At 54.4% G+C, this 60948-nt stretch overlaps 1 protein-coding gene across 5 annotated transcripts; it reads left to right on the top strand.

Moving 5' to 3' along the window:
- The first annotated feature begins 31938 nt into the window (after positions 1 to 31938).
- On the top strand, positions 31939 to 60214 carry WNT4 (Wnt family member 4). Of its 5 annotated transcripts, none has more exons than XM_060141166.1 (7): positions 41566 to 42074; positions 45668 to 45696; positions 46080 to 46133; positions 46954 to 47189; positions 56154 to 56243; positions 56341 to 56483; positions 57200 to 60214. In XM_060141166.1, the coding sequence occupies exons 1-7, from the start codon at positions 41811 to 41813 to the stop codon at positions 57665 to 57667; spliced, it is 1284 nt and encodes a 427-aa protein (XP_059997149.1). In that variant the 5' UTR covers positions 41566 to 41810; the 3' UTR covers positions 57668 to 60214. The 5 variants fall into 5 exon arrangements, with proteins under 5 accessions (XP_059997151.1, XP_059997153.1, XP_059997149.1 ...); XM_060141165.1 differs by having other exon boundaries at positions 41572 to 42074; positions 56112 to 56243; XM_060141168.1 differs by lacking the exons at positions 41566 to 42074; positions 45668 to 45696; positions 46080 to 46133 and adding an exon at positions 31939 to 32094 and having other exon boundaries at positions 56112 to 56243.
- Positions 60215 to 60948: the final 734 nt, after the last annotated feature.

The following is a 60948-nucleotide window of genomic DNA, read 5'->3' on the forward strand; positions in this document are numbered from 1 at the left end:
GCAGGGAGGTCAGCGGGACGGCAGTGACAAGGATCCCAGCCTGCCAGAGAATGGCAGGGTTAGGAAGGCGTGTCCCCAAGGAAAGCTGGGTCCTATGAGGGGGAGGGAGCTGGTGTCAGGCTGAGAAGGTGGCGGAGCATCTGTGAGCTATAAAGACATCCAGGACCTGCACAGGGGACCAGAGGCCTGGGCAAGGATGGTGTCTATGGTGAAGGGAAGGAAGGCAAGAAAATGGGAGGATGAGACTGCATTATCCTACCATACAGATGAGAAAACAGAGGCCCAGAGAGAAGAGACTCACCCAGGGTCACACAGAAAGTGACTGAACTTGAACCGGACCCAGGCCTTTGCTCCGGCCCCTCAAGCCTACACAGATCCCTTCACATCTCTAGGCCTCAGTTTCCCCATCCATCAAACAAGATCAGCAGGTGTGGTGGCTAGATCTCAGCCGCAACCCATGAAGATTTGGGGGTTACACAAAAGTTCTTGGGGTGAGAGATCCCCTTCTCCCAGCCCTGCCCATTTAACTGAGTCACCTCCGAAATGACAGAACTTCAAAAATTCCCCCAGCTCTGTGTTAGGTCATCAGGGGAACTGAGTCACAGGAAAGGTGGAGACTACAAGGAAGCTGGTGGTTGATGCAGGTGAAATCGGGCTGCCACCAGGACCATCACACAGGTGCCCTCTCTCACAAGAGGTGGCATCACACCCACCCTTGGTAACCCACCTGTGTTGATCTGGCCACAACAAGCCCTGTAGAGTGAAAGGGCCTCAACACCAAAGGCTTATTCCCCACCTCCCTGCCTGTCTTCATCCCACCCCAGTTCCTCTACAAGCCTCTGGAGCCGTCCTCCCACGGCTTGCTTCTTGTCCCTCTCCTGCTGTAGTCTTCCATAGCGCCCCAATGCCTATATAAAAAATCAGGTTCTTACCTAGCATGCCAGGCCCTTGTGACTCAAACCCATTGCCCTCCACAGCAACACTATCCAAGAGTCCTCCACTCCAACCCATGCTTCTCAGCTCCAGGCCTGGGTCATGCCATTCCCCAGCCCCACCCCCATCCAATAGGGAACAGCATTTCCTCTCTGCCGATCCAAGTCATACAAATATAAAAACAAAACCCCGATGTCACCATGTCCTTTAGGTTCACCATGGCCTTAATTTCAAAATAAAATCATTCAAACCCTATGCCCCATACTTCAGAAAGCCCAAAGCCCTTCTTGATGTTCCTGGGACCTTGTGAGAGGGTTTAAGGTTCCTGTCTCCCTCCACTCCCAAATCTGCTCTTGGCCTGAGCCACGTCTCCACTGCATCCTGCTGTCTGCCGCCCCTCTCTGCTCCTGTGTGCAGCCTCTGCCATGACTCCTTCACCCCCAAAGGCCACGGACACAAGGCTGTGTGTGCAACAGAACCCACTGAAGGGTCAGGGAAAGAAGGGAGACTCCTGGACCTAACCAGCAACACCACCAAAGTGACCAGTTCACTGTTTGGGACATTCCAGGGCCCTCACTGCCAGCCCATTCCCTGACTCTGGCTGCTCCCACCTTCCCAAGCCCCTGTCTACCAAAGAGCCCACTGCTCATCCCCACCCAGCTTTGAGTCCTGGGCCTCCCAAAATCTCTCTCCAGCGGCCCAGAGGTGACTCCCAAACTCCTCCTCGTTACACAGACCCACGTCCTTCACTTTACAAGGAACTTCCTCTTCTAGACCAGGCCCGATGGGGGGTGGGGGGGGAGACCCTGCCCTTTCATAACCAAAAAGGGCCCCTCAAGGGGTTTTGGCGCAGTGGTTAGGAATCTACCTGCCAATGCAGGGGACATGGGTTCGAGCCCTGGTCCGGGAAGATCCCACATGCCGCAGAGCAACTAAGCCCGTGCGCCACAGCTACTAAGCCCGCGCGCCACAACCATTGAAGCCCGCACGCCTAGAGCCCGTGCTCCGCAGCAAAGAAGCCACCGCAATGAGAAGCCTGCGCACCGCAATGAAGAGTAGCCCCCGCTCACCACAACTGGAGACAAGCCCGCATGCAGCAACAAGACCCAACACAGCCAAAAATAAATATGTAAATAAATTTATTTTGAAAAAAACATTTAAGAAAGAAAAGAAGGAGGGTTTCTGAAGTGAAAGTGCAGCCTCCTTCTGTTACAGCCCCATCTCAAGTGAGGAGCAGCTGCCCTCAGGCCTTTATTTAAGTAGCAATGTTCTTGTTTTCGTAGAATGGAATTTTAGAGTCAAAAGCAGGACCATCAAGTCCAAGGTCATCATTTAACAGATGAGAGGTCGACAGAGACCCAGGGGTCAGGATCCCACCCAAAGAAAGCCCAGCAATTCAATGCCAAGCCTGGGGCAGAACCTAGTTCTCTGATTCCAGGTCTGGGGCTTCTCTGCTCCCCACACCACCTGCTCCTTCATATCCAGTACAAAGCAGGGAGGAGGGCAGGAGGGACCTGACATTTACTGAGCACCTACTATGTGCCAGGCATGATGCCAAGCACTTTATGTGCATTATGTCATTTAATCCCCACATCTACTCTTGAAATGGGAAATGCTATTATCCCCATTTTACAGATGAGCAAACTGACACCTGAAGAGGAAGCCCACGGTCAGTTGCCCAAGGTTCACCAGCTCAGAACTGGAATTAAACCAAAGCCAACTCTTTAGGAAACTGACCAAGCTTGGTCTGAAGCAGGGTTCTTATTCTTCACCACAATAAAAGCAAACACTGGTGGACTCTTTGCTTGTGCCAAGCACCCGTATAAAGTTTTACATGATTCATCCTTGTTTACTCTTCACAATAATCCCAGGATGCATGTAGGATTATTCCCATTTTACACACAAGGAAACTGAGACTCAGAGAGGTAAGGTGATACGTCCAAGCTCTCACAGCTGATTAGCGGCAGAGGTAGATTCAAACTTAGATCCATCTGGCTCCAAGCCTATGCTCTTTCCATTTCCCTTCCCCCAGAGCCCTCACCACCCCCTTTCTGCTGTGGAAGGACAGGTGTGGACACAAAGGCCTGTGTCTGCCTCTCTCCTCGGCCTCGAACTAGCTTTAGGGCCTTTCTTCCCCCCCACTCGTGGATTCACTTCTGGGCACCGGAATGTGGCTATGGTCATGGTGCCAGCCTAGAAGGGGCAGTCCCCCCTTCCCTCCCCTGCGCCCCACCATCCCCACTCCCAGGTCTCAGCAAAAAGGACTAGGTTTGGGGTTAGGAGGCCCCTCTGGGTAAAGTCCTGGCTGCCTGGCCCAGGCAGCCCCTGGAGTTGGACACTGGGCACCACTCAGGGACTGAACAGCTGACCCCTGTGGTCCCATCCAGGGCCAAGATGGGATCCCCCTCCGTCCAGACACTCTCACCACCACCTTCTCCTCCCCACTGGAGCCCTGACTCTCAGCTCCTCTATCCCAGGGGTTCGTAGATTTGTAGGGTGTGTGCATTGAATGCCAGCCACAGACTCCCCTTTGGCTTCCTTAAGCTTGAAGTGTGTTTACTGGGGGTTGTGGAGAGCTCACAGAGTGGCAGGCAGGCTGGAGAACCAGGTCCAGACCCAAGTCAGGAGAAGAGGGCTTGGGTCTGTCCAGCAGTCCCAGCAGCATCTCATGATGTCCCACTGGCTCTGAATGAACCAAACCCTGGCTGAGGGAACACGATGACCAGGCTGGCTTAGGCAACTCACACGTTCCACCTCTAAGGGGGAAGAGTCACACAAGACAGTGGACTGAGAGGACAGGGGAGAATGCCCAGGGATCCTGGGTGCTGTAGGCATTGTTTCTTCCATCCACATAGACTAGAGGCTTCTCTGGCTTGGTACTGTGCCTCTCACATCATACTAATTGTTCCCCTAGAGCAGGAAGGGCCATGTTTCCACGTTAGAGGGAGGGAGAGAGGAGGGAGGGAGGATGGAAGGTGCACTTTTAAGCACTGATTATGCGTTTAACCCAGTGCTGGCCTCTTTCACACAGGGTATCCCTGCAAGTAAGGGAGGGTGATCCTAGGAGAGCAAACAGCCTGTGCAAAGGTACGGAGGCGTGACACAGTGAGACTGCAGAGTGGCTCAGGACTGAAGCCAGGGAGGTGAGGCAGGGGACGAGGCCGGAGAGGTGGACCAGGGTCTGACTGGGAAGGGCCTGGAACACCAGGCCAAAAAACTGGCCTCTCACTAAAGACTGGGCAGCCACTGGGGCTCGGCGTGTTCTCCTCCCTCCCAGTGGGGCCCAGAGTCCAGCCACCCCACAAAATAAGACCCTCCTATGAAGTGCTCCTGCCTGGGCCATGGTGGGAACTCCCCATCACCCAGGTTCAGACCCTCCTCCTGGTGAGGCCTTCATCCGGATACAGCCTATGCCCATGCCTAGTGGGGCTGAACAGACAAGTGAGGAGAGACAAGCAACAAAAGACAGGAGCCCAGATGCCACCTGGGCAGCCTGTCTGCAGAAGGGCAGGAAGAGAGTGCTGAGCAGAGATGAAAAGACAACAATGTTGATTTTTAAACTACTTTTATAAAGTTAAAAGTGAGCTGCAAAGCAAAATAATCACTGCTTTTTTAGCTAAAGACATACAACATTGTTCTTAGTTTTAACTCAACTAAGATGATTCTTTGCCTGGTGGCCACAGATGTGTTGTTGATTTGATCAGTGTGTTAACAGTCACCAGCCCCAAGTCTCTCTGCAGTTGATCTGTACAGACGCCCACATGTCTCCATAGATTTGTCATCTCTCGGTCCAGTCAGTCCAAGATGCCTGCGACCTGAGAATATGCCACTGAGGCGTACACAGCCTGACCCGCTAGGGCAGGACAATCAAGCCTTGGGGTCTGGAGTGAGTGGGATTGGGGTGGGTCTTAAGGAGAGGCCTCAGGACATATCTAGAGAAGGTGAATGACCAGGGAACAACCTGGACTCAAATCACAGCTCCACTTACAAGCCACGAAAACCTGGCCAAATCACCTCACCTTTCTGAGTTTCAACTTCCTCATCTGTAAAATGGAGATAACAACATTGACCCCTCAGAATTGTTGTAAATGTTAAGAAATCGGATGCAAAGGCGCCTAGCAAGACACAGCACCCACAGTAGATCCATAGAATGTGGCCACTTTCCGGTCCTTAATCAATCCTGCCGGTTAGTTGAATCCATTCTCTTGCCTTCCCAGAATGCCCACCCCCAGCCCGCCCCAGGCCCCATCCTCAAAGCCTGTGGGAAGATAACATTCCCTTATAAGGTGACTCCTGGAGCAGGGCTCATTAGATGGGTCCGACCAGCCTCAGAAGGAGACACGTCCAGGGCCCCAGCCTGGAGCCCACGGCATGAGGTGCGATGGCTGCCAGATGATGACCTACCCTGAGTCACAGCAAGAAACAAAGCCTGAAACTTCCCCTGGCAACGGCCCCACCACCAGGTGAGCCCATTTATCGGCAGCATCTCGGCAGAGCCAGCGCCGCCAGCGCTGCCAGGGCCGGCAGGGCACTTGATGAAAACCTAAGTCTGAACCTGCTAGGCCTCATAGGAAGCAGAGCCGCTGGGCTCCACTCCCTAGGCAGGGCCACGTGGGGCTCCAGAGATGCTGGAGGCCATTACAGATGGCAAAGGGCCCCATCATTCCATTCATTCAAAGGGGCTCTGATGGCAGCCACCATGCAGCTCACTCATCCTCTGGCCACTCTGCCTTCTTTCTCATCAGGACCAAGATTGCCCCCGGCCCTTCTCTCCTCTTACTCACCCACCAGAGGTCACAAACTGCTGGGGGTGGGGGGGGAGGCCAGGCTGCAGATGGGTTCTGTGGATAAACACATGGGCTCTGGAACCAGACTTGCCTGGGTATGCATCTTGCTCTGACCCTATCTAGCTCGGGTCCTTGGGTGAGTTACACAGCCTCTCCATGCCTCTGTTTCCTCATCTGCAAAACAAGATAAATTCCTCATAGAGTTGTTGTGAGAAAAAGGAGCTTAGCGCAACCCATAGTAAGTACTACCCAATTTTGCCTTTGAAGTTGAGCCAACATTTTAAAATAAGACTATTTCACAGAAAAATCCAGATTTCGGGCTTTTCTTGAAAAAATCAAGGGACTTCCCTGGTGGTGCAGTAGTTAAGACTCCACACTCCCAATGCAGGGGGCCCGGGTTTGATCCCTGATCAAGAAACTAGATCGAACATGCATGCCGCAACTAAGAGTTTGCATGCCACAACTAAGGAGCCTGCGTGATGCAGCTAAGCAGCCGGTGAGTTGCAACTAAGGAGCCCACAAACTGCAATTAAGGAGCTGGTGAGCCACAACTAAGGAGCCCTCGAGCCACAACTAAGGAGCCCGCCTGCTGCAACTAAGGAGCCTGCAGGCCACAACTAAGACCCAGCACAACCAAATAAATAAATAAATAAATATTCTTTAAAAAGAAAGGAAAAGAAAAATCAAAAATTTGGGAAGACACATTCCTGCAAGGCACCAAGTGGCATTCCTTTTGGACCACTGGTTTTCACCTCTGGTGATACCTTAGAACCACAGAATCACCTGGGCAGCTATTAAAATATTTTGCTGTCCAGGCCCCACCCTGGACCAATAAAGTCATAATCTCCAGGGATGGGGTCCAGGAATCGTATTTTGTAGAAGTGCCCCTGGTGTTTCTAGTGGCTAGTCTAGTTTGTTTTAGGCAGACTGTGGACTTTCCAGTTGGCCATGGAGACATTTGTTCTTCATCATTTCACTGGTTTGTTTTAATTAGAGAGCAATGGTTGGATCCCTGCCCTTTTAAAAATGGGAAATAGAAGCAGACCCACAAAGCCATAAGATCTCTCTCACATCTGACCAACTTAGCTCACTCATGTGCCCGCCTGGCCCCCAAAAGCAGCAGCCTGTGACCCTGGTCTCTGCTCTCTCCTTGGCCAGCCTCATCCCACTTGTAACCTCAAGACAGGCAACTTCCAAGTCCTCATCTCTAATCCAACCTCACCACATCAGGAACTCTTGCTTTTTAGTGGCTTCAACCGCTTTCCTGCCTTCTTTCCCATTAAACTTCTATTCATTCTCCATGGCCCTGCTCAAGGGCCACCTCCCCTAAGAAGCCCTCCTCAATTTTCCAGGCAGAGTTGAAGTTTTCTTCCTCTAAGTCCCAGAAGTATATTGTATATCTCACTATCTGTACACTGAGTCCCAGTCTTCATTCCTTAGGGGTCTGATCCCACTAGACTGAGAGCTTCTCAAGAGTGGGGTCTTATCTGGAGCTCTAAGACCTAGCTCGGGACCTAGTTTCCTGACCTCTCAGCCTCTTCTTTCACACAGCTTCCCTCCCTCATGACCCCCCTTTGCACAGCCCCTCGTGGCCTCTCAGCCTCTCTCCATATCTCCTCCAGCTTCAGATCCCCCTTCCAGCTGCCTCGGTCTCTCCTCATCTCGAAGCTCAGGTCTGGGATCTGCTCAGGCCAGTTTAGCTCTTCTCATTGAGTCACAATGAGATTCTGGCCCTGGATTGGCTGCCTTTGGCTCAGGACCCATTCCTGTCCAACGAACTGTGGCTGGGGGGGTCATGAGGTGCAAACGTGGACTCCTTGAGCAGGGGTGAGGATGGGCAGCTTCCTCTCCCAGGGGGTGGTAGCCACTGCAGACACAGTGATGGCCATGCAAAGTATACTTCCCCTGCAGGGCCTCAGGCTCCCCATCTGCTGACACCCTCGGTGACCCCACTCCTCTCTGCTCTCTTCCCTCCCCTCCTTTCGCTCCTCCCCAGTCACCTCTCACACCTCCAGGCTCCCTGTCCATCCAGTGACAGCTCACCATGCACCATGCCTGTCTCCGCCTCCTCCTCACCTCGTGAATGAACCCGTCCAGGGTGACTTCAGAGGAAGTCTGGGGTAGGTTTTCCACATTAAATACAGGAAGCTCAGTTAAATATGAAGTTCAGATACACAATAATTATTTAGTATAATATGTATGTCCCAAATAGTGCATGAGACATACTTAGACTACAAAAAAAAAAAAAAAAGGATTTGTTGTTTGTCTGAAATTCAAATTTAAGGAGATGTCCTATATTTTTATGTGCTAAACCTGGCAACTCTAAAATGAGTCCCCACGGTGAGGTGGGTCCCAGTGGAATTCTCACCCCTCCAGGGGTGAGATACACCTCGGCTGAATTACACTGAATGTGCCCTTTCGAGAAGCAGGACTCCCTGGGGTGATGACAACCGGATGAGTCTCAGAATTCCAGCACCACCTCTCCCATGTGTCCGTTGGGACCCCTGAACGGCTTAAGGAAATGCGGAGTCTTCGGCTCCTGTCACTGAGGAGTCCAGGGGCGGGCTGGCTCTGTGAGGCCTCAGCAGAGGCTCAAACCGCCCTCCAAGGACCCAGCTCCTCCCTCTCCAGTTCAGCTCCCCTCTCCTGCGTGCTGGCCCTGTTCAGAGGCAAGTTTGCCCCCAGAACTTATCACCTTCGGCCACTACCGACCTCCACGCCTCTTCAGGTTTAAATCCTCCAAGTCACGGTGGGTGGCTCCTTCCCAGAAGCCCCAGCGATACTCCCGTTGCTTCTCATTGGCTCTGATTGGGTCACTTCCCCATCCCCGAACCAATCAGTGTGGCCAGGGAAATCCAGTGCTCTGATTGGCCAGATCTGAGTCACAGGCCACCTTTGGAGCCAGTGGGAGCAACCAGTCTCCCGGAGGTTTATCAGGGTGCAGTCCTGCAGGGAGGAAGAATGGGTCCTGGAGGCAGGAAGGACAGATGACCACTATGGTCCTGCAATATACACCCTCGCCTCATCACACCCTCACAGCTGTGATTGCAACATTCTCAAGAGGAGCACGCCTTTTCCATATAAACGTTTTCCCAGATTTTACATTTAGTATTGATTAGACGATAAACCGCGTAATGGTTTTTTAACATGTGAGTTCAGAAATTCCTTGAAACTAATTTGTATTTTATTCATCATAAAATACAAATAAAATTTGTATTTTATTCATTGTATTTATAGCATCATTATATATGTATGTATTCAGCCTGCAGACAATGCCTGACAATGCACTACGACTTTGAAGACACCCTTCACAATTACCCAGTCTGCCTTCCCAAGATTGGACCCACAGAGTGCATCGCTAGAGCCTTGTGGGAAATCACCCAGCCTGTGTTTGACGAGGCTTCTCAATGAATGACAGACTCTTCTCCCACCTTGCTGCAGACCCTTCAGCAGGTGTATCACTGAAGACTCTTTGGTTGTAAACAACAGAAATGAATCTTGCTAGCTTCAGCAAAAGGAAAAATATTGGAAGGCTGCTACTGGGAGTTCACAGGATCCACAGGGGGCCAGAGCACCAGGCTTGGGAACCAAGGATGCTGCAGAAGTTAGATCCAAAAGGTACATCGGGTTCACGACTGGAATAGTATGGTGAGGATCCTGACACAGAGATAGATGGACCAGCCTCTTCTGCTCAAGATTCCATCTCAGTAAAGGAGCTTTTGTTTAGCCCACCTTTGGCTAGGGAAGGTGGGACCCCTGCCATAATTCCAGGAAAAGAAACCAGAGTGCTGGCCTGCAGGGGAGGAGATGCTGACAGCCAGAAGCAAGGAATATTCCCTGCAAGGATGATACTCCCTTCAGGTGGTTTAGATTGGGATACACCCTCCTCAATCAGGAGTGTGGCTGTCAATTATTTTGCTATTAGCGTTGCCACCACTTTTGGTTTTTTTTTTTTTTTCTTTCTTTCTTTTTGGTTATTCTGGAAGCATTCATTTGGATTTTTCCCTGCTCTGGTTTTCTTTATGTTTCCATAATCTTTCGGCTCCTGGGTGGTCTGGTTTCCAACAGGCAGCAGTGTCAGCTGGTTCTCACAGAGCCCATGTGCTCATGGAGGAAATGTGGCCTGAGCTGATGTCACCACACCCACAGAAAGGAAGTGACAGCTACACAAGGTGGAGAAATGTATGTGTTGTATCCGTAAGGGTGACTTTGGTTACTAGGAACAGAAAACTCAATTCAAACAACCATAAATAATAAAGGCAATTTATTGGCTCACATGTTTTGAAAAGTCCTTCAGGAAAGGCTTGATCCAGCAGCTTAACAGTGCTAGCAAGGACTCAGTTTCCTTCTCTTACTCAACTTGCCTTTTTCAAAACTGGCTTCCCTTACCGTCCCAGGACACCTCCCAGCAGTTCCCAAGAAAAAGATCGCTTCATTTGTGATCAGTAGGGTATCAGAGAAACATCTTTGTTCCAGAATTCCCAGCAAAAGTCCTAAGGTTCGCTCTGATGTGACAGGTCTAGATCATATGCCCAGCACAAAACCAATCACTGAGCCAGGGGGTTGAAATGCCCTTGTTGCCTTAGCCCTGCTCCTGCCTAGCACCAGCAGTGGAATAAGTCCCTGCAACTACATGGCTCCCCAAACCACAATCAAGGTTATCTGGAAGGGCAGGGGGTTGCTGGGAAAGCTACGCACTTGGCCCATTGCATTGGGCAGCCACCTATTGGGTTGGCCAAAAAAGTTCATTCAGGTTTTTCCATAAGATGTTACGGAAAAACCCAAACGAAATTTTGGCCAACCCAATACATGGGGGTTAGTTGATTAATCATCATAATTGCAGCTCCCATCATGAACTGCATTAAGCACTTCACATGCATGAGTTATGTGATCACAGAATCCTGGGAGGTGGCCTTTTAATCCTATTTTGCAGAGAAGGAAGCAGGTTAAGTGAAGTGACTTGAAGCATCGTAGCTGGTATGAGTCAGAGACAAGATATGAACCCAAAATCTATCTGATCCCCCAATCCATTCTCCTAACCTGTACCCCATCTTCCTCTTAATAATGTGGAAGTCACTGCTGGGGACTCCAAAAAGGGAGCACACTTATTTAACAGGGCTTAACTGAGAACCTATTATGTGTCAGGCATCCTGCCAGCCTCTGAGTACTCAGAGGTCAGAGAGGTATGATCTCTACTTTCTGTGAGGTTCATGGCCTAGAAAGAGAGACAGGCACAAACCTATAATGACAACCCAATGGGAAGCACTATTTATTGCTATGGTGGGCATTTCACATACATTATCTCATTGAATCCTTAAATACACTCTGGGAAAGATGGTCTTATCACTTCTGGATTCCTGAGTTAGCAGGGGGACAGTAAGGTTAAGTCACGTCAGGTCACTCAGCTGCCTGGGCAACTCTACCTGGTCTCACTTTCTGGAAGCTGAGGGGTCACTCACAAAGGTCAGATCAGCAAGAAGACAGCCATGACGGGTACAAGTTCACTGAGAATTCGTGGCCTGGAGGAGGGGAGATGTGCTGTGGATTGGGGTGGGCTGGAGAGGAACACATTTTTCTGAGCATGGAGAGTAAGGGTACAAATTCAAGGTCCCCAGGCTGGCACTGGTGGCGGCCCCTTCCCCCGCATGCTCTGGGGATTTGTTTTTGCAATATTCCCACCTCTGGGAATTCCCATCCCAGAATCTCAAACCTGCTTGGCTCTCTCAATATTGCTCAAACCCCAAGGTTAGCATAAGAGAATTTTAATAGCTACAATTTACACCCCTTCTCGGTGCCAAGACTTCACCTGTCTTGTGATCACCCTGCAAGGTAGGAATGTAGACATCACTTTACAAGCAAAGGAAATTGAGTCCTAGAGACAGAGGTCAGAAGTCATGGGGCCAGAATACACCCCCCAGGCCTGACTTCAGGGTCCTTGCTCGTCCCGAGATGTTGAAGTTCCTCAGGCTGTACATATCCTGGCCGTCAGGGGCGGAGGAGGCTGTGTTCATCCTGAGTCACCCTCCTGTAGGCTTCTCTCTGTCCAGCCCTCTGGCTTGGGCTCCTAGCTATGGACATTCTAGAGGCCTCAGGCACCTCATTGCAGATGTTCCCTCAACAGGGAGCTGGGTTCCTCAGACCTCTCTAAACCTGCCACTCATTTCTCAAAGCCGTCATGGAAGAGAGAATTGCAGAGAAAAAAACATGGAGAAGAAGAACACGGGTTTTGAAGACAGGCAGACTTGAGTCAGAATCCAGGCTCGGCCGCTCACATGCTGTGTGACCTCGAGTAAGTCCTTTCCTGTCTCTGAGCCTCCGTTTTCAGAGCCAGTTAAATGAGAGCCGATAATTCCCACTCCATAGGTTTCTGTGTAAGCCAGGAACCTAGAAGCCGTCCTTCAAATGTTTATCTCTTCCCACCCCTCCACCATTCAATCAGTTCCCCAATTCTATTAATTTTACCTCCAAAATGTATTTCAAATTCATCCTGTCTCCTATGTCACTTCCTTCACTTAAGCCACCATCGCCTCCTGCCTGGATGACTGCTGTAGCCAACTGTCTCTCGGTGCCTACTTGCCCCCTTCAGTCCATTCTCCATAGTGTAGCCAAAGAGATCTTTATAGAACATATATTCTGTGATGCCAGCCCAAGTTACAACTCTCCAAGGGCTTCCCATGGCTCTCAAGGAAACGCCAAAATTCCTACTGTTGCCTCCACAGAGAGGCCCACATGGGCTGACTGCTAACATACTCATTCATCTCTTGCTCTCTCCCCAGGACTCTCTGCACCCAACCTCAAAGCTGTTCAGCTCCTTCTGTCTCAAACACTCTTCCCCATTCTATGTCAGTTAATTCCCGCTTCTGTGTCAAACCCCTATTCAAAGGCTAATTACTCCAGGAAGCCTTCCTTGATTTCTCAGACCAGATCAGATTCCCTCATTTACTGATCTCACCCTGTACTTCTTTGTGACACCAATCACAATTACAATTATACAAGTATTGGTTACATTGGTCCTTGAATATCTGTCTTCTCGGTCATGGACACAATATTTTTGCCTCTTGCTCAAGAGAACGCCCCCCACCAGTTGTCTCAGAAGTGGGTCCGAAATTAGATTGGCTATGTGGGTGTTGCTAGGGAAGGGGAAGCTGTAGGGATCCTGGTTGGGGCAGGCATCTTCAGGGCCCCATCAAGAATGCTTGGGTGAGGGGCTTCCTTGGTGGCGCAGTCGTTAAGAATCCGCCTGCCAATGCAGGGGACACAGGTTCGATCCCTGGTCCGGGAAGATGCCACATTCCGTGGAGCAACTAAGCCCGTTTGCCACAACTACTGAGCCTGCGCTCTAGAGCCCGTGAGCCACAACTACTGAGCCCACGAGCCACAACTACTGAGTCCACGTGCTGCAACTACTGAAGCCCGCACGCCTAGAGCCCGTGCTCCGCAACGAGAAGCCGCCGCAATGAGAAGCCCACGCACCGAAACAAAGAGTAGCCCCGGCTTGCTGCAACTAGAAAAAGCCCACGTGCAGCAACGAAGACCCAACATAGCCAAAAATAAATAAATAAATAAATTTATTTTTTAAAAAAAGGAATGCTCAGGGTGAATGAAGCCCCAGGCAGAGAAGGTACAAGCAAGAGATGGAGACAGAGCAGTTGAGCCTGAAATGTTCTTTTGCCCTAGAGCCAGCAGCATGGGAAAGTCTTCCTGATCACAGGATGCCCTCCCCCGCGGTGTTTTGTTTTGTTTTGCTTTGCTTGAGCTGGTTTCACCTTGCAAATAACGGATGAGAGGAAACCAATATATGGCATTTTCTAGACTGAAGCTCCATGGAGGTGAAGACTGTGAGTTTGGCAACTTTGGGGCTGTACCCCAAGCTCAGAGCCGGCTTGATTACCGTTTGTTGGATGAGAAATGAAATAGCAAGTAGACAGCCCATAGTGTGGGACAGAAAGGAGGAGTGATGATTAAGAAGGGTGGTGTACATATTTACAGATGAAATATTTGATGTCTGAGATTTGATTCAAAACAATCTGTGAAGAGTGGAGAGTGGGGCAGAGTACAGATGAAACAAGACTGGTCACGTATTGATGACTGTTGAAGGAGGGAAATGGAAACAGCAATTGTCTGTACTTTGGTGTCGTTTTTACATTCTATAGCAAAAAGTTTTTTTTTAATGAAAAAAAATAAAACAGAATGAATCAGCATTGAAAGGCTGCTTACTGTAAAAAAAAAAAAAAAAAAGAAAGGAAGAAAGAAGGAAAGGCGATGTACACAGATAACCAACAAGGACCTACTGTAACTATACTCAATATTTTGTAATAACCTATAAGGGAAAAGAATCTGAAAAAGAAAATAAATGTATGTGTGTGTGTGTGTAACTGAATCACTGTGCTGTAAATCAACTATACTTCAATAAACTTTAAAAAGGAAAAAAGAAAGAAAGGTGATGTCCTCTTTCTCTCCTGTCACACAGATGCTGCCAGGTTGACCAGAGCAGAGCCTCCCTGATGTCCCGACTCCAGGACCCTCCTCCCTGGGGAGCAGACAATGCCAGCCCCCAAGCCAGCCCAGCCAGGGCCAGCTTCTGTGACAGCAGACTCGTCCTGGGCCCTCCCTTTGGTGCCCTCCACCTCAGTCTCAGAGCACGAGGCCTCTGGTTTCCCTCCTTCACTTACCAGAACACACCAGAGCTGACCTATCACCCAGGTGCACACCCAGGTAGCCAAGGCAACTGTTTACCCTCTGCCCTTAGAAACCACCTCCAGCTTGTGGCAGTAGGCACCCAACACAGCTGCCCTCTGCCCACAGCCTGGCCGAACAAGCAAAGGTGTTTCTTGCTGGGGCTGGCATTGCCAGGCTGGGTTTCCTACCCATCCACACGCCCTACTGCTCCTGTCCGCCCTGGCTCCCCGCAGCCCCAGGGCACCACACACTCACCTTCTGGTCTGTCTGGGAGCCAAGGGGAGCGAGAGTCAGAACTCACCTCTTCCTGTTCCTCCAGCCACACGGCCCAAGGCATCAGCAAACACCAGGCAGGCGGAGGAGATCAAGCCCTTGGGCTCTGGAGTCACAGAGCCCTGGGTCCACATGCCCCTGTCCACCTGCTGCCTTGTGACCTCAAGCCAGGTACTTCATCTCTCTGAGCCTCCGTTTCTCCCTATGTAGCATGAGGATAGTACCTGTAACCACCCCTTCGGGCTGTTGTGACAATGAAATTGGCTTAGTGCCTGGCGTGTGACTAAACACTGACTGACTGGAGGGGCTCTGTTCCAGGGGCTCAGCCCTGTCCTGGGGGGATGCTGTGCTGGGAGAGTCCTGCCTCACCCCGTGGCAAGTCCTGTTTTAGGGGCGGCCACCTGGCTGGAAGACAACCAGCGGGTTTGAGCGGGTGCCTCATTTGTGTAGCCAGTACCCTGTATTAACTTGACTTTTGTTTATTTGGGGGGAGGCTCTGGGATGTCCGACGGTGGTTTGGGGGTCTGAAGAGCTCCCAAGTTGTCCCTGGACACTGCTGACGCCCTGCTGGTCCCAGTCCTGCTGTGTGACGGGGACCCGCCCCCCCCTTGCCCTCTTGAGGATCTTCAGAGCCATACCCACCTCCTTCCCCATCACCCTGTCACCACTCCAGAAACACAGCACATGCACCCACCCAATATCCCCAGAGTGCTACTCTTTCCTAAAACATCTGTTCCCCAGCCTGTGAACACTAGCTTTGGAGTCAGCAAGTGAGGATGTTCTACTGGCTTTGTGGCCTTGGACAAGTCACCTGGCCTCTCTGAGCACCCTAGGATGGGGAAAACATTACCTAACCCCCTGGACACTGTGAGGATTAAACGTGGAAACTTAAGGAAGCTCTGGACATGGCAGGCCCTACGTAAATGATGAACATACGTGGCAAGGAAATGACACGTATTGGCATCCCCCCACCCTTCCCTTGCTTGCTGTCTAAGGAGGGGGCAGGCTTAAAGCAGAGAAGCCGGGGGTGAAGTAAGAAGAAGGTGAGGCCGCCGCCATGCCCTGAGTGGCCCTGGAATATGAGTGAGCACAAGACGAAGCTTTGCAACTTTCCAGTCATGGCCTGGGCCCTTCTCTTCCCACCCTGGTTTCAGTGTGTGGACACCTCAGCCCGCGTGTCCAAACTCTGTCCCATGCCCCTCAGACATCTGCTCCACGGCCACCTCGGCCTAGCAGGGCTCACACCCACAGTGCAGTCCACCCTCAGGGGAAGAGGCCTGCGGAAGGGGCCCACACAGACCCTGGAAGCAGGCTCAGGCCTCTTCAAGCACGGCAGGGGTTCCAGCATCCGGAAGGTGGTCTACAGGGGGATGTATCAACAGTATGAGCTCTGGGTGGGCACATCCCCTGGTGCCTCACTCTGTGGGATGCCGTGCAGGCAACAGAGCACCAGATCAGGGTCCAGGAGCAAGGCCAGCACCTCACTTGCCTACGTGTAAGGGCGGTTAAGAACTGACTTCAGCCCTGCCCTTGCGACACTTAGAGTCTAGCAGAGAAAATAGACGTTAAGCAAGGAATTCTATGAAAGCGGGACCCTGATTCGGATGCCTGAAAGGAGAGAGAGCCTGGCTTCACTTGTGGGGGGTAGGGGGTACACCCTCTGCTACCCTCACTGAGGGCCTAAGGCCCCTCCTGCTGCACAGCCCCTTCCCAAGACCCTCAAGGCAGGATGTAGGGGAGCCACAGCCGCAGCTCAGCGCCAGTCCTGCTGTGCTCGGGGCCCTTCGGCAGACCAGGATCCCCGGGCCTGTGTTTCCCGAGGGATGGCCTCCAGACCTGCTGTAGATTCCTGCTCACTCCAGACCCACAGAATCAGATTCTCTGGGGCAGGACCCAAGTCTGTATAGTTAACAAGCACCTTGGGGCTCTGATGCTCCTTGAAATTTGAGAACCACTGTTGGAGGGAACATACCCCATTTGTGCATTTATTCAGCATCCTTTGATTGAGCACCTACTGTGGGCCTGACACTGTGCTAGGTACTGAAGATACATCTGTGAACAGACACAGCCCCTGACCTTGGAGCTGACATCCAGGTGGGGGAGACAGTAAGACAAATCAATATATGATGAGATCATCCAGGCAGTGGTAAATACTGTGAAGACAATAAAACAGGGGCAGAGCAGACAGGGAAGGCCTCCTGGAGGAGGTGACATTTGACCTGAGACCTGAAGGACTCAAAGCCAGATCTGTCTGTGTCCACACCTTAACCACTTTGCAGCACTGTCTCCCTTGGCTGGTCAGCCCCGCAACTCTGAGAAGCCAGGAAAAGCAAGGATGATGATGGAAAGAAGAGCACGCTCCACCCCTAGAGAAAAACCTTCACAAACTCAGCGTGGAGGGAAGTGGTGATATAATGCCCACCACATATAAATAGGCCCGACCGCTCCAGAGTCACCCTGGAAGCCTGCGGTCAGTTTGGACTTTGCTTAAGGCCGAACTCCCTGCCACCAGGAGCCCAAAACGGCTGAACAAACTTCGAGCTTCACATGGGGCCGACCCTCGATGAGTTCAAGGCCAGAGCATTTCCCCAAAGTCAAAACCGCAACAGGAAGGCACAGAAAAAGTCTTCTGAGGAGGCCCCGCCTGGTGCAAGGGCTCTGGTCAGCCTTCCCAAAGGCCGCGTGGAGTAGGAAAGAGAGAAGCTAGAAATGTTCCTCCCCAGGTTCCAAAATCTCTGCCCTGCCCAGGTGCCACCATGCCGGAAATATCACCGTGAGAACTGGGGATTTGGGTTAAGCATTGACCTGCATCCTCACTCCCGGAAGAAGAGATGCATTTAGCCGCTGAGACGGCGGGTGCAAGAGGAGGGACTCTGTGGGATTTAGTTGTGCTGACTGTGTCTCGAATTTTCCTTGACTGTTCTGATGTCAGATCATTTGTTCCCATGTCCCAGGGGAACTAGCTAGTGACTTGTTGGGAAGTAGGATCATCCTGGGAGTTCCATAGGAGAAGGGGCCCTGGGAAGGGCATCTGGAGTCCAGGTTCTCAGTTCTGGCTCTGCCACTTGGGCTAGTCTCCCTTCCTGTCCTTGGGCCTCAGTTTCCTTACGGTGGGGACCATGGCCTAAATCAAGCGCAGGCACCCCAGGCTGATTCTCTTCCCTGAGAAGGGAAGAGGGCTCCAGAATGAAGGTGGTGGAGGTCCTGAGTAGGGGAAGGACCCTGGGAGTAAGAATGAGGTGTCAGGAAGCAACACGCTGACTCCCCAGGGCCATTGCCACCTGCTGCCCAGCGGCCCACTTCCTGCCCCCTTCCTGTCCTTGGGCCCCCAGGGAGCTTGACCCAGAGCAGACCTGAGTCCACACTCCAGCCAGGGTAGCAGCCAACGGCAAGCCCCAGGGCAAGGTGGCCTCCTGTGGGCACGAGGAGAGGCTTTGGCAAAGCTGCCTGGGCCATCACATGACCTTGACTGGCAGTGGAGAGAGCGACCAGCACAGAGGCCTGAGTACTGTTTGTGCAAGAAAGAGCACAGGAGGTGGGGCTGTTGGGACCTGGGCTGGAATCTTCACTCCATCTTTTATTCACTCTGTGGCCTTGACCAGACCCTTGGCCTCTAAACCTCAGTTGCACCATCTGTAGAGTGGGGTTAATGATCCCCCTTAAAGCCCATGCGAAGCTCCCAAGAAATTATGCACCTACTCTGCTAACCTCAGCACGTGGCACACAGTAGGAGTTTTAGAAAAGAAAAATTCCCTTCCTCTTATAAATGTAAGTTGAACTGTGCCCTCGATCCTGGTTCTTAACATTTAACCCCAGGGACTAAGCTCCCTCAACAAGAGGAACTGGACTTAGTTCAAAAATAAATCACCACCATCACCCTCATTCTTGCTACCAAATCTCTGCACATTTGTTACCAAGTGAGGTCCTGTCCAGTGCACAGTGTTACCACCATTGATAGTGACTACCATTATTGCACACCTACTATGTGCCAGGCACTTCTGTCACTATCCCAACACATTCCCATAACAACCCTTCAAGCTGAGGAAAATCCCATTTTACAGATGTGAAAACTGAGGCTCAGAGATGTGAAGTTTCTTCTCAGGGACCACAAGGAGGTGAAAAGGAACTCAAGCCCCACTGTCTGCCTGTAAAGCCCATGCATTTACCACTAGGCTACACTGCCTGCCAGGCTGAGGGAAGCCTCCTCTCTCAGTACTGCAGCAAGGGTTGCTAGGGAGACCCCGGAGGAAATAGCAAGGCTTGAGTGGCTCCCCTAACCATTCAGCATGTGATAATTTCACTAAAAACTCAATTTCCCTCCATCAAGGGCTCCTCCTCCTTTTTTTCAAAGTAAGACCTGTGTTTCAAGGTGGACCCCAGGGCTGCTTTGAACCCTGGAGGGGTCAAGAATGGAGCTGTGGTGGTGGGAGCACATTTCTAGAATGATCACATTTGCCAAACCCAAAATGGACCTGTGAGGCCTGCCGAGGACAAGGTTCCCACGTATGTGCATTTGGGGCCATTCTGGCAATCAGGGTCCCAGGGTCACTGCAGCCAAATTCCCATGATGCCTCAGCTCTCTCTGGGAAAGTGCAGTTGTGCCTACAGGTTGTGACTCAGTCGACACACGTGTGGGCCAGTCACGGTGATTAGGGCTCTGTGGTCTCTCCGGCCCCCTGGACACCCTCGCTGAGCCTGGGAGCAGGTCAGGCAAGTCTTCTTGGAGGAGGGACGGTTGAGCAGGCCATGGTGGACAGAGAGGTTTGGGGCAGGTAGAGAGAAGGACGCGTCTTCTCCAAAGAGGCATCCTGGCACAAAGGAGGTCTGCTTCATAGCCAAGCAGACCTGGGTGTGAATCCTTAGATGGACAGATGGATGGGTGGATGGATGGATGTACAAATGGATGGATAGAGGGACAGACAGATGGATGGACAGATGGGAGGATGGATGGGTAGGTGAATGAATGGGTAGATGAATGGACAGATGGACGGATGGACAGACAGACAGATGAATGGCTGGATAAATAAAAGAAGGAAGGAAAAAGGATCAGTTGATTAATTCCAAGGCTGCAGTCTCTCTTGCTGTCCCATAGCTTCCCCACCCCAGAACCCATCAATCAGGATACACAGGTTATGTCACAGTAACAGACAACTCCAAAACCTCAATGGCTCCAAACAGCACAGGTTTAGTTCCTGTTCACACTACATGCTTGTGGGTTGGTGGGGGCTCTGCCCCATCTTGCCCTCACTCAGGAACCAAGCCGCCACCACCCTGCTAGTCTCTGGTTGCTGTCACATTTCATTGGCCAAAGCCTGTCACACCATCATCCCTAACTTTAAGGGAATGGACAGTGCATTCCTACCACAGATCCGGAAAGAGGTAAACCTGCATATTTGTCAACAGCTCTAAGGCCACCACACATGCTGTGCCCCACTCCAGCCGCCTAGGGTCACTGTCCCCAGGGTCAGTGGGATGGAGACCAGGTGGGGCGCGGGGAAACAGAGAACAAAGACCCTGGCCCCATCTCCCTGGACATCTTCACTCCTCGGCCCCTCAGCCCTGCCTGCATTGGAAGGCGGATTCTCAACCACTGGACCACCAGGGAAGTCCCTGAATTGATTTATTCTTGATTTCATTTCAGCAGGTGCCGGCCAACTCCAGGGCCAGCACTGTGGGTGACTAGATGACAAAGTTCCTCTGTCCTAGGAGGAATCCAAACACATCCGCTAAAGGTGCAGGAGAACAGGAGGTCCCAGGTCATGCCGGATACTGGATGCTTGTCTGTGTATCACTTGTTCACTGATTTATAGCCCATCTCCCCCACAAGGCTATGAGCTCCATGGACACAGGGACCCTCTAAATCCCCAGCACCTGACACGTGGCTTATCTTCACCGAGTATTTATTGACTCGATAGAGGATCTTGCAGATCCCAGATCTGTTCTTCCTGGCAGTCCCTTCTCTTGAGCTCAGGCTCCTTATCTGTAAGATGGCAGGTTGGGAAAATAAACTCAGAAAACAAAGGACTTAGATAACTTAGTCTGCAAAGTTCCCGGGTCATCACAAGCCTGCAGTGGGCATGGCTGTTGTCATCATTGTTATCATTGTTCCTAAGTGCTATAATAATGTAGCGATGGGAGAGATCTCTCCAGGGCTCAGAGAGCTGGGGGAGAGCTCTAGCCCCGCCCACAGCTAGCCCTGAAATACCACTCACATTGCAGTCCACTGCCACGCCCACAAGTCCATTTCAGCCTCCCAGACCGTGGTTCTTCTCATCTTTTAAATGAGGAAACTGAGGGTCAGATTGATGAGAGAATTCACCCAGGTCACAGCACCTAAGCGGTTTGACCCCGGGAGAGAGCATTTCCTGAGTGTGTGCAGTGGACCTGTCACTGCCAGGAGAGACACTTCCTTTGCCTTATTTTATCACCCCATCTTACAGATGAGGAAACTCAGACTCGCAGAGGTAATGGGCTTGCCTGAGGTCCACAGTCAGTTAGTAACAAAGGAGCACCTCCTGCCCCTGCCCAGGGCCTCAGCCTCAGAGCTCCAACACTCAAGAGACTAGGATCTGAGCAGTGCCCGGGCCACCCTCTGCTGCTCCCAGAAGTGCCCTCCGTCTGCACCTTGATCTCCACACCCACGATGCCAGGAAACCCCAGCAGGGCGGCCGAGCTGCCGGGTATTTATAGCGGACATGCAGAAAAGCTGCCACCCCCATCTGTTTACCCACACAACGCTCTTCTAGCTGGACGCTTTCAGCCCCGCCAGCCACAGACAGACCCTCACCGCCGCCTCATCTATTTTTTCCTCCCCACTTAATTTTGCATCATCCCAGCTTCCAAAATAAACTTCCCCAAACCAGCCGGGCTCATTCTGGCCCAGAGCCCCTAACGGAGAGCCCCCTGCAGCCCCAGCCTTCACATCAGCCCACAGGGCAGAGCCACCAAACCCAACCCGGCCCCTCGGCTGCCTCTGGCCTTGATTTAGAAGCAGCTGCTCCTGCCCCGGCGGGTTTCTGACACTCCAGGGCCGGGGTGTCTGCATTTGTGGGGATGCCAGCTGGGCATCTGCGTGCATGGTTCCTGGCTGGAGGCCAAGGGTGCCGCCCTTGCCCCCAAAACTGCCCCCTCATAAACTCACATGTACACACACACACGTGTACACACGTGCACACGCTCACACATGCATACGGTGTCCTGCAAGCTGCAGTCTCCTCCGGGGCATCCCTCACGTGTTGGTGGCCTCCTCCCTCTTTATCCTTGCCCTGACCCCTGCTGACCTCTTCCAGCTTCATCACAGGACCCACCCACTTCTCCATCTCTGCCCACCCACCACTCTGAACTTGCTTCATTCCTCCGACACATCATGCCATCTCACCTCCAGACCTTTGCATCTGCTATTCCCTTAGCCTAGAATACTTTTCCTCTCACCCTTTGCTAAACTAACCTTACTACCCCTTCAGGCCTGAACTTAGATATCACCTCAGCCAGGAGGTCTCCCCTGGCCAGCAGTAGGGGAGCATACACAGGCAAACCAACTCTCTCATCCCCAGGAGAAAATGCTCCTTCCCCTCGGGATCTGAGAGAGTCATTTAGTCCATCCCCCTGTGGCAGAAACCAGGGATATCTCAGTCATTCCAGAATTACAATTCCTTTGAATGAAACTCCTTTTCAGGTGGGTTTTTCAGGTGAACAATTCAAAAGACCATTTATTTCTTCTGAGTTTTTTGCAAGGCCTGAGGATAGGAAAGGAACTAATGTCTGTGAGGTATATCTATTCCCATTCAAAAGAAAGATACTCATAAACCCATTTTTTGGATGAAGAAACTGAGCCTTAGGGAATTGCACTTCATTTATTCATTCAGCACTTATTAACTGAGCTCTCACCACGTGCCAGGCACACAGTGGCACTAAGAACACAGCAGGGAGCGAGACAGGCATGATCCCCACCCTCTTGGAAATCATAATCCACTGGAAGAGACACATTACACAGATAATATTACACAGAACTGTTTAATAACCATTGTGATTAGGCTGATAGGGCTTCAAAGGAAAAGTCCAGGGGGTTGAGAGAATATATGTAACCAGGAGACCAAGGAAGCCTTCTCAGACATGATGTGTACGCCAAGACCTGAAAGGAATGAGCCCAGTAAAAGGCAAGTTGAGGAGCATTCCAGCAGGGGAAACAGCACATGCAAAGGCCTGGAGGGGAGAAGGAGGGAAAAAATAGACGGCTTGCTGAAAGCCACACAGCCAGTAAGGGACAAGCCTAAGTCAGATCCCAAGGCTAGCTGACCCCAGGGCCTTTGTTCATGCCTCCCCAACATGAGGGCAGATTGATGCTGAAGGAAAACAGCACGGGAGCTGCCTCCTTTACTGCCTCCTTGTCCAGAAAGTTGGATTTCAGATGTGAGCATGACACAGAGATTAGTATCACTTATTCTGCTAGAGAATGTTTGAGAAAATTAAGTCCTCTATGAAGACATCTTAGCCACCCATTTTTTTAAGCCCTAATAAAAACAAGTCAAGAAAATAAACATTCCAGAGCAACTAGGCACCACATGCAGAAATCCTTAGCTGTCAGGTACATTCCCTGTTACCATGACCTTAACAGAATGTCTCTTCTAACTTACCTTAGATAGTTCTCTACAAATCAGACCTTTTTTCTGAGACTCCAGGATTACAGGTATCCAAGGACTTGTAGTTAATGTGAATTGAGAAACAGTGAAGTTCATACTGCCCACCCCCAAGTTCCCTTCAGGCCAATGAGCTGCTTTACAGTTCCGCAATGTGCAAGGGAGGGGTCCCACGGGGCCTTCCCACCCCTGAAGAGTTTGCTTCCTGGGTTGGGTCCTAAGAGCAGCTTCAACACAAACTCAGATTCAAACTTCTGGCACAAGGCAGCGCGCTAACGAAGCTTCCACGTTCCCCAGATGCCGCTTGGCTTCCCGAAGGTACCAGCATCACTTCTAGCTCAAGCCATTTTCACGAGTCAAGCAGAAGGTGCAGCCTCGAGCAGTGTGTTCACCCCAGCCCTGTTTCTGGAAGGAAAGAGCAAGCTCCCAGCTGACTCAGTAAGGTGGGGTCGGGGCCCAAAGGAGCAGACCAGAGAACGAAGGCAGAGGGGAAGCAGCTTCCGGAATTTGGTCCAGATGGGAAGAGTGACCAGGACAAGAACGCTGTGGGGGACCAGAAACACAACTTAAGGCTGGGTCTGTGTACAAGACCCCAGGCCTGCCAGCCAGGGAATGCAGGGGGACCCCAGGATGATGGGTAAAGGAGAATGCCCTCTGCCCTGATCGGTAAGGACCCCCACCCTGCAGGTGGGTGGAGAAGGTATGTACAACTTCTCCTGGGCAGGAGCTGAGGGCACAGCAAAGTTAGAACCACTCTGGGGAGAAATGACTACCACTTCCTTCAAGTATAGGATTTAGATTCCTGGAATCACTTGGTATTTTGGTTTGTTTTTCTTCTCAGCTCTAGAAGAGACTGGAGAATGGAGAGATTAAGAAATTCCAGGGTTTCACTATGGAGAACTGTATGGAGGTTCCTTAGAAAACTAAACGTAGAATTACCATATGACCCAGCAATCCCACTACTGGGCATATACCCAGAGAAAACCATAATTCAAAAAGACACATGCACCCCAATGTTCATTGCAGCACTATTTACAATAGCCAGGTCATGGAAGCAACCTAAATGTCCATCGACAGACAAATGGATAAAGAAGATGTGGTACATATATACAATGGAATATTACTCAGCCATAAAAAAACGAAATTGGGTCATCTGTAGAGATGTGGATGGACCTAGAGACTGTCACCGAGAGTGAAGCAAGTCAGAAAGAAAAAAACAAATACCGTATATTAATGCATATATGTGGAATCTAGAAAAATGGTACAGATGAACTGGTTTTCAGGGCAGAAATGGAGACACAGATGTAGAGAACAAAAGTATGGACACCAAGGGGGGAAAGTGGGGCGGGGGGATGAATTGGGAGATTGGGATTGACATATATACACTGATATGTATAAAAGGGATAACTGATAAGAATCTGCTGTATAAAAAATAAATAAAATAAAATTCAAAACAAAACAAAACAAATTCCAGGGTTCCAGGTAGAGAAAATGGGCTTGACCTAAAGCAGGAAAGACTGCAGTTAGACATGAGATAGGAATAGCTGACCATCCGAGTGACAGCATCCTGGAATGAACTCCCAACGGCAGTTCTTCGTCCCTGAGAGCGGAATGTAGAAAGACCTGCCCAGACTGGTGAGGCCCAATCAGAGAGTCCCAGCTTTCCTGAGTCTGACGACCCCTCCTGCAGAGCCAAAGATTCCATAGTGGGTGTATTTGCTGTCTACGGTGATGGTGAAATAGCAAAAAGCGACCATAAGTGTTTTAATGCTTGTCTATGACTTTGCATTTTGTTCATCACAAAATCATCTACAAGCATCAAACAATTAATTGTACAGCCCAGCACTATCTATGAAGTCTTCTGTCCCCACTCCCCAAAAAACACAGACAAATGGAAAAAAAAAAAAAAAAGCTGAATCTATTCAGCCTTTCAAGAGCGGATATACAGGGATGGAGGAGCACATTAACTTACAGAACATCCAGCCAAAGCAGAACGGGACCCGCTACAGATCAACCAACCTGATGTCTCCAAGGATCAAGGCCAGAAACAGAAACACGGCGGCGGGGCGGGGGGATAAGGGGGCATGCCCTGGATTAAGAAAAATGAAGAAATGTAACAACTCAATATCATAGTTAGATATTTGACCTTGTCTGAGCCCTGATTAGATGAACAATCTGTAAACAGATATTTTTGAAACTACTGGGGACATTTGATTGGGATGTGAGCATTAATTTCATTAGGGGAGATAATAACATGGTGGTTATGTAAGAAAATGGTCGTGTATTTTTGACAGTGGTGTACTGGTAAATGTTTAACAACCGGCTCTCGGGGGGTGGGGGTGTGGAGGGAGCCCTGGTTTGTAGCTTTTGTCAATTTCCATGGTGTAAATACTCCCACCACAGATGATTTCAAGCTACCAACATGACATCACTGAACGCCAAGTTGAGAAGAGACCACACAACCAGCTCTCGGCAGCCAGAACCAGCTGGCTCCAGCACTCCACTGGTTTCAGATCCAAACTGAAGTGTGTGCAGGAGACGTGACAAGGCATCTGGAATGTGTTCGGAAATAATGCCCTAAAGAAAAAGAGAAACAAACAACAACAACGAAAGAGTAGATGAAGCAAACGGAACAAAATATTGATAGTGGCTGAATCTGGGTGAAGCATACATGGGAGTTTGTTATACTACAGTTTTCTTCTATTTGAACTTCTATTTAATAAAACATTTAAGACTACAATCATCTTATATATAAGCGAGAGAGCTTTATTCCAAGACTTCTAGGTATGCGCGCTGACTCCTGGACTCCTACCCTAACTCCACAGCCCCCCAGGGATCTGAAGATAAAGAATGGGAACCACAGGCATTGACATCACATGCCTAAATCCATCTATCAATCCATCAACAGGTAATAAGCAAGATGTCTCCATGGACCCTGTGCTAGGCTGAGGGTGGAAGGAGAGCCCCCAGAAGAGAAAAGTGACACAGGGCCTGATTGGAAGTCCTGGCTTGTACCGTCTGCTGACAGAGTGGGCAACTTAACCCAACTCTCTGAGCCCCTATTTCCTCGTTGGCAAAATAAGGGTATGAGTAACCTATGGTGAGAATTAAATTGCAATTCGTAGGCACAACTCCTGACATGATCCCTGACACACAGTAGGATGCTCAGGAAATACTGGCTTCCTTCCTTCCGCTAGGGCTCTGCTGAGGTGCTGCAGGAACACGCGTGAGCCGTTAAAGATGTGCAGAGCTCACTTTCTTCATCAGAGAATGTCGGTGTCCTGTTGCCAAATCTCCCCATTTTTCAAGAGAAGCTGGGGATCCTGCTTCTTAAGTGAAATCTCCCAATCTTGAAATGTTGTCAACAAATTCATATATTTAAAAACCTTGGGCAGGCCAAGCAAAACACACCTGCAGACCACTGGAGTGTGACTTCTGATTTAAACCATAGAACAAGATGAAGAGCTAACCTTCACTGAAGCTGGGCCCCGGGCGTAGAAGGCTTTACACACAGAATCACACTGATTCCTCACAATATCCCTTATGATCCCCAGTGTACAGATGAGGAAACTGAGGCTAAGCTTGGTGAAGAGTTCTGGCAGGGCTGGAAACAAATATAGGTCTTCCTGAGAACTCGAAGTTCCAGTTTACCCCCTCTCTAGATTCCTAGAAGGGTCTTTAGGAAGCAAACGCCAGGTCCCAGAGAGGGGCAGGGAACTGCCCAGGGCCACACAGACACACCTGGCTGGCTGAGACTGACCAGGTTTCCTGCGCTCTTCTGGAACAGGGCCCCAGGGCAGACAGCTCTAGAAAAGGTGACAGTGACGATCCAGCCAGCCAAGCCTGAGATGGTGCAGGAAAGGCACCTCTACTTTTTTTTTTTTTTTTTTTTTTTTTTTGCTGTACGCGGGCCTCTCACTGTTGTGGCCTCTCCCGCTGCAGAGCACAGGCTCCGGACGCGCAGGCTCAGAGGCCATGGCTCACGGGCCCAGCCACTCTGCGGCACGTGGGATCTTCCTGGACCGGGGCACGAACCCGCGTCCCCTGCATCGGCAGGCAGACTCCCAACCACTGCGCCACCAGGGAAGCCCCACCCTCTACTTTTTATCTCCTTGAACAATGTATGTATAGGCTTAAGAATGCTCTAGACCACAAGCCTAGGCCCTTGGTTTCTCCATCTCAAAAACCTGGGAAGTTGGACAGGAAATCCCAGTCGTCAGCTGTTCCACTCCTCAGTGCTTCTAAGACTGGGCTGGAGACACAGCAACCACCCTGCTTTGGACTAATTCACCCAGAGCTGGCAATAATTTAGACATGCAGTATGTGATTCTTTCTGATTAAAAACTTGGCCACGTTTCCTGCCCTTGGTGAATTTTCATAGTTTTACTAATAAAGAAGGAGAATTCACTCCAAAAAAGGGCCACTCCAGGAGAAAATGGAACCCTCCTACACTGTTGGTGGGAATGTAAACTGATGCAGCCACTATGGAAAACAGTATGGAAGTTCCTTAAAAAACTAAAAATAGAGTTGCTATGTGATCCAGCAATCCTACTCCTTGGTATATATCCGGAGAAAACTGTAATTCTAAAAGAAACAGCACTATTTACAATAGCCAAGACTTGGAAGCAACCTAAATGTCCATCAACAGATGAATGGATAAAGCTGTGGTATATATCTACAATGGAGTACTACTCGTCCATAAAAAAGAATGAAATCATGCCATTTGCAGCAACATGGATGGACCTAGAGATTATCATACTAAGTGAAGTAAGTCAGAAAGAGGAAGACAAATACCATATGAGATCACTCATATGTGGAATCTAAAATATGACACAAAGGAACTTATTTACAAAACAGAAACAGACTCACAGACACAGAAAACAAACTTACCAAAGGGGAAGAGCGGGAGGGATAAGTTAGGAGTTTGGGTTTAGCAGATACAAACTACTATATGTAAAATAGATAAACAACAGGTCCTACTGTATAGCACAGGGAACTATATTCAGTATCCTGTAATAAACCATAATGGAAAAGAATATGTACATATATGCATAACTCGTCACATTGTAAATCAACTATACGCCAATTTAAAAAAAAGAAGACACTCCAAAAGTTAAGGAATCGTTTCCTTCAACCAAGGAACAGGAAACAACCAATACACGTTCAGATTCCATTTGTGTGGGGCACTCAACACACTGGACACAGAGAGGAGCTACAGACGGGGAGACCCCACCTCAGTCCTAGAGGATTTACAGAAAGTGCCAGGAGGAGCCTAGAGAAACCCCATGACTTTCCCCTTCTGGACCCAGACATTAATCCTTACATGTGCAAGAATCCTGTCTACTAAACAATGTAGTGGGTCATTCAGCAACCAGAACACCTGTGTCCAAACCTTGGCTGTGCCACTTACTATAAGCAAGCCATTTTACCCCTCTGTGCCTCAGTTTCTCCATATGTAAAATGGGAGTAGCAACAATAATGCCGATTCAGAGGGTCACTGATATATCTTAAAGCACTTTAGAGCAGCACCTGGGTTTCACCACGTGTAAATGGAAATAACAACAACACCTACTTCCTAGGGCTGTGGCCAGGATGAAATGAGTTCACGTGAGCAAATCATCTGGAACAGTGGCTGGCACACAGGAAGCACTAGATACACGGTTGCTATTATTATTTGAAAGAGCTATTGATGATTGAACTTTTTATTAATTTGTATTTATATCTTCACAATTGAGTCGCTCTTGAAAGTTAGAAGAGCATTTTCTCAAAGAGACTTTCACATTAAGACTTTCCACTGACTCAGACCAAAGGACTCTCCTCTCCCTTATCACGATCAGGGCGTGCCTTTCTGGCTGGGGCCCTCAGTTCCCTCCCTCCCTCCCTCCCGGGCTCATCTCTTTCCAGCTCACAGGACTCACACCCACTGCTTCACGTGTGTCTCCCAGCAGCCCCAGGAGAAGGTGAGTCAGGTAACATTGTCCCCACCTGATGGTACAGACACTGGAGGTCCAGCAGCTCCCCAAATGTCAGGGGCATGTGCTGAGGGACAGGAACCCAAACACCAGAGCCCCAGGCACCAGGCAGCACTGGGTACACCACTGTCCTTGGGCAAGTCACTTCTCTAACCCTCATTTCCTCATCTGTAAAATTGAGAAAAGAACAGTACCTTCTTCCTCGATTTCTCGTGAGGATTGAATGAGCGACAGCATGTAAAGCATTTAGAACAACGCCTAGCACATGAGGGCTCAATATTTTAGCAAAACAAGACATCCTAGTTTGCCTGGCACAGTCCTACTTTATGCCTGATACCCCAGCAAATCTTCCAGTTAGAGTCACCAGTCACTCTCAAAAATGTCCTGGTTTGGAAGAAAATTATATGGCCACCCTAAAATAATTGCCCATTGCTGTTTAAATTATTATTATTATTATTTTCCACCATACCACGCTGAGACTCTAAGAGTAAATATGTTGGCTCAAAGTTGTTCTGTAATTCAGTACTGATCTTAGGTGAAAGTGGTCCCTGCCCTGGGGACCCCAAACTCTGGTCCTCCAGCTAAGCTCTCACCACAGGGAGAAGAGACGATGGGGCCAAAGGGACGCGTCATCTGGAGACTGTGCCCCCTCTGGGCCACACTCTGGGTGCCCAGGGCCCTGAGATTCCCTGCCCAGATGGCCCTAAGCCCAATTCCAAGACCTGGGTGGGTCTCTTCTGCAGATCAACCCCTGAGGTCAGACGGCACCGCAGATATGCCCTGCCCTGTGGCCGAGGGGTGGCCAGGGGCAGCTCTCTTGGAGGTGGGGTGGGGTGGTCCGAGCTTGTGTGTGCAGGCTGAGATGTTCACACATGTGTGCACAGGGCCCCTGCACCACCATGCTCCAGTGCAGGCTCTGAGGAGTCTGAGAATTCTACATTCAGAGCTAGCCTTCCAGGTTGTTATGAAAGTGTGCTTGTCAAGGTAGGAGAATAGAACATATTTTATTTCACATTTTGTTAGCTTGATTTATAACTTGCAAATATTTAGACATATGGTATGTGAACCTCCACCTGTACTCTTGCTCAGCCCCACAAATCCCTGCCACCTTCTGCCCACTCTCAACACCGAATGGTTACTGAGTCCCTCCTCTGTGCTGAGCCCAGGGGACTCCATGGAGTGAAAGGCACCCTCCTGGCACCCAAACGTGACCATCTACGTGGGAGCAAACCTCTTGCCTCTGAAACAATGAAGAGCACAGTGTCAGGGGTGAGGGTGTGAGCCTGGTCTACGGCTCTGCCCCAACCCGAGTTAGGTGGGCAGCTCCCTGCCCCTCTCTGGGCCTTAGTTCCCCCATTTAGACAAGAGATCTCTCCAGCCCCGAGAGGCTCTGGTACCCAGGCTAAGGTAGGGTGAGGAAGGACACAATTAGATCAGGGACCTGGAGAGGGCGTGACCTGGGGATGGGCAAATAGCTTTCACCGGTCAGTAAGGTATGGAACTGAGCACTTCGCACTAGGGAGGCACAGGCTGCAGCCCATTTCATTTCATTCATTCATTCCACAAACATTGCAGCCACCCACGCTGTGGCAGCTAGGGGCTGATCTGCCGGATCTGGAAGGATAAATAAAACAGGCACACAGAAAACACAAACGCAAAGCAAGACTTGGCGAGTGTGCTGAAAAGAGACCTTCCCTAATCTCTTCCATCCTCACAACCCCCAGGTCTTATGTCCATTTCTTGGAGGAGAAAAGGGGGACTGGAGAGGTAAGGGGCTCGGTCAAGACCCTGCTGCTTAGGGCGCGCCCAGATCTTGTGGCCAGCCAGAAGCGAGGTTTCGGATTCCGGCAGTCTCCGGCCACTGTCCCAAGCTGCCCGAAGCTGGGGAGGCCCCGTCCAGCTCCCGGAAGGCTGGAGGGAGGTGAGCGCCAGGGAGGGGCTGGGCCAGAGGACGCTCCGGCCGGGAGGCAGGGAGGGGCCTGGCGGGGGGCGGCCGGGAGGCACCGAACTCCCTGGTGCGCAGCCCGGGTGCGCAGCTCCTGGCGCCCGGAGCGCAAGCGGCTGGGTGCGCGCGAGCGGCAGCCGCGCTCGGGCCAGTCCGCCACGGTCGGGCCGGGGTCGGGTTCCGAGGCGCCGGCGGGGGGCGAGGCGGGGCGGAGAGGGCGACGCTGCAGTGCCCGCAGCGGCGGGCTGGGGGAGCTGTGCCCGCCTGTCCCCCAGGCTCGGGCGGGGACCAGGCAGCTGGGTCGCCTCGCCTCTAGCCCGGCCGAGCTAGGCGACGCGCAGCCAGGCGTGCCTGGAGCGGACTCCGGCCCCAAGTCCTCTCGGGCGCCCGGCCGGGGAGGCCCCCGGAGAAGCCAGTCCCGCGGGCCAGGGCGGCCGCGGCCGCCGCCGCTCCGGCCCGCCCCCGGGGGGTGTCCCGGGCCGCTGGGCCCGCCCAGGTAACCCCATCCTCGGCCCGCCCCCGGCCCGCCCCCCCGGCCGCCCGCCTCCCTCCGCCGCCGTCGCCGCATCCCGGCTCTGGGGCGGCGCTGACAGTCTGGTCCGCGCCGGGCAGCGGGCGCAGCAGCGGGCAGGGCTGCCGGCAGGCACGGAGGCAGAGCCCCGCCGCGCGCGCGCCCCGGCCCGCGCCCGGCGCCGCGCCCCAGCCCGCCCGCGGGGCGCCCACCTGCCGCCCCGACGGGAGGCCCCCAGCGGCCGCAGCCGCTGCCCGGGGCCGGGCGCCCGCGGCGGCACCATGAGTCCCCGCTCGTGCCTGCGTTCGCTGCGCCTCCTGGTCTTCGCCGTCTTCTCGGCCGCCGCGAGCAACTGGCTGTAAGTCGGGCCGGGACCCGGCTGGGCCGGGCGGGGGCCGGGCGGGGCGGGGCGGCGCAGGCCCCGGGGGCAGCGGTCGGTGCCAGGCAGCGCGGGGCAGCGGGCGCGGGGGCGCCCGGCAGGTGTCTCGGCCGCGGGACGCGAGGCTCGTTCGCCCTCTGCACTGCCGCCGACACCGCCCGGGCCTCCCTCCGGACACCCCTCTGCCCGCGTTCCAGCCCAGAGGCTGCAAGGGTGGCGGCGGCTTCCGCACCCCTAGGCGGCCTCGGGAGCCCGAGAGCGCAAGGGGTGCGAGAGCGAGACCGCGGCCGGCGTGGGGTGCCGGGCGCGGGGCGCAGACCGGGCTGGGCTGACAGGTCGCCGAGGAAGCCCATTACGGGGAAGAACCCTGGCTCCTAATAACAGGTTAATCCCCAGAAGTACAGGGGCTAGTTCCCCGCGCCGACCTGCCCCGCGCGGCGCTGCGGGCTGGGCTGGAGGCGTGCAGAGACCTGTTTCTGCTTGGGGGGCGGGAGCCGGGAGAGAAGGAGGGAAGGGACGGGACGCCCGGCATCCGAGAGACCGCAGCCGACGCTGGACGGCCTTGGTTCTCCCTGGGGCAGGAAGAAACTCCGTCCAGACCTTAAAGAGCACAGCAGCCCTCCACCTCCCTCAGTCTCACCTAAGGAGGGAGGGGTAGTGACCGCTGATGACCTGTCTGTTTCTCCTTGACTGGGCCTGGCTCAGGGGACTCCCTGGGAAGATTGGCTCGGGGGGTGGGGGTATTCTAAAGGATGAGCTTCCATGAGTGGGTGAACAGGGAAGCAGGAAGACCCTGGACCCCTTCTTCATCTCCCTCAGTGACCATTCCCCCAGTCCCAGGCTTAACCCTGGTCCCAATTCCTTCTGCCCAGAGCTCTGCCCCCATCGGCTGTGGGCAGCCAGTGGGGAGCCAAGCTCCAATATTGATCTGAAAAGCATGAGGTGGGAAGGGGGATCGCCAACAGTGTAGCTGGGGTTTCCATGGAGACAGCAGGAGAGGAAAAAAAATTCTCTCTGCATCAAGACCAAAGAACAAATATCTCCCATGAAATTGCCCCGAGTGTCCAATGGCTGTTGCTATGAGGTCATTGCAGCCTCCAGGGCCCCGCAGGCTGGAAGGAGTGTGTTCGTTGGGGTCAGAGCCACCCAGGGCTTGGGGGACGGAGGTGATGTGGAATTCTCCCAGCTGTTCTGAGAGCAAGAGTGAGCGACTCCAAGGCAGGCTGAAGTGGCTGCGGAGCTTTTGTTTTTCTTGGAGACTGAATTCGATTAACACTTCAGGGGCAGTGGCAAAGTGTACAGAAACCAGGGCACCACCACCTCCCTCCCACTACCCCCAGTAGGCCATCCCCCTGAGAGGGGCCTGGGTCGCAGAGCCGAGGAGGGGAGCTGATTTGGACTTGGGGAAGTCTGGGGTCCCTGGAGCTGACTCTGGAAAGCATGGGTTCAGAGCCGGGGTCTCCAAAGGGAGCATGAGCGAGAACTGGGTGTGACCAGCCCAGGGCTGAAGGCTGCTCAAAGGCAGAGGAGGAAGCGGCAGTTCAAGGGTCTGACCCGGGCCGTCGGGAAAGAGCACGACATCCACAGTGCAAAGTCCTTCAAGAGCATCTAGCGTTTTGGCTCATTTTACAGATGAGGAAACTGAGGCCCCAGGAGGGGAAGCTACTTGCTCAAACTCAGAGCTGAGAACTGAACCCAGGTGCTCTGACTCCCAGCCAGTGACACACGCCCTTCCCTGAAGCCGTCCCAAGGTTGAGCCAGTGTGGCCCAGGTGGTGTCACCACCCACCCTCAGCCACATCCCAGCCCGAAATCCCAGCCAGGGAGGCAGCCCCAGCTTTGGGTCACGCAAACCATGGGGAATTCCAGCAGCTCAGTTCTCATGCTGCGCTGTGGGGGGGGGGGGGTGAGGAGGGGCAGCCTTCTCTAGAGAAGAGAGGTTGGCAAACCTGTTCTCTGCAGCCGTGATGGTTCAGGTTGCCACGAAGCAGGTCTCCGGATGACCCAGCTCACTCCTGCTCCACCCTGGGCTTCGAGCCAAGGGTCTCTCTGCTCAGCCCAAGGCAGGAAGAACAAGGGGCTTCCCAGGACGCTGCCAATCCAGAGAGGCTATGATGGAGAAGAGATCTCTGGGCACATTCCAAGACAGGGTCCATCCCCAGGCCAGGGACTGGTCCAGCTCTGGGGGAAATAGATGTCACAGCCTGGTCTCCAAGAGGAAGACAAGATAAAAGCAGATCACGAATGAACCATGAACCATGAACACGCTGTTGCTGTCAGAGGAAAGAGTTGAGCGTGAGCTGGAGCGGTCGTGGAGGGGACTTGGCCTGGAGGTTGTAGAATCATGACAATAATGATATAGCAGCTCCCCCTGTACTAGCTAAATCCTGACAACATCTGAATCCCATTTTACATATGAGAAAATTGGGGATCACAGAGGTAATTGCCCCAAGTCACCTAGCTAGTAAATGACAGAGGCATCTGACCCAAAAGCTACCTCTAGAAGGAAAAGCTTCTGGCAGGCAGATGTCCAGCCGGGCATGGTAGCTGGCACTGTGTCTTTTCAAGTGTGGGCCACGCTGGAGGTCTGGCCCCAAGAGGATGGCTGGCAGCGCTCTCAGAGGGGCAAGGCCTGGGTGTCCACTCCCCTTGCAATACCTGCAGTCAGGCTTCCGTCCAGGGTCGGCTGGCTGGCCGGTTGCAAGAGCCAGTGCTATCTGTTGTCTCCGAAGGGCGGGTGGCCTGGAGGGAAGGCCAGGTGTCCCGCTGCGTGCAGCTGTTGGGCAGGATGGAGCTTGGAGATGGGAGGGCTGTGCAGCCTGAGGCCTGGGCAAGCCCAGAGAAGCTGGAAGCTGTTGATTAGACTTGTGTCTGGCACCAGGAGTGAGTTGACAGCTTGTAGCAGCTCCCACCGAGGGAGGGATGGAGGGATAAAAACAGTCCATCGGTGGAAGGCCCGGACTCTGCCACAGACCTGGGCTCATAAATGTCTCTGAATGTTCCCCCCGGGCACTGGGGCTATGCTGGAAGTCGGGAGACCAGGGTTCCAGTCCCAACTTGGTCCCCAGTGCTGGGCGGCCTTGGAATGGCCTTTTTCCCTCTGGGCCACAATCCTCAGCAGATTGTTCTGAACCCCAAATGGAAGTACTGGAAGAGTTAGAGAATAGATAAACTAAAGTTTCATCATTGTGGGTTTCCTGAAGAAAGGCAGTGATGCGCTATGCTGGGGCCCCAGCGGAGGCCCAGTAGGCAAGGGCAGGGGGCCTGTGCTCCACTCAAAGGTAGTCCAGCAGAGTGGCTAGGACAGGTGGTCTGCCACTGACAAGAGTAGTGACCTTGGACATGTTACTCAACCTCTCTGAGCCTCGGGTTCCTCATCTGTAAAATGGTACCCATGCTTGGGGTTGATGAGGCCAGAGAGAGCCCGTGCATGTGGCATGCTGAGAACAGTGCCAGGCGCAGCGATAGAAACTGCAGCCATGGCTGCTGCAGGATGTGGAGGGCAGCTGTCACTGAACTGGGGGAGCTGTGCCCCTGGTTACAGAGATGATGGAGGGAACGGGCCTTCAGGCTGCTGCCCCCAAGCGCCATCTACCCAAAACTGTGTTGTCCAGACCCTGTGATCTTACACAGGTCACACAGGGAGGATCCTAGGCTGCTGCCTCCCCGCTCTTCAGCCAGGGCCCCTGCAAGAGCCTCCCAGAGCCAGGGAGACCAGCCGGGCTCCCGGGCAAATCCTGCCAGCCAGAGGAGTTGCTGCTGGGAGTGCCCTTCGGTGCCCCTGGGGGAGGCATCTCCCTGCGCACTGGATCTGACTCCCCGCAGGTGTGCACCTCCGTCTCCGGGCCAAGCTCCCACGTGCCTGCTCATGCAGCAGAGGTGTGTAACTGCCCTGCCCGTGAGCAGAGTGAGGCCTGGCACTCTGGGTGCAACTTGCTGGACCAGGTGTGGGCAGAGCCAGCCAAGATGTGCAGTGCCAGCCCCACAGGTAAAGGTGTGGTCTGTCTCCCCCAAGAAGTGTCAGCCTAGTCTCCAGCTATAAAGGATCCCTCGCTCCCTTCTAAACAGCAAAAACCCACCCCCTTGGATCACCTCCCATGGCTCTGGGCATTGAGTCATAATCACTACACACGCACAGCTCTTTACAGTCTACACCAGGATTTCTCAAATCGACCATTGATATTGGGGCCTGTCCTGTGCACCGTAGGAAGTTTAGCAGCATCCCTGGCCTCTCTACCCGCTAGACACCAGTAGCACCCGCCCAACTAGGTGACCACCAGACATGTCCCCAGACATTGCCAACTGTCCCCCGGCTGAGAATCGGTGGCCGACAAAGCATTTTCACAGCCATTTCCCTATAAGAACCACATAACCTCTCCCCCTCCCCCTTCAGAGGAGGGAGTCTGTATTGTCTTCAGCCCCACTTCAGAGGCCCAGAGGTGCAGTGACTTCCCCAAGGACACTCTGCACGTCAGAAGCAGGACTTGAACTTGCTCTCACATGTCCAGACCTCATGGTTTTTATCCCCTGCCTATAGAACTGTCTCATATTGTATATAACCATAGTCTAATAATGTGGCTCCTTCTACAAGGTTAGAAACCTCTGGAGGCCGAGGCTGTGGCATCAGCACTGCTCAGCAGCCTCAGTGCCTGGCATATGTCTGGCATGTAGTAGGGGCTCAGTCAACATTTGATAAACAAACAAAGGACAGGCCTGTTCGCTCCAGAGGGTTGTAAGTTGCTGTCACATCGTGCCCCACTTTCAAAGACCTCGAGTGGGAGGGAGGCTCTGCTCTACTGCCTTGAGCCTCAGGTGATGCTAAGATGTGCCAAAGTGGGTGTCAGGCCGTGTGGCTGTCACCTGGCAGATGCGCTGCCCTGGCCCGCAGCTCCCGGCCAGGCCACCCGCTCAGAGCCAGGCTAAGCGCTCACTCCCCTCACCGTCCTCCCAGGGCCCGGGGACCAGGCTCTGCCCGAGGGGTTTGCTCAGGCAGCAGTCACGACCCAGCTGTCTGCTATGGCTTGACTTTCTTCCCTCAACCCTGGATTAGCAATTGAGCAACTCAGCATCTGACAAGACAGTGCTCCCCAAACCTGTTGAAACTCGCCCAACTCGGGCCCTGTGGGTGCATTTGGAAAGCTGAGCAATTGTACCACGGCTCCTCCTCTTGTTCCTCCCTCTGGGAAGAAGGGCTTGGCCTGAGCCAACTGGGCACGGAGTTGGCCAGGGAGCCGCTGATGGGGGTGGGGGTTGCGTCACAGCTGCCCCCACCCCAGTCACCCCCCGCTTCAAACGAGCTTGCAAGAGCTGCTCGGCAAACTCAGCTGGGAGGCGAAGCTGCGACCCCATGGTTGCTGTCCAGATTTCTACAGGAGTTGCCAGGTTTTATCTCTGAGTCCTGAACTGTGTCTTCTGTGATTCGGCCAAACCCGAGAGAAGGCACGCTCCCTGCCGTGACCCCCCCCCCAGCTCCCCCTTCCCCGCTCCAAACCCCTCTCCACCTCCCCCATCTCCTGGCAAACTTGAAACCAAACTCTGTTTTAAAAGTTCCCTGGCCAAGTCAGAACCCCCGCAGCAGAGGGGACCTGGTCTGAGAAGAGAGGCTGGGCGGGGAGGGTGGAAAGAGGGAGGGATGTGTCCTGGGAGGGAAGGAACCCCCTGACAGCTCGCAGTTCACGGGGGAACTTTGGAGCGGCCCATTGGAAGCAGCATGAAATTGCTGATGAAACTAGAGGGGCCTCTTCCCTGCTGTGACCCTGGAGGGTGCTTTCAGACCCTGTTTCTCACTCTGTTCACACACAAGTCATATCATCGCAGGGTTGGGTCCCAGGAACTCTTTGCCAAGGACTGGAGACAGCAGGGTATTCCTCTTGAGTCAGTGATGCCCAGCTCTCCTGGCACCCCAGGCATAGAGGGCGGAATCACAGCCATCAGAGTCAGAGGGGTTCTCAGAAGTGATCAGCTTAGCCCCCTCCCGGGACACAGAGCCTCCAAGCAGGACAGTGAGTGCCTGGTAAGCCCTATTCAGTCATGTCAAGCACTTACTTGTCCAGACCTACGCTCCGTCAGGCACTGTGCTAGGCACTTGGGGTCACAGAGCATATGAGTGGTAGAGCTGGAACTCTACCCCAGGTCTCCTGACTGTCTTCCCAGAACTTTCCCTGCAGCAGGTGAAAGCAGAGCTGCAGCCCATACACCTAGCCAGTCATCTCTGCTGGAGGTGATGAGCGACAAGGGAGGAACCAAGGTTTTCCCATCTGCCCTGTTGGGGTGGGCGTGCGGGCTCAGCCACAGGCTCTCCCAGGACTGGGCCGTTAGAAGGGGTGCACCAAGGCCAGGGAACTCGCTAGAAACCTGAAGCCACCAGAGCATGAGCCTCACTCCAGGAAGCCAGCGCCGGCCCTGGACAGCTCGCACAGCTTCCCCATCCCTCCCTGGTCCTCAACCCCAGGGCTCCCTCAGCCGAGCTAGGGAGGACAGTTCAATGGTTCGATGTCTCCAAGGGCAGGAAAGGCACCCTGGGGACGAGGGTTGGATGGGTCTTTGCAAGGGAGAAGCTCTCTGCTGGTAAATTAGGGGGGCAAGGCAAGGTGAGGAAGTGCCTTACATTTGACACCCACTCACCCCACAAGCACACCTGCCTCAGAGAGAGAAGAAAAATTCTCACCTCTGGCACAGCTCTGGAACCATCCAAGTTCAGGTCTGAGTGGCTACTTCCTGGCCCTGAGTCAGCCACCAGCACCCCTGGGAACAAATACTGTGAGATGGGAAATGGGGGGGGCTCCCAAATAAGAGGTGGGGGACAGGAAAGACATACAGGGAGCTGAAAATAATGGAAACTGGGATGTCAAGAGACGGAAAATACGGGTGCCGAGGCTTCTGCGGATGGGGAGTAAAGGGAGCTAGGGATCCCAGGAGACAGGTAGAGGGCGAATTAGCACCCTAAGGTACAGGAGTGGGGCCTTGGGCTCCAGAAGAGGCTGTCATTTCCCCCCAGCTGGGGAAATGCACTGGGGACAAAGAGAACGTGACCTGGGCATTGAGAACTCTAGAGTTATGCTACATCTGGGAAGAAGGTGGCGTGGACGCAGCACCCACCACCCCACCACCACTGGGAATGTCTCCAAGGCCAGCCCCTCCTCGCTGGCTGCCCCTCCAGGGGGTTCAGGCCAGTGACAGCAACTCCTTCCATGGCCTGAGTAGCTGCAGAGACCACCGGCCCAGATGCTGTCCAGGCAGCCACATAACCCCTGAGACATTGCCCTCCCCAGCACCCCTCACTCCTGAAAGCAGCCCTGAAAGATGCCTTCACCATAGTTCAGAAGAGACATGGGGCTCTAGAAAGACTCATCAATCAAAGAAGAAGACCACCTTCCTCAAATCATTATCCACTGATGCCAAACTCTCATGCCCTCGATGCCCTGGGCCCTCTCTGGAGCCTGATCAGCCAGCCCAGGCTTAGGAGCCAGTATGACCTGTTTTCAAATCCTGACCACCACTGACACGGCCTTGAACACATGGCTCTCTGAACCTCAGTTTCCTCATCTGTAAAATGGAGGGGATGGGGCTTCCTTGGTGGCGCAGTCGTTAAGAATCCGCCTGCCAATGCAGGGGACGTGGGTTCGAGCCCTGGTCTGGGAAGATCCCACCTGCCGCGGAGCAACTAAGCCCATGCGCCACAACTACTGAGCCTGCGCTCTAGAGCCCGTGAGCCGCAACTACTGAAGCCCGCATGCCTGGAGCTTGTGCTCCACAACAAGAGAAGCCACCACAGTGAGAAGACCGCGTACCACAACAAAGAGTAGCCCCTGCTCACCGCAACTAGAGAAGGCCTGTGCGCAGCAACAAAGACCCAACACAGCCAAAAATAAGTAAAATAAATAAATTTATTTTTTTTTAAATGGAGGGGATGATACCCACCTGGACAACCCTGCATGGATATATGGATATATATCCATATAAAGATATAGTAAAGGACGTGGCTGTTGTTTGAAGCGCACAAGTGACAAGGGACATGAGGTCCCTTTCTTCTAGTCATCTAGTCCCATGAACGGTTTCCAAGTCCCCTGGGCACACCTGAGCTAGTCCTAGATCCCCACTGTCCCTGCCCTCCTCACCCCAGTGTCCCCAGCTCCTAATCTCCTAACAGCACCATCCCCCCCCATCCCATCCCTCATACTCCCAGTCCTTGGAGGATCCATCTGATGGGCCAGAATCGCTGGAAACATGTTCTCTAACTCTGCATACTCTGTCCGGAGACTATCAAGAATCTACAGTTGGGGGGGACTTCCCTGGTTGTCCAGTGGTTAAGAGTCCTCACTCCCACTGCAGGGGGCACGGGTTTGATCCCTGGTCAGGGAACTAGGATCCCGAATGCTGCGTGGCCAAAAAAAAGAAAAGAAAATCGACAGTTGGGATCGAGGCTGAAGTGATCCACTGTGCCCCATGGGCGTGTGCCCTGCCCTCCGGAGTGCTCAGCTGAAAAACAGGCTGGGAACCCAGGTGGAAGAGAGCTGATGGAACCAAGCCAAAGAAGACAAATAATTAGAACTGTCTGGGGTCCAGAAGAGGGTCCAGCTCAATGGACTATGACGAGGCTTTGAGAGGGCAATGATGATGATGATAATGACAGTGATGATAAACATCTTAATGATGATTATGTAATACTGTTGCCAACAGGGGAAGAGTGCCTACTATGTGACTATTTAATTCACTTAAGCCTCCCGAGATCAGAACTATTCTTCTCCCCATTCTAGAGGTGAAGACACTGAGGCTCAAAGATGTTCCCTCTCTTGCCTCAGTAACACAGAGATGGGACGCTGACCCAGACTGTCCCATCTCTCCTGCACAGTGCACCACGCTGCCTGCCACGCGAAGGGATAAGAGTCTCCGGGACCGGGACACTGTAGGGAAGATGACAGCAGGAGACTAAGACCACGGGTACAGAAACCCTCAAAGGTCTGAGGACAACTGTAGGTGTGGAAGGCTCCTAGGGAACGAGGCGCTCCCCACCTGCCAGGAGCACAGTCCCGGACGGGTCTGGGTCCCTCTCGCCCTCACCCGGCCACGCCTCCCCAGGCCACGCCTCCCCAGGCCGCTCTCGCCTCATCAGGGGCTCATTTCCTTCCGGCTCCTCCTCCTGCCGCTTGGCCTCCTTCCCCCCTGGTGTCGCCGGCAGGCACGACCGCTCCTGAGGAGGCTCTAAATGTGGCCCGGCCGGGTGGGGAAGCCAGAGGGAGGGGGTAGAGAGGCCTGGACTGGCGTCCCAGCCCCCACCTGGAGACCATGGGGCCAGGACCCACGACGCTGATCTGCTTGGCCTCCCAAACGCTCCAGCTATTTCCCGTCCCCTGTCCTCTTGACGCGCAGAGCGAGAGCTGGGCAGGAGTCGCGAAGAGGTGCGGATTTTCCTCTAGGAATTTGTATATTTTTTTAAAAAAGCAAGCAAACCTGGAAAAGCTTGGGACAAGCCCAGCTAATTTTAGTTTCTAATGAAAACAGCAGGTGGCCGAGAGGATCTGATCTCCCTGGCAGGGCCAGGGCCCTCCAGCCTCGCAGGCTGCAGGCACGGGCCAGGCGTGGGGAGGGCCTCCTGGGAGGAGCCTGAAGGACCGGAGCCCCCGCTGGAGAAGACGGGGCACGAGCTGCCTGGCAGCGAGGCGGCCCGGGGTTGGGGGCGGGGGGGTAACCTGATCGATGGCACGGCTGTGGCTGGAGTCCTGCGTGGCCGGGGCAGCGGGTAGCAAATGGCTAAGCCTGTGCTCAGCAGTGGCAAGAAGAAGCCTACATTGGGGTGATGCAACCAGAATGAGAGAAGAAGCAGGGATGGCCGAGGACCTCCACAGGCCGACCCAGCCCAACGCAGTCAGCGCCCCCACCCCCACTCCCGCACACTCCCAGGCTCTTGGTCTCCTCCAGGAATGGCTTGTGCAGTTGACATTTGAGCCGGCCCAGCTCCAGGTCAGTAAGTAGCACGCGTGTCTCTGGAGGAAAGGTTGAGCCACCTGAGGGTGCAGAGAGGGGATTCCTGAGGCCCCTGGAACCAGCTGGGCCTTGCCCCTAAGGGTCTCCAAGTCCTCAGCAGAGCAAAAAGCCACAGAGCCTCCACTTTCTCCCCTCACCGCCCCGCCCCCAACCCTGAGCACTCTGCCAGGAGGGGAGCAGAGGGGACCTAGTCAGGATAGAGTCATCCATTTATGCTGCAAGCATGTATTGAGCGCCTTCTAGGTGCCACACCCTGTGCTAGGCATCGAGGAGGCCACAGACTGGACGTGACACCGAGGGTGGTGTTAGCCCCCTGCAGCTGTCAAACAAGGCAGATCCACAACCAGGGTACAGGGGAAAGAGAGGTCCCAGTGTGAGCTGGGTTTGCATTCCAGCTTTGCCACTCACTAGCAGTGTGACTTTGGGGAGTCACTCCACCTCTCTGGGCCTCAGTTTGCTCATCTGTAAAATGAGGCCAGGCACCCTAACCAGATACCAGAACGAGCAAGCAGTGTGGGCAAGGGTGTGTGATGCCTGGGGTCCTAACTCTCCCCACTCCATTCCCAGTTCCATTTCCAGTTCTGATACCCAGCCCTTCCCAGGCAAGACCCTGGGATCTGAGAGAACCAGGGTGCGTTGGGGCCATGCCTCCTGTGGCATGGAAGGGGACAGCTGTGGAGCCAGATGAAGGCAGGGGCTGGGGGTGGTGGGCATTGGTGCCAACCTTGGGGGCAGGGACACTCCTCAGCGGAAGAGGGTTCTCAGCCTCTTCCTGGAAGCTGTCCCAGTGACTCACACCCATGGAGGCCAGCAGCTCACCCCTAAATCTCTATTACTGTTATTTCAGCCCATGTCCCTCGTTGAGTCCTGAGCTTACGGGAGGCGGGGGTGGGTGGCCCCTCAGGTCCATCTCACGCCTCTTCAATGGCAGGGGCTCCGTCTGTCTGCCTGGCATGGGGCCAGGGAGACTTTGAGGCTTGAACCCATCCCCCGTCCCAGCGGACTCTGACACAGACCCATTCATTTATGGTGCCGTGAGGAGACAGGCTCCCAGTGGGGCGGGGACTTGCCCAAGGTCCCACAGTGGGTTGGTGGCTCAGCCAGGCCTCCCCAGCTTGTTCCTCCTGCCCAGAGAACCCCTGCCTTGAACACAGAAGCCAGGGCCCCAGCACAGCCCCACCTGGCCCCTTGGCAGGACACAGAGGGAGCAGAGGCTGAGATGGGGACAGGCCAGCTCTGTGCCCCCATGTCACAGAGGGAATAGGGGGCCCCACCTTCTCCTAGAGCTCAACCCTGGCATCTGAGCAGGAAAGGCTCCAGCTTTAGGCCCAGTTGCTAGTCCCCTCACCCGTGGCTTCCCAAACGTGTACCTGGCCCACGGCCAGTAGCCGGGCTCTTGGTGCCCCCTGCAGGCCAAGAGCGCCAGGTGGGACTAGCTCCGTAGCTGGTAGAGGCAGGGGATGCACCTAGGTAGGGCAGAGGAGCTGTCAGCCCCCTCCCCTTGCAGATGCACCCTCCCCGGACCCCCAGCCACCTTCCCACCCTTGTCTCCCTTCTGAGAAGCTCAGGCTTCTGCCCAGGCCTCTTCGGGACACTACCAGCCTCTGTGCATCCTCTGGGCAGGACCTGGTAGAGGAGGCTGTGAGGCTCCCGGGAGGCAAGGAATTCAGGAAAAGTGAGGGGAGGTGGGACTGCCTCAGCCCAAGACCACCCACCTCCCACCAGCCCGAGCTGCCAGGGAAGGGCGAGATCCTCACAGCTACGGCGCACCCAAGATGCGCCGGCCGAGAGCCAGATGCACCAGCCACGTCAAATCACGTTAATTTCTCACAGCAGCCTGTGGGATTGCCAGAGCAAGAAAGCCAGACGCAGAGAGGCCCCGCAGCTTTGAGGAGGAGAGAGGGTCCCAGAATCAGATTCCTTGGGACTTAGAAAGAAACATCCCCAGTGGTTACTCAGACTTCCCCTAAAGTGCCCTCCAGGCCACTGCCAGCCTGGCTTCACAGCTGCTGCTGGGAACGTGTGAAAAGCCCAGATGCCCACCAAGCCCTGCCTGGAGCGGGGCCCAGATACCTGCACTTTCGGGAAACCCCACAGATGTTTCGATGCGCAGCCAGATATGAGAACCATCGCTCTGGTCCAGCCCACGTGCCTGACAAACAGAATCCAGCTGCTGACTGTACACCCCCGGGGGTGGAGAGCTCAGCAACCCGCAGGCGGCCCACCAACTGCACCTTGGCCCGCATGCTTAGGTCAGACGAACCCAGCTCTCAGCAGCCTCTGCCCACAGGTGACATTCAAGTCCTTGAGCCACATAAAAGAATACTGTCTCTACCAAAGGTTTTGAAGTCGGGCAAAACCAGGTTCAAGTCCTGGCTCTGCCTTTACTAGCTGTCTGACCTTGCACACAAAGCAAAGTACTTAACTTGTCTGTGCCTCTGTTTCCTCCTCTATAATTGGGGGTTCATTGGCTTGCTGGGAGGATTAAATGCAATCACGTAAGTAAAGTCTTAGGCTTTACTGATTAAGGGCCATACAAGTTAACTATTCTTATTGTCATTGTCTTTAAAATCTCCCATATCTTACTAGGCTTTCTGCATGCTTTTCTATCTGGGTACCATGCATTTATTCATTCCTTCACTAAGTAAACAGATGTCGAGCGATTTCCTACCCCATTGCCTGAGGCCCCACGTAAGACCATCTTTCACATACAGGATCCCTTTAGCGCCTGACAACAGTTCCCTGACTTGGCCACAATCGGTGGTCTCCCCCTCATTACAGGTGGAAAAACTGAGTCCCAGAGAGCAGTGGCCTTTGTCCTTCTTCGGACAAGAAATCGGTACAGCTTCCCTGGTAAAGATGCACTGGCATCTTCACCTCTACCACCCAGAGAGCCATTGCCCCCCCCCCCCAGCAAGCAGACCTGGGCTGCTGGGCTGGTTCACTGTGGTCCCTGGGGCAGTGGGACACTTGCTCCGCTTTTGTTCAGAGCCCCTGATCTGTGGGGCTGAGGCTGAGGGTAGAGCCAGGGTCTGAGTCTCCTGCTGGTAGGTGGTAGGAAGGCCCCTTTCCTCCTCTGAGCTTACCTGTAAAGTAAGGAGTCTGGACCAGACCACCTGTCAGGGAACATGCCTCAAGGCTGTGATTCCATGCACCCTGCTGCTCCTCCCAGGATCTGGAAGGCAGCTCCAGGCAGCCCTGCCTGCCCTGGGAGGTGGCAGGTGCATCTCCCACTGAAGAGCGGGGAAAGGGAGGCAGGGGAGGGAGAGGAGGCCTTCCAGAGTCACCACTCAGCTCTCCTTACACCATTAGGCTGCTACTTGTGTGCCTACTATGTGCACTGGGCCCTGGCCAGGGATGCTGGGATGGGGTGAGGGGACAGGTTGAGGGGCAGTGGTTGGAGCACAAGCCTCAGGGTCATCCAGACCCGGGCTCCAATCCAGGTCTGCCCCTACAAGCTGGGTGACCTTGATGGTCATCTCACTGCTCTGAAACATGCCTGGCACTTAGTAGGTGTTCTGTTAATGCACACCCTTCCCTCGAGAGAAAAACCAGTTTCTTCCTCACAGGGTCTTTCCCTAGCTCTGCTCCCACACCGGTGAGTATTTTTGTGTCTTACTCCTGGCTCCCTTGCCTCCTGGCCCAGATTGCGAAGTGGCCGTCACTAGGGACTTCCCTGGTGGCCTAGTGGTTAAGACGCCATGCTTCCAATGCAGGGGGCGCGGGTTCGAACCCTGATCGGGGAACTAAGATCCCACATGCCACGCAGCACGGCCAAAAACAAAAAAACAAAGTGGCCGTCATTAGGGCAGAGCCTTCCAGGGCCCTCATGGAGGGGGTCGGCAGGGGAAAGGCCCATGGGGTTTGGAGGGGTTTGAAGCTTGGCTCTGACACTTGCTACCTGGGTCACCTTGGGCATGGTAACCTCTTAGCCTTTATTTTGGAATCCATAAGATGGTCGTAATAATTGTCACCTCATAGATTTGGGGTGAGCTGGCAACAGGAAGAAGGGCCTGCCGCCAAGCACAGCACATGGTAGGTGTCCAACCAACAGTAGTGCTGTCTGTACTCTGCTGAAAGGGATGCAGTAAAGCCCCTTCCCACGTATGCCTGGCCCCAGAGTGCCTCGACACAAGCTATCTCATCTGGATTGTATATCCTCACTATAACCCTGTGAGGTGGGGCAAGCATTGATGCCCCGTTCTCTGGCTATAAGGACTCCAGGGGCGGAGGGGAGAGCATGGCACACTTTGTTTTCAAAGCTCCCTCCCCCAGCACTATCCCCAGCCCCCCAGCCCTCACTGCCCTTATTGTCCTAAGTGCTACAGTAGTGACGCTGGTCTCTGCCTGGTGGCCCTGGGATATGGCTGGCAGTGAGGATCATGACCTTGTAGCCAAAGGTGGGCTGAGGTCACTGGGGTCTCTGCCTTGGGAGGGAAAGAGACACACCAGGGCAGACAGTGGCCCCAGCCTCCCATCTAGAGGGCATTTCGACACGAAGGGCTCAGAGCCCGTGGGCGAGGTCTAGGGTAACCTCGGGGTACAGATGCCAGTGCAGGGGCCACCCAGGCAGGGAGGGATCCCAGGGGGGTCTGTCAGCCGCCCTCCCAGTGCTCTCCCTGCTTTGGCTAACTTGAGATGGAGGCCTTGTGCAAGACAGCACTTCCCCGCTTCTGGCCCTGGGAACCAGGCAGGATGGCTGTCACTGGATCCAGAGAGAAGCCAACCTCCAGGACCCATCCCTGGTACGAACTGGCTCCTAGAGACTTGGGCAGGGCGTGGCCTCAGCCGGGGCGTGGGAGGAGGAGGGAAGGGGCTCAGCCTCACGTCCCATCCCCAACCCCCCTCTCCCCAGGTACCTGGCCAAGCTGTCATCAGTGGGGAGCATCTCAGAGGAGGAGACGTGCGAGAAGCTCAAGGGCCTGATCCAGAGGCAGGTGCAGATGTGCAAGCGGAACCTGGAGGTGATGGACTCGGTGCGCCGCGGCGCCCAGCTCGCCATTGAGGAGTGCCAGTACCAGTTCCGGAACCGGCGCTGGAACTGCTCCACGCTCGACTCGCTGCCTGTTTTCGGCAAGGTGGTGACGCAAGGTGAGGGAGGGGCTCGCGGGGGTGCTGGGGACCCCGGAAGGGACCACGGTTTCCTGGGGTGGGGAGTCATGTGCTCACGAGTGGCCTGACGGGTCCATCACTCATCACAGGATGCAGATGGAGGCATGGGAGCGGGCGGGACCCAGCGGGCGGCAGTCCCCTGCGGGAGGGCCGACGGAGGAGGATGCCGTTCTCTGGCTGTGCAGCACAATACGGTGTGCTGTGTTTTCAGTCCTGGAGCCACCATTCCTGTTTTAGAGTCGGAAACTGAGGCTCAGGCAGGGGAAAAGACGGAGTTGCCCGGGGCTCCTCAGAGGGTGAACAGCAGAAAAGCATTCAGACCTGGGCTTCCAGCCCCCCAGCCCTGTGCTATTTTTCCCTTAGCACTGGTCTCACCTATGCAAGCGCATCTCGTTCGTCCGTACCTTTGACGAACCCTGTTGAGCCTCACTTGCCCAGCCCTGAGACCCCGGGAAGAGCAGCACCCAGATCCTGTCCTCCTGGGCTCACAGTTGAGGCAACAATGACACTTCAGTAGGGGCAGTGGCTCTCACACCTGTAGCACCAGCTAGGGACCAGACACTGGTTAAGTGCTTTAAGTGATATTAACTCATCTGGCCCTTGGAGATGGGCTTCCGTATTGCAAATGACGAAACTGAGGCACACAGAGGTTAGGTAACTCGCCCAAGGTCACAGAACCAAAAGGTGGCCAAGCCAGGACTTGAGCCCGTGCAGTCCAGCTCCAGGGTCTTGCTCTTGCCCAGGATGAGAGGGGACACAGGAGCCTCGGGAGCACAAGGGTGGACCTCTGCCCCAGCCAGGGCGGGTGCTCAGGGAAAGCTTTCCCGAGGAGTGGGTCCTCGGCTGACACCAGAAACATGAGAAGGCATCAAGCCAGAGGAAGATGGGCCAGGGCCTAGAGAACGTTCCATGCAACTGAAGTCTCCTCAAGAGGTCACCGGGTCAAGCCGCTGCCCTCGAGGGAGCGCTCTAAACCAGCTGCCTCTTTTACTACTTCCTGAGTGTGAAACTGACACTAGTCCACAGACCCCTTGACTTGCTCAGGCAGCAGAAAAGCGTTCCTGGGCCAACCTTTGTCTTGGCACCTGTGGTCCTGGACAGCGAGGGCTGCTGGGCTTGTGGCAAAACCATTTGGATGTTGTTGGAAACCAACTGGGATAGAAATTTGGAAGCCATTCTCCTGGGAGTTGGCAGGGGCCAAAAAGGCACGATTATGCTTGGCATGACTGAACATTGCTGCTTCGGAGAAGCAGCAAAGGCCCAGTGAGTGGCCTGGGAGCAGAGGCCCTCCCGGGACCACGGTGCCCCTGCCGAGGACCCAGCGCTGTCTGTCTGATGAGGCCCAGACACTAGGCTCAAACAGCAGACCCTGGGCACAGGAAGCCCCTGGCACACAGTAGGTGTTCCGTGTTTTAGGTGGACTGATGAATAGACTGGCAGGGTTACGTGTGCCCGGCCCTGCATACCCCCGTGCCTTTGCACATGCCATTTCCTCCACCCCCAAACACCCAACCCTCTTTCTCCACCAGCTCAGCAGCTCCCTCCTCCAGTCTGCCCAGCTCCTGCAAGCAGGTGGTTGCTTTTTCCACTGGGCTCCAAAGCTCTTTGTTCATGCTGGGGTTTTTCCCCCTTTTTTTGGTAATTGTTTTGATATAGTTTCAAACTTACAGAAAAGTTGCAAAACTAGTACAAGGAATTCCCATATACTCTTTTTTAAAAAATCTCTATGTGATGGGTTTATTCAGTCAGCTACTTTCATTTTCTTCTTTTTAAAATGAGGTATAATTGACATATTGTATTAGTTTCAGGTGTACAATATAACGATTCAGTAAGTCTAGTTAACATCCATCACCACACAGTTGCAAACATTTTTTTCTTGTGGTGAGAACTTTCAAGATCTACTTTCTTAGCAACTTTCAAATATGCAATACAGTATTATTAACTGTGGTCACTACGCTGTACATCACCTCCTCATGACGTATTTATTTTATCACTGGAAGTTGGTACTTGGTGACCCCTTCACGCATTTTGCCCAGCCCCCATCCCTGCTCTGCCTCTGGCACCACCAGTTTGTTCTCTGAATATATGAGTTCAGTTTTTCCTGTGAAGAATTGCCGTATACTCTTTACCTAGATTCACCAGCTGTTTACATTTTAACCCATTTGACTTATCAATTTCTCTCTCTCCTTTCTCTCTCACTCTCTCTCTCCCTTAATACACACACGTGTACACACACACACACACTTCTGTCTAAACCATTTGTGTCCACGTGGCTTTCATTACACCTTTCACACTGAACTGTGATGCCTGTCTCCCCCACCCCACTCCCCCATCCCTAAACCTTGAACTCTTCCAAGGCAAGGGTAATGTCTCATTTACCAGTTTCCCAGCGCGTGGCAGAGCCTGGCATGGAGGAGACAGTCAAGGGGTGTCATCCAGTGGCAGAGAGCAAGTCGGGGCAAGGACTCAAGGGGCAGAAGAGGGGAGGCATGGGTCAGTGTGGCCTGATGCAGGTGAGGGACCCCGTCAAGAAGTGCTTTCCTCACCTGTGTTTGCACCAGGAACCAGAGAGGGGGCCCAGCCCCGGCTCATCAAGTTCAGGGAGATGCTGAGAATCCTACCAGGCTTGGCTGGAACCTGCTGTGGACTAAAGTCCAAGTGACATGGTCAAGCATCCAGTCTCCTCGGGGCTGAGTCAGGGCATGCACTCGCCAAGCCAGCCACATGCGAGGGAAGGGCAGTCGTGTCTGGAGGAGTCTGAACTCTTCCCATTCGTCCATCCCCTCGCTTTTGCATTTTTTGTTTTCTTCCCTAGTAAAATTCCTCCTGGAAAAGTCTCAATTTATCTCCACTGAACAAGAGACGGGACTTGTCCCTCCCGAGGCCACAGTACCGCTCTTGGGGGGTCCAGGGTTGATGAGGCCATGCAGGGAGAGCACGGGCAGCATGACCTTGGGGGAGGGACCTCACTCCTCCGAGCCTCGGTCTCCTCACCTGTCAGGAGGACCTGCACGTGTGCTTACCTCATAGGGGCATCACCATTTAGGGTGGACCTTGACCCCAGAAAAGCCATCCGTGTTCACCAGCTGCTGTGATTTGGGGCAGCAGCCGGCTGGGCAGGCCTTTCTCACAGCCCCCAGGTTTAGGGGTTGGGGGGCTAGGCCAGTGCCCGCATTCATGGGCTGCCTGGCTGGGGTCCTGACCTCAGACCTGGAAAGGTAATAGCTCACAGATCCCTCCAGGAGCCAGGCCATACTTGGAGGAGCAAAGGAGCCCCATTTGCTGAGGGCCTCCTTGGTGCCGCCTTGCATCCGACCGCCCTCACGACAAGTCCGAGTGTGTAGTATTGTCCCCACGTTACAGCTGAGATAGGAGGCCCAGCAGAGAGTGTGATGCACCTAGATCCGGGGCCTGACGGCTCTTGGCATGAGTTCCCGGGCAAGGTCCATCCCCTGTCCTAGCCTCAGCGTCCTCCTCCCTGGATGGGGGGTGGTGGGGCCACCCCAGGCCCCAGCTCCTGGACTTCCCATCAGGGTTCAAAGATGATGTCTCCAAAGACCTGCCTGGCTCCCAGGGCACCTGGGGGTGGGAGCAGCTCTCTTACGGCCAGCACTGCCCGAGGCCGTACAGCTCCAACCCGCACCCCCTCCCCTCCCAGGCAGTGGAGACCCCCTGCTCCTGGCCTACAGAGGCAAGACTGACGGTGACATAATGGTGACTGGTGAGGACATGTGTAAGTCAGGGCCAAACTGTGCTCTAGGCTGAGAATCTGCCAGAAATTTGGTGAAGGTGGCATCGGGGGCAGCCAGGAATGGGGCAGCCGGTGGTTCTTGGCCGAGCAGGCGTGCAGGGCCAGACGTGGGATGATGGCCTCTGTGCGGTTCGGTCACTGCTTAATCCCTGTGCCTGGGGCAGCACCTGCACGAGGTAGGTGACTGATAAGTATTCGTGGAATGAACGACGAGGGTTTGAGGGTGGGAGGGAGAGGCCAGGGAGTCTGGCGGAAGTTCGGTGTGGCCGTGAGCAGGATGTGCTGGGGTCTCGGGGCGGGCAGGCCCGAGCAGCACGGGGAGAGGCGTGGAAGGCAGTGCAGATGCCTCTGCGCCTGCTTCCCTCCATCTGTAGACAACGCCGAGCCTTCCCCTGCCTTCTCACACCTTGCTCTGCGAGCTTGATGGTGTCCCTGTCCCGAGAGGGGACCCCACGAGCCCTGCGGCCCCTCTGGGCTCTGACTGCCATGTCGGGAGGCGATGTGGTGCACTGGTCGTAGCCGAGTGAGGATTCAGCCCAGGCTGTGTTTGCAGTCCCCGCGTGTCTAACCTCAGGGCACCTGACTGACGGGAACTTCAGGCTGGATCTAAGAAGTAGATGCTTTTCAGTCCTGGGCTATGACTCCCTAACACCCGTGCTCTCACCTTTGTCTTCGATGTTGGCATCACTTTGGACCCAATGAGGGTGACAACATGCCTTTCTTCTGGGGACCTTTCGGGCCAGCTTCTGGTGCCATCCGATACATCACAGGAGGTCTGGGGAGGGGTTACCCCAGAGACACTTTGCACTGGGGGTTCCTTGAGGACAGACTCACCTCCATCTCCCTCATGCTGGCATAGGGCCTGGCTCACAGCAGGTGGCTAATAAACGTCTGGTGAGGGAGGAGGTGTCTCTGCACTAAGGAAGCTTTTAGCCCAATGGCAAATATGTGGACACGTGGCCCTCGGGGTAAGTGCCCTACCGGTATTTGTTAGCGAATGAATAAAATGGCATTAATCACCCAACAATAACATTCACAGTAGCTACTATGTCTCAAGCTCCTACTCCAGGCCAGGGGCTAAGCACTTCCCATGTTTTACATCATTAGATTTCCATACCCACCTGAAGAGGTCAGAACTATTGTCAGCCCCATTCTATGGACATAACAACTGAAATCACACGTTTAGGAAGTGGCAGAACCAGGACTAGATCTCAGGCCCGCCAGGCTGAGCATCCACGCTCCTCCCGATACCCACCTCTGTCTCCAGGGAGCTGGGAAAGGCCTGTTCTTGCCAGCTCTGTACTGGGCTCGAGGGGGGCAGAGGAGGTGGTGAGGGACAGCGTGGCCCCTGGAGCTTCCAGTCTGGCTGCAGACAAGCACACAAGACACTTAGAAGATGAAACAGTCTGAGTCCAACTCTGACTGCGCAGGGAGGGCAAGCCAGGCCAGCCAGAGCACCTGGGCTCCCAGGAATCCATGATGGTAGGAGGGATGCGCAGAAGTACCAGGGCCTGGCCTGCTGGGCCAGTGTTACTTTCCCCCTGTTAGAACCGGGAAAGGTCACTACACTAGTAAGAGTCTTAACACGGCTTTGTCCAGCTCCAAAGCCTTTACTCTTTCCCCTGCCCTATATTGTCTCTTAAATCCAAAGAGGCTTCCTGGAGGTGGTTTCAAGAAAAGGTGAGCCTTTGCAGACAAGAGAGCAAAGGAAATTGGAAAGGCAGGCTGGGGGGGCAGGGATGGGGAGATGACAAGGGCAGTGCCTTTCTCAGAGGGCCGTGCCTCTCCTGCCCCACCTCCGGAGGACTCCCGCTGGGTCTGCTTTGGAAACATGTAAGTTATGCTCGGAATGACACTGCCATCAGGACACCTGCCTGATGCCCCGGGGATCCCCACGCCCGTGGCTTCCTTTCTAGCCCAACTCAGCCTCATCTGTTTCTCCTCCAAACACTCCTTCCTGCTCAAATGTCCTTCCATCCAGCATCTGGGGAGACAGCGCATGTGATGTGCTCAGAAGAGCACTGGCCTCGAGTCAGGCAGGCCGCGGTTCCAATTCCCTCTTGGCCACCGACTGGCTGAGGGACCCCAGACAAGCCCCCGAGCCTCACTTTTTCCTCCACAGAGCAGAGCTGGAGAGAGCTGGTTGCTCAGGTCGCCATGAGCTCATGGAAAGGCCCTGGCACATCGCAGGCCCTCAGAAAGGGTAGTTATCACTGGATCCCCAGGACAACTCTGAATTCCCGGCCCCAGGCAGCCTTAGCACCTTGGAAAAGATGGCAGTGACGTGGGACCTAGAGGACGCTCAGGATTTAGACCAATGGAGCCAGGGAAGAAGAAAGAGCAGGAAGAAAGGAGTTGGGTGTGGAATGGGGCAAATGGCATTATGGAAAAGGCAGAAGGCTGTAGGGCAGCTGCTAGCACCTTCGAGAGCTCTGCCTTTCCCTCGGCCGGCTCTGCTGTCCCAGGAGGACAAAGTCCTCCCCCTGCAGCTGGAACAGGCAAACCCCCAGACCAGGGAGCAGTTATCGACCAGGTCGCTGGGGAACTCCCCTCTGCCACCCTCACAGCCACACCACAATCCTTTTTCTGTGTCTCAGCGGTCTCTGCCAGGCGCCCCACTGGTGAGCAAGGCTCCAGCCGGGCAGAGGGGATGAGCCAGGAGGGGCCACAGCCCTGGAGTCAAGGGATCGGGACCCAGGGCCAGTCATAAAAGGCTGGAGGAAATGCTGCCATCGGCTCTCGGGACACAGTGGCTCAGCCACATTCTTCAGGCCTTCTGGGGCCTCCTGTGCTGAGCACAGGCCCACTGCTCACCATCCCCCAGTGAAGAACCCACAAAAGGAACTGGACATGTCCCACAGCTCGTGGCTTCACACATGGAGGTGGCAAGAGATGGGCTGTATATTCCTGGGGGTTCCAGGCTCTGGGCTCCAGGCGGCAGGATCATGTCAAGGTTGAAACTCTGGAGCTAGGCTGCCTGAGTCCGAATTCTGGCTCTACCACTTCCTGGCTGGGTGTCCTTGGACAGGTGTTCACGGCTCAGTGCCTCAGTTTCCTTATCTGTAAAATGGGGAGTAAAAGTGTCTACTTCGCAGGGGTGTTGTGAAGAGTATATAAATTATGTCAAGTGCTCAGACAATGCCCAGCACGGAGTGAGCTCTCTCTAAGCTTTAGCTCGTCTTATTATCTTCCTTCCAGAACCTCTTCCTTCAAGCCCAAGTGGAGAGAACTATAGCGCCCTTGTTCCCGAGGCCAGGAGAAGGGGGCCTGTAGTCCTGGCAGATGGGTGTTGGTTGGGGATGAGGCAGGGGTCTCCCTGAGCCACCTCACAGGGAGCCCTGCACCCAAGGCTGCTAGCGCTCAGGGGAGGAGGTGGGCCGAGAGCTTGGGGCAGGCCAGGGGCTGCCTGAGGGCCCAGAGAAGCAGAGCAGAAAGGAACATGCCAGGCCAGGAGCTGGGGCCACCCTGCCAGTCCCATCCACCCTACTATCTCCTGCTTTCCCTTCCCCCTTGGTCTTTGGGGCAAAGATTTGTGCTGGTTCAGGCCTGGAAATACCAGAAATACCAGAAACTAAAGTCGTCTCTCTTTGGGCGGCCACAGCGCAAAACCAACCAACATGATCCTGCTATTAACCTCGATTAACTTGGAGAGGATTCCATCTCAGGCTGTCGAGGCCCCCGTGGCTCCAGCCAGGCCCCCTCATGCCGGCCCAGAGCGTCCAGGCCAGGGCAGAGGGTGGGCCGTAGAAAGTGGGTGGCGAGCAGTATCCCCAGCTCAAGGGCCGAACCGAGAACAGGGCGTCCTGGGCCATGGGGGCCTGAGCTGCCCCCAACCCCAGCGCTCGGCCTCCACTGCCTGTCCACAGACACGGGCACAGAGGAGGTGATTGTTTCTGTCTGACCACGGCGACTGCTCCCCAGGGCAGCCGAGAGCACCGGCCTGGGTGTCACAGAGGTAATTGCCAACCACGAGGCCAAAGCCTCCCCCCTTTGCTCCTGTGGACACAGACACTCCAGCAAGAGACAGAAGGACAGTCACGGGCACACAGAGGCCCTCACAGGGCCCAGAGAGGAGCAGGGCCCGTCTGGTCACACACCCAGCCAGCCGTGTGCACACGCACCACACACACACACACACGCAACACACACAAAGACACTCCCTCCCACCACCCACACCCCCAGAAAGGGTCTACATAGCAGCTACACCCCCTGAGGCACAGTTCCTAGGAGGATAAAAACACCCATTCAGGCAAGAGACAGGGCAGCCACCAACACAGAACCACCAAGAAGTCATGGGGCGGAAGGGAAAGACAGGCAGCAGAGGCGGGCAGACCAGAGTTTGAGTCCTGGTTCTATCACTTGCTGACTGGACGACTGCGACCCACTTCCCCTCCCCAAACCCGCACTGTGCCATCTGTGAACTGGGCACAGATAAAGCTTCCGATGGTAGAGGGCATCCCCTCTTCAGCAGTGATCCTGGTAAGCGGTGGGGCCATTGTCATTACGGTTTACTCTTAGAGGTATAAGGAAGCAAGGTGGTCTCAGAAATAGGCCCAGCCTCAGCAGGAAGGGCTGGGGCAGGTTCCTCGGGCGGGGGACCCCATCAGAGCCTAGAGGGGCCAGCTGGGGAATAGGCACAAAAAGAGCTGGGTTGACAGGCCAGCCTGCTACTTCTGTAGCCTTGGTAAGTTAATTCACCTCTCCCATGCCTGTCTTGTCTCTCATAAAATGACGTTAACATCACTAACCTCCCGGAGAGGTTGTGAGAACAGTAACTGACAGTGCTCAGAGCACTGAAGCTGGACCATCTGGCTGCTGAACCACATGCTGTGTGGCCTGGGACAAGTTGGCTAATCCCTCTGAAAGCGGGGATAATAATTATACTCACCTGACGGGTGCGGGGAGGATAAATGACCAGCACACGTGAAGGCCGCAGGGCAGTGTCCGGCGTGTGTAAGTATGTTGGCCATTGGTGGGTAAGAATAAGCAGCAGCTCGGCGTGACTCCTGTCCCACGGGAATCAGCCTGCCTTGCTCTCTCCCTGGGCCTCCGTCGTTCAGGAGTCCCATCTACGCCTCTCCTCTAAAAGGGAGGGTGCGGGGAGGAGCACTGGGACCCAGCCCTGCCCTCCCTCTGCCTCCCTCCCACAGGGACTCGGGAGGCGGCCTTCGTGTACGCCATCTCTTCGGCAGGTGTGGCCTTTGCGGTGACGCGGGCGTGCAGCAGTGGGGAGCTGGAAAAGTGCGGCTGTGACCGGACGGTACACGGGGTCAGCCCACAGGGTAAGTGCGGGCGGTGGGGAGGGCATGCGTGGCAGGGGCAGGGGCCGGGGCCCAGGCCCTCACTCACCCGCGGACCCCGCATGCCCACCCCACCCAGGCTTCCAGTGGTCGGGATGCTCGGACAACATCGCCTACGGCGTGGCCTTCTCACAGTCATTTGTGGACGTGCGGGAGAGGAGCAAGGGGGCCTCGTCCAGCCGGGCCCTCATGAACCTCCACAACAACGAGGCCGGCAGGAAGGTAGTGCGCACGGCCCCAGCACCCTCACGGCCGGCCGGGAAAGGGCGGGCTCGGCAACGTCCCCAGACGCTCTCCCCCGCCCACCTGCCCCTCAGAAAACACTTGTTGGGCTCTGGCCGGTACCAGGCACCTCCTATGGGGCGGGGGGCACGGGGAGGGAGCGGACAGGTAAGCGGGCGTCACAGAACAGTGTGAGCGGCCCCCAGTGTAGCATACACGTCCCCCAACACGCCCCCGCCCACACATATATGTGCACACAGGTGTGTCTCCATCCCTTTGTCACGCACACACCCCCCAATAAGTAGCAGGGTTAGGATTTCTCCGTGTCACTGCGAAGACCGTGTGCTTAACTACAATACCATCTGCTATCTCAGTACCTACTCTTCAAGGTTCCTGTGCAGGTTCAATGCAGCCATCTTCTTCCCCAACACGTCACTTTTCACTGTTTCGTATGACACTGCCCTTTAACATGTCTCTCCTCCATCAACTCCGAGTGCCCCAAGGGCAAGGACAGTATCTTTGTTCCCAACACAGCTTACCAGGCCACCGTGGCATACAGCAGGAGCTTAATACAGAGGAAGCATGACCGTACATCTTTCTCCGATTCTGCGCCATGCCCCCGTCCCTGCCCCCGCTCATCCGCCCCCCCCAGCCGCCCCTCCCCGGCCTCCCCTGACATCTCCTGATGGCCCCTCTCCCCTCCCCGCCCCCCGCAGGCTATCCTGACTCACATGCGGGTGGAATGCAAGTGCCACGGGGTGTCAGGCTCCTGCGAGGTAAAGACGTGCTGGCGAGCCGTGCCGCCCTTCCGCCAGGTGGGCCACGCGCTGAAGGAGAAGTTTGACGGCGCCACGGAGGTGGAGCCACGCCGTGTGGGCTCCTCCAGGGCGCTGGTGCCGCGCAATGCGCAGTTCAAGCCGCACACAGATGAGGACCTGGTGTACTTGGAGCCCAGCCCGGACTTCTGCGAGCAGGACATGCGCAGCGGTGTGCTGGGCACGAGGGGCCGCACGTGCAACAAGACGTCCAAGGCCATCGACGGCTGCGAGCTGCTGTGCTGCGGCCGCGGCTTCCACACAGCACAGGTAGAGCTGGCCGAGCGCTGCAGCTGCAAATTCCACTGGTGCTGCTTCGTCAAGTGCCGGCAGTGCCAGCGGCTCGTGGAGCTGCACACGTGCCGGTGACCGCCGCCCAGCCCTGTGCCCAGCAACCACCTAGTGGCCCAGGGAAGGCCGATAATTTAAACAGTCCCGCACCACCCACCCCAAAAGATACTGGTTGTATTTTTTGTTTTGGTTTGGTTTTTGGGTCCTCATGTTATTTATTGCTGGAACCAGGCAGGCGACCCCAAGGGCACCAACTGGGGCCTCCCTGAAGCCTGGGCCTTTGTGGCTGCCACTGACCAAAGGGACTTTGCTCATGCCTCTGGCTGCCCACATGTGGCCACTGCCGACCACTCACTTGTTATCTGTACGTTTTTCCACTTGCAGACTTAAGGTGGGTAACGAAGTGTCGCAGCCACATGCCTACTGACCCTGCCATCTAGGGAAAGGGGCAGCCCTATGGCAGGGGATGGTGCCAGCCTGATGGCAGTTGCACCCCACACTTACACACGGACCCCGGGCAGCTTCAGCCTGGTAGCTTTGTCTCTCAAGCCCCGTGGAAAAGGAATGGGCAGACACCAGGTCCAGGGCAGAAGGTTGATTTCAGGCCTCCATGAGCAGCCGGAGGTTCAGTCTCTGTGGAACCCTCCAGGCAAGAACAGCAGATGAGGTGAGAGCCAGTGAAGGCTGCAGTGCCCCCACCCCTAGCCCAGCCGCCAGGCCTCCCCTCAGAGAGGGGGACCCTCACTCCCTGGTCCCTCCCAGGCAGGAATACGGCTGCGTCCTGGATCAGAGACCCCAGCTGGGCCTTCACAGTGACGCCGTGAGCGTCGCTCCACGGTGCTGCTCCTCTGTGAAACTAAGAATGGAAACGCCACACGCACACAGGAGAGGGCCACGTGAAAAAGCCATCTCCCAACTTTTACTTCACTCCCTTAACCGAATCTATTGAGCAAATACTGTTCTAGGCCCTGTACTGGGCCATCTCACTGGATGACCACAGCAATCCTGGGAGGCCAACAAGACAGGGATGCATGCCTGTGCCCATTTTACAGGAGAAAGGGCAAGGCTCAGCTGGGTCCCAGAGCCAGTAGAGGCAGAGGCAGAGCCAGAAGAGCCCCCCAGCCAAGGCTCCTCCTGGACTCCTGTACCCAGAGGCCCAGAAGCTGTAGGTCCCCCTGGGTCTGAGCCTCAGGGATGGGGCTCTGGCTGGAGGAAAAGGGGCTGGGAAGCAGCAGGAGCCACAGACCACAGGCGGAGCCAGAGCCCACTTGGTTCCCAAGGGAGGGCAGAGCAGGCTCTGAGGGAAGAGGTGGACAGTGGGAAGGCTGACGAAGTGAGGTCTCAGCAGCGGAGGGTACCGAGGGTACTGAAGCAGAGCCCCCAGAGCCAGCACCAGCAGCCCGGGCCTGGCCCTGTGCACCAGCCAAACCATCAGGAGCCCAGCCCAAACTTCTGTGCGCAGGACCTGCACACAGCAAGCCCTGGCCTGACCCAACTGCTTCTCAGGTGGGCTCCCAACCACCGGAGGACCTCACTCTCAGCCCTCTCTCCAGGCTGCACCCACCCCGGGGCTTTCAGCTCCTGGTTTGAGGTCTTAAGCTCCAGGCTCCAGGTTCTCAGACTCCAAGTTCTCGGCTCCAGGGTTCAGCGTCTGAATTCAAGGTCCCAGATCCAGAATACGGGCTCCAGCCTGTAGACGCTCTCCCCCAGGCCTTGCGGTTTGTGCCTCCTGGTGTTGGCTCCCTCACGAAGACAGGGTCAACACCCTCGGCCCCCAGCCAAGCTCTCTGCTCATGTCCATCCAAGAAGAAGGCCAAAACCAAGTGAGAGGCTGGACCCACATTCAAATGTGGGGATAATCTCGGGGCAGGCGGGCTCTGATGTGGATGAAAGCTGAGCCGACTGTGTCCCCACAGCTGCCCAGCTGGGCTCACTGCTCCTCTGGCGGGCTCTGTTCAGCTGTCTGCTCAGAGCCAGGCAAAATACTATCCCTCACTGGCAGAGGCCCGACCCACACAAAGGAAGCAGTGGAGACCCCTCCCCCACCCCTAAGTCCTGTCCCCAGAGCCAGGGCACTAGCAGATTCAGGCTGGACGCTGGTGTGATGGGCACTGCCCCAGGAAGAGGAAGGATCTGCGCTTATTCATAGGCCTCACCTTTCCACCTACCAGGGGGCCCCTCAAAGCTCATCCTCCCGGCGTTCTGAAGGGTGTAGCCTCGGTGAAGCAGACTAGATTCTAGGAACCTCTGCCCAGCCCTACCACCACTGCCACCAGCACCCCAAAGGCCAAAGGGATCCACAGCTGCAGGAAAAAGGAGCTTCCTTGGACACACCCAGCTCTAAACTGTCCAGCAGAACAGTTTAAAGAGGAACCAGCACAGGACTGACACAGCCACGCATCCTGGAAGCTGGCCAGAGGGTTCAAGCCCTGCCCGAAACCCTCTCCACTGGTCTTACCGCAAGGCAAAGGTGCCCTCGGAGGCCTTGGGCTGGACAAGCCCCAGCTCTGGATGCTGCTACCCCCTCTGCTGCCCCCACCTCGCCCAGATTTTTATACTAGGCTCCTTGCCTTTGTGACATCCCCATGAAATAGTCTGGTGCACGATAAAATGATTATTTCTTTATCTTGCAATTGTGGCAGTGACTTTTTTGTAGAAGAGGGAGAAGAGCGACTTGGGGAAGGACATGGGAAAAGCAGATAAACATTATCAAATTCTAGAAATGGGGACACCCTTTGACCCCTCTCCTTCTGAATATCTAGTTTGAATTCACCTTTAACACCCAGAGGCTGTATCCGCATTTCACTGAGCCATGCATGATCAGCTGTTCAAACCTTGGCCTAATCCAAGGTCTCAGAACGCTTCCTGGGCATTGATTTGGAAAGGAGGGGCAGATACGATGACAGAGGAGGGTGTGGTAAAGTGGATGTCGATTGAGGAAGTGGGGGACAAATAGAAAAGAGTTTAGTTCCTGCCCAAGGACACAAGGATTCAAGGCCTGTGACTAAAAGTAAACTCCAAGATTGGAGCCCAGTCAGAATGAGGAGTCTGGATGGAAAACTCCATATAACTCAAGTCACAGCTGCTGGGGAGACCCAAAGTGGCTTCTCAGGAACCTCAGTCTAGTGGAATGAAGTCCTCAGCCTTACCAAGGGGGCCATGGTCCCACACCCACACTCCGCCCCTACTGCAGTAAACCCACACCAGCCTGGGAACAGTTAGGCTACTATGTGCTTGGCTTTCCAAAAATTTAATGGGGTGTAAAAGGGCCAAAGCAAAGTGCTTTCAGGATAGCAGTGGTACACACAAATTTGTGAAGCATTGGGGAAGGGATGGGGTCTAGAGCATGGGAGGATAGA

The sequence above is a fragment of the Lagenorhynchus albirostris genome, chromosome 2 (assembly GCF_949774975.1).
Source record: "Lagenorhynchus albirostris chromosome 2, mLagAlb1.1, whole genome shotgun sequence".
Lineage (NCBI taxonomy): Eukaryota > Metazoa > Chordata > Mammalia > Artiodactyla > Delphinidae > Lagenorhynchus > Lagenorhynchus albirostris.

Bases quoted from the DNA above. Each gene is read 5' to 3' on its own strand.
- WNT4 (XM_060141165.1), top strand. From the start codon at position 41,811: ATGGCACGGCTGTGGCTGGAGTCCTGCGTGGCCGGGGCAGCGGGTAGC. The intron at 46,134-46,953 runs GTAGGTGTCCAA...CCCTCTCCCCAG, and splicing joins GCCGCCAAGCACAGCACATG to GTACCTGGCCAAGCTGTCAT. The intron at 56,244-56,340 runs GTAAGTGCGGGC...CACCCCACCCAG, and splicing joins ACACGGGGTCAGCCCACAGG to GCTTCCAGTGGTCGGGATGC.